This window comes from Salvia hispanica, chromosome 5, assembly GCF_023119035.1.
Source record: "Salvia hispanica cultivar TCC Black 2014 chromosome 5, UniMelb_Shisp_WGS_1.0, whole genome shotgun sequence".
NCBI classification, from domain to species: domain Eukaryota; kingdom Viridiplantae; phylum Streptophyta; class Magnoliopsida; order Lamiales; family Lamiaceae; genus Salvia; species Salvia hispanica.
The window spans coordinates 23,901,433-23,972,410 of NC_062969.1; the positions used below are offsets into that span (position 1 = coordinate 23,901,433).

Sequence of the window (70,978 nt, forward strand, 5' to 3'; positions counted from 1 at the left end):
TCTTAATTGAGGACGGACCAAAATGGAAATTAGTAACTCTTGTTCGGGGACGGAGGGAGTAGGGTAGTAGTACAGAATTGCAATTTAAATAAACTGGATTTTTGTTTATACTTGCAGTATGTGCTAATAAATTAGACGTGCAACTTTTTATAAGAAAATTGATTTGGTCATCTTTCTTAAAAAATACTATCTCCATCCTATAAAAATAACAATATTTTTCCTTGCGTGTATCCCATAAATATATTTTATTTTTATTTTTAGAAAGTTATCTCAAACTCATTTATTTATATATATCAATTTATAACTACTACTACAATTTATACCGTTCCCATTATTAAATCGTAATAATAATGTGAGTCACACTATCTATTAACATAATTTTAAAATTTAAATACACTGTTATTTATACCTCTTACTTTACTAATTGTACAATAATTCTGGTACATATCAAATATTCTTATTTTTACACAAATTGGTGTCAAATTGCATTTCATAAACAATAAAGCCATGCAACCAAATTTTGTACAACCAAATATTAGTTTATTTGAAAAAAAATGTAATTTATTTATACATTTAATTAAAAAATTAGACATATTTATAGTATAGGAAACATGCATAATATTATGGTATTTATGTATAATTTTTCAAATTTTTTTGTATCATAAAATATAATTAATACATATTTTAATTCAAATTTAAAAAATAATAGAGAAATAATTCAAATATAAAAATAAAAAATTGAAAATGAGGCCACAAACTAATAAAGTATTTTTAATTTATTAACTATCTATATTTATTATTTTAATATTTAATTAACACATCAAAATTACTAATATAATCTTGTTTTAATGGTATAAAATTTGGTTGTTTAGTATTACTCTTTAATAAATGTTCCTCGTCAGATTTTGATATGATAATAAACTTAATAGGTAAATAAATTGTCATGATAATAATGTGTCATGATGTTACGGACTATATTGGGAAGGGTTGGTGGAGCACACGGGACCCACAATTACATAAAATTGAGGCAAGTAAATAGCGGATTATGATTCAGAAACTGGTCAAACTTAGTGAATGAACATTAAACACTCATCCTATGTTAGAGGTAAAAGGGCTAGCTTTTATAGCTCAACCACTATCTCTTCATTTTCATATCCTCATATGCTTGTCTCCACTCTATTTTTTTTAGTAGAATAAATTAAATAGTATTCCCTCTTTGAATGTAAATGGAGTCATTTTTCTATTTTCAAAAATTCTAAATTAATCGAGTTATTTTTTTATCTTGAAAAACTATAAGTTAATTGAATTATTTCTATAGTAACCATCTCTTAAGAAATATTTGGATTAACAAGGAATGGAAGGAGTAGTACTAATCTATAGTATACAGAGTAGTATTTGAGTATTTGAGATTCCAACCTACATATACAGATTCACCAACCAGACACATTGCAAATTGCAGAGACTAGAAAAAGAAGCAGTAGTTGCCCTCGGAATAAGAGCTAATAAGCTCTTTAATTTGGATGATGACTCTCTCTCTTATTCTTGATTCTATCAAAACTATGCACTAGCCCGTTGCAACCCTCAATTTACAGCTTCCTCTCAACAACTCTGGGTGAGAAAGTTTCCTCCATTTCACTCAACTTGTATTCTTTCTTTCTTGGCTAATGGAGGAGATAACAATGTGAGGAAATGCTTCAAAAAACTGCATTTTGAATTTCATTTTGTTGGTTCAGACTTCAGAGTGAGAGAGTTTCTAATATGCTTTTCTTTTGGGGTGTAATGCAAAATGTGATGTTGGTATATTTTGAGAACCCTCCTCTCTCCACAAAAGTTTTGGACCTCAAAGCCACTTTACAGGCTTTGTTCAAAGGCTGAGTATGATAAATCCCTTTTCAGTAAATTCACACCTCTTGTAGGAGTATGTCTTTTCTCATTTGGCTGCTTCCACCTTTTCTTCTCCTTTCCAAGATGCTTTCTTTTTTGAATTTGGTTGTATAGTAAGAGTACTAATACAAGAAAAAAGAAGCAATCTGCTTATTGATGATGTGAAACTACTTTAGCTGCAGGTTATAATTGTTACCTTTCTTGTATGATAACATTCAACTCACCATTTCCTTGTTAATTGTTTCATCATGTTTTGTTTTTCCGGCCAAGAGCCATTTTTAGTTGAATCATTTGTCACTATTAGCCTACATGCACACTTCTTTTTATCAAAATGTGCCTCAACCAACTCAATAAATGCTGTAATAAATAACTAATGCCAAAAGCAGCAAGAATTCTTGAATTCCTCTCTGCTGCAGAGGTGCAGGATTCATAGATCTCATATTTTGTTTAGACATTGGAATGAGACATTCTACTAATCCATCCCATCATCTTCTTCTGTCCCAATAAAACATTTAACTTGGTATTTCTCTTCAATGTGGTAGAAATGCCTACCTTAAATGAACAATTGACTTGTACATTATTGTCATTTCCATCATACCTCTACAAAATTTTCTTTCATTTATGCATTTGGTGTCTCTCCACTGTTGCAGGTGTTGTGTGGGGGCAGGAAGCATTTGAGTAGCATCTAAATATTTCCCATTTTCAAGTTTAGTTTGAATATGCAGACGCCTAAGTCAAGGTAACTTTCGGTGACTACAAGAACAATGAAGCATTCATGAAAATGATTATTTTTATTTGACTTAATGATTAAAGTGTTGTGGAACTAATGATCATCTTTTTTTGTAATGATTTTGAGTAAATACGCGATGGATATGCTAAATTGTGTAAATCTTGTCTGATGGGACCAGATTAGGCCATTAGAGGTTGAAGGATTACTTTTGAGAAATTGCATAGCTTTGGTTGTCCATTTCTTCTTTATATATAGTGATTAGTCATCTGTGTATAACTTCATGTTTAGAGTGACATTGTGATGGTGAGGTTTCATGTCTCTGGTTGTACACAATTTACATGTAAATAATGAGCCTCATGAGTTAGAACATCTTGATGGTTTACATTACTCTGTTGCAGAACCAGTTCCTCAGGAGCAGCTCCGAGGATTTCTCCTCGCTCTATTTCATCTGAGGTGTCGGGGAAGAACTCCCCTCGATCAACCCCCTCCGAGGCATCCAGAAAACATTCTCCACGCCAGCTCAAGACTGGTCCCCGTTTTTTAGAGCCCACCGTCTCTTCTTCTAACCTAGCAACTCGATCGCCAAAGGAGTCGGGCCTTAGAGTTTCTGATCACAACTCGCCGGCAAGTCCACTCTCTGAGGTACTAAAAATAACTAGCATCTTTTTGTTTTGTGCTCGAAGCATAAAGTGAACCAAAACACAGATTCCTTGGTATATACAAGAATCTACTACGATGTTGTAATGAAATCTTGTACCATGTCCAAAACTAGACTTATATTCATCATGATGTATTTTTTTGTCAATCTGAATAATATTGATGATTCAACTACTGCTATATATACTCCATATGGCGTGTTTTGCTAAATCAATTTCTGCTGCAACCTGCAGAAGAAGCGTCCAACCAAAGTTTCTGAGCTCGAGGTGCAGATTTCTCAGCTAGAATCTGATCTGAAAAATGTGAAGGATCAGTTATGCTCATCAGAAAAATCTAGGAAGCAAGCCCAAAGAGATGCAGAGGAATCCAACCAAGAGCTCTCAGTCCTCTCCTCGAAGCTTGAAGAATCCGAGAAGAAATTTCTAGAACTTTCAGCCACTCGGAATGCTCTCACAGTAGAGATCTCTGAGACGTGTGAACAGCAAGACAGCTCGCTGCAAGCTGAGCTGGAAGCTCTACAGAAGCAGCAGTTGCAAGAATCGGCTGCTTTGGCCTCTGCATTAGATGAGATCAAAAGGCTCAAAGCTCAGCTGGAGATGGTAGCTGAGTCTGAAGCTCACCGCTTAGAATCTGCACAAACTGAGACACTCGTGGTTGTGGAAGAAATGAGGAAGCAACTAAATGAGTCCAAGAAATCTGAAGCTGAAGCGCAAAAACTTGTTGGTGAGACACTTATGCAGCTGGAGGCAGCCAAGAAGATGGTGGAGACGCTCAGGTCGGATGGTTGTAAAACCATAGGAGTCTACGAGGCTGCAGCCAGTGAGCTGGAACAGTCGAAGGCTCGTGTAGAGCTTCTAGAAGAGCTTGTTGGGAAACTCAATGGTGAAGTTGAAGACGAGAAGGTAAAGATATCATCAATTGAAGCAGAATTTGCTTCTGCGAAGCTTGAAGTGGAGCAGTTGAGATCTGCTCTAGCTGTTGCAGAGATGAGGCGGAACGAGGATCAGGCTCGGAGCGCAGAGCAAGTAAAGCATGCTTGTGAGATTGTGGAACAGATCAAGTCCACATCAGGGCAGAGAGAGGCTCAGTTGGAGGCAGAGCTTCGAAAATGCAGCTATGAAATCGAGGAGCTGAGGTCAAACCTCATGGATAAGGAGACTGAGCTGCAGAGCATCTTTGAGGAGAATGACGCCCTCATAATGCAGCTGGAGAACGCGTTATCCGGCCACAGGGAGCACGAGCTGAGAGCAGAAAATGAGACTATTAAAGCACAATACCATAACATATCAGAGGAAAACAGAGCATTGAGGAAAGAAATGGAGGCTTACAATAGCACGAGGAGCGAGGCTATGTCGGAGCTAGAGGCAGCGAGAGTAGCAGAGAAGGAGGCGCTGGTGAAGGTGGGGTCCATGACGGAGGAGGTGGACAGGAGCAACAGGAAGGCAGCTCGCGTTGCTGAGCAGCTGGAGGCAGCACAAGCAGCCAACGCGGAGATGGAGGCAGAGCTGCGGAAGCTGAAGGTGCAGTCGGATCAGTGGAGGAAGGCAGCGGAGGTGGCTGCGTCCATGCTAGCGGTTGGGAACAACGGGCACGCAGTGGAGAGGACGGGGTCAATGGACAACAACTACAGCCCTCGGATGAGGAACATCACCTCGTCATACTCGGATGATCTTGATGATGAAATGTTCAAGAAGAAGAATGTGAATGTGCTGAGGAAGTTTGGTGTGCTATGGAAGAAGCCTCAGAAATAAGAAGGATAGAGTTGATGAATATTATTATGAGGTGATGGATGACCTCTGTGTTTTCTTTATTAGAACTCTTCTTTTTAGGGGTATTTGGTTGAAGATATGAATTAACATGAATTCAGTGATGTTTATTTCAGTGCAATTAACATAGTAGTTGCCCTCTCACTTTTTATAACACCAATATTCTTTTGTGAGTGAGACCACATCTAAAATATTCAATCTTCTAATTCCAATTATGATACTTTATTTCACGAGTTCCATAACTGGTCATTTGGTCATATGTTGCAGAGAGTATTCTGAGAGGCAAAGAAAGAGAAAAAAACTAATGAAAATTATGAAATACTACTACCCAGAGTTCAGGCCTAATTTTGTGTGATAGTATCTTTACTTCCATGGTCCATTTGTCTGAAAATTTCTAAGTTCTTTAGTTAAAGATGTTTTGAGATTGCAAATTTGGAGTTTATAAGTAGAACTCTAAAATTGAGAATACCATGACCCCAAAAACAAATAAAACTGTTAGCATAACAAGTGTATAGAAATACCCAACAAAAAGATCAAACAATTCTTACTGGGCTTTCAAAAAATAATAGTAGGCCCATTTGTATAATGAATTGGGGAAGCATTGTATTCGAACCTGTTTCATAGCAAACGGCATTGTAGTAATTTTTTTATTAATCCAAATCCATATATTTTAAAAATAAATTATTGGTACGCATTTTAAGCTTTTCGCTAATAATCTTATTTTAGCTTTCCATATATGTTAACTGATTTTTTTCAACGGCCCCTCTTAATGTATAGTTCTTTAATTTGCAGTATATTTTTTTTTTATCAAATCAATTTCTCAAAACAATGTGTTTATAAAAATGTATGATAAGCTTCGCAATCTGCATTGCCATAGTAACATTTTGTTAAAACAAAAATATGGAACATTCTATATATCACGTAAAAGATAATTTAATGTCAAATAATAGCAGGTTGTGATTTTAAATCGTCAGAATTTAAAATCTGCATATACAATAAATTGTCATACAATCTTCATGATTTAAATTTTTTATTGAATAACCTACACGATGTATTAGTGCTCTTTACTACCTAGTAGCTAGCTACAGTATATATATTAGGCCAAATATATCTTTAAGTCCTTATGCTAATTTTTTCATTTAATTCTCATACACTGTTTTTTAGTAGGTTCTCGTAATTTTTATTTTGTCTTTTTGGGTCCTGATTTAACTATAGTTAAATTTTCTATTAACCAAATAACATGTTATATAACCAAATAAAACTTCTCTGCAATTATTCACCAATTTTCGTATTTTTCTCTTAAAACAAAACAACCCAAAGCAGATGAAGTTTAAATGCAATTGTTCATCGATTGTTTGTCAACACTCGACACTTTATAGAATTAAATCCTAATGAATTTTGTTCATTTATTTTTTTCTTCTTTTAATTTTGCTTCAGATTCTTTTCTTGGTTAATCTCCACATTGATTTATCATAGGAAAAAAAGATTACGTGAAAAAAAATTTCACATTGATAATTATATTAGGAATTTGTATATATTTCCAGCAAAATATTATTTGGAATTTATTTGAATAATTAATGATTGACAATGTTATTATGAAATAGTTAGCAGAACTGTTAAATAAAACTAAAGAGTGAACTATAGAAGTACTACCCAAAAAATGGGCCTTGCATCTTTTCAGTATCCAGCATTTACAATAAAAAAGTTCCAAAAATTCTAAATTCAATCCCAACTTTTACTATTCTATCCTTCTAACTCACAAAACTTTTGGTTTTTTAATGTTTCTATACTTCTGTTCTGATTTTTTAAGGATTGAAAATGTTTGTGGCATTATTAAATCTTTGTATACTATCTCAAAATAAATTATTTAAATCTTTGTTGTACTCCCTCCGTCCAACAAAAGATGTCACACTTTCCTTTTTAGTTTGTCCCACTAAAGATGTAACGTTTCCATTTTAAAAAAAGTTCTCTCTCACAATAATATAAATATTATATTTTCTCTTTTCACCTAACACACAAAATAAAATATCCTAAAATCTCGTGCCATCTCACAAGTGTGACATCTTTTGTGGAACGGAGGGAGTATTATCTAAAAATGAATTATTTAAATCTTTATAGTATTATTTAAATTATTGCATTACAATCGAAAAATTAATATATATTTGTAGTAGTATTTTATAAAATATTGAATGGTTTACTTTTAAAGCATTCATTTTTAGTTTAATGCATGATTGCAATAATAATTTATTTTAATAGGAAAAAATATTTATTATAGAGTAATAAAATACGCTAGTTTGGGTATCATTTAAGATGACTTGTATATAGATGAGACAATTGAGAGAAAAAAAAATGAAATTTCATGATTTAATATTTTAATTTTAAATTTTATAAAATAAACTAGTAGAATTTAATGATTTAAATAACTATCAATTCGTATTTTAATGATGCAAAGAGTATGTGCTAGCTTTCTCATTCGACTGAGGAGTTGTTTTATGGAGTTTGAAATTAGCAGTAGAATGCAAATAAATAAATAATTAATGGTTTATTCCTATAAGATAATCTATCCAGATATTATCGAGATATGTTTTTTTCCCTAAGTCATTACTGACAACATTATTCCACAGACTTTTGTTTCACGCCCAAATCTGCTGTTGGATTTGGTTTGTCCGAATCGCGCAAGACTCTAGCCTTAATTTGCTGAATTTCAATGTCATTGGGACTAGTGAACCACAATTATCATTTAATTAATCCCTAATCAACATTCCATTTTCCCATTTAATAATCCACTAAGATCTACCTCTAAACAATAAACCATCATTACATTATCTCTTGAAAGCAACATTGTTTACCATTATCTTCCAATCAAACACACTGCCAATTTCAAGATTGTCAAATTCCATTTCCTCAAAAGAGGCAAACAAATCAGCCTGCCTTACTTCAACTGTTTCTATTGTATTTAGGGGATTAAATAACGACAATAAATAAAGAACAAGAAATGAAATTCCATTAGTTTGTCGTCAAACAAATAAATGTAGACAGTCAACAAAAAAAGAAGAAGACGATTCAAGTGAATCAATTCCCTCTTCGTACAATACAGATCACAAATCCACATCATTAAAATTAATTAAACTTTCCCTTTAAGTTAAACACTTGATAAGTAATTAAACTCTATCCTTTTTTCTTCTTTCCCCAACCCCTCTCTAGCAAACACTATAACCCACTCAAATTCCCAATCTAAACAATTACAATTATTCTTATACGATTAAGAATAATTGTAATTATTTAAGGGGCTTCTTCGCTCTGTCCTCTTATGTAAGAGGACTATTGAGAAGCCCCTGCCAATTGGATGACCCGATCCCATTCCAGTTAAGTCTGGTAGCGGAATCGAGATCCGGCCCATTGCCATCCCCGGCACCCATATTTTGCCACGGGAAACCCCACAATATCCTCCCGTCCGCGTCCCTCCCTCCGAGCATCTCCTGCTTCACCGTGGCCACGGCCGTGGGGACCGCATAGTCCCCATATGGCATGTCGTGCATCATCCCATTCTGATCATCATAGTACAAATTGTGAAGCCCATTCCCAGCGCTCGGGTTCTCAAGAAAGCCACTACTTCTGATGGCATCAAACAGCCCCGAAGAGGAGGTGCCGAGGGCTTGGGAGTGGGCCCAGATGGAGAAATCGTGATCCTCTAACCCTAAATGGGCGGAATTCTGCTTCTGGAGAGTGGCGATGGCGAGATTGAGATCGTTGGAATCGTAGGAGAGAGGAGGCATGGAAGGGATAGGGGAGGGGAGGGGGTGGTCCTGGCTTCGCTTGGAGGAGGAGGAGGAAGAGGAAGTGGAGGAGGATCTCTTGTTCTTGCGGCAGCCTCCGCCGACGGGGACGTTGCGGAGGGTGCCGCCTTTGGTCCAGTATCGTCGGCAGGATTTGCAGAAGTATCGGGGCTGGGAGAGGCTGTAGTTGTTGTAGTAGCAGAATTTGGTGTTGGCGGAGTCGCATCGAGGGCATTTTAGAGCTTGCATATCAGCTGGCCTTGCCTTCTTGTTTCCATCTTGCTGCTTGCACGCCACCATGCTTTCTATACCCATTTCCTGATTACATTTTCCATCTCATTGTCAGTATTAATCTCACCCAATTTCCAACATTCATAAATACATATGTATTCTAAAATTAGGGTTCCAATTTCAAGGAATTAATCTCCTTATAATGAAGTCAGGTACAATCAGAAATTTCCAAGGCTTTTCGTTTAAAAATATTTGCTTTTTCACTATTAATGGAATATAGAATTTGCGACACCAAAGTTTGAAATCAAAGAAGATGCTTTTTTTTCATCAAGTATGGGAGAGAAATTGATCAGATTCAGATACATATTTGATTAAGTGATCAACACATACACATTACAAATCAGAAAATTAATTGCACCTGGAGATGGAGCTGTGCGCTTGAAGAATCCATCCCACCATGCAACACCTGTGCTTCTACTTCTTCTTCTTCTTCTTCTTCGAGAAAGATGAGAGGGAATGTGTATAAATAGAAGAAGGTTGTGCTCAGATCTTAGGTGGAAAAAAAAAGAGAGAAAGAAAAACTGAGCCTAGTAGTACAAGCCACACACCCCCATTACCCCATATATATATTCGGATTGAGAGAGCGAGGACAAAGTGGGGTGTCGTTAACAGTTTAGGAGAGAGAAGGAGAGTGAGAGTAATGATTACGAGATTGTGGTGGGGATGTGTGTCAGTAATATGTGGGTGTTGGCACGCAAGAGAGAAAACGATAAAAAGCAGTCTACACAGCGGCATTTCAATTCCGAATTGTGGGTCCCCTGCGGCGTGGGAAGGCAAACTACGTGGTGGACCCCACCCCCGTGGGCCCGGCCCGGTGCTCTTCGGGCTTCCTCGCCGCGGCATGTCGGATTCAGACAACTGCTACTACCCTATTGCTACTACTCTACGTACTTGTCTTGTACTTTTATTAATCACCTCGAATTTCATTCTCTTCATTCAATTCTAATTTCTAATGTGCTCTGTTTCTCTCTACCATATATTGAAAATTGATGTCATTGCAATTAAAAATGGAGTAATATTTTACTCTTAAAATGTGCTCAGATTTACAATATTCCACATGAGACCTAAAAAAAATAAAAATCCGCCCGACCAATTTTTTTTTTTAAAAAAACCCAACAACAACATAGGATACTTTGTAAGTCTGGTGGTGACTGAAATCAGTAGGTTTGTACAGGTGTTGTGGAGTATATGGTATATGGATGCTTCGAGAAAAGAAAACATAGAATACCCCATCATTATATACATGATTGTATTTGTATTTATATTATAGTCGTCATCATTAATATTAGGTCTAAACTGTGACACTACTAATAGACGTAATTAGTGATTTCAATCATTTTCCCTTATTGTTCGATCGAATATGAATTGTTTCCAAACCAAGGTTGCTCCATATATCCGACACGTGCAACCTAGCTATGTTTTGAATGGACAAATCTGTACCTATTTTTGTACACCTCACATAGTTTAAGTTATTTTATTTGTTTTCTATTTTCAGATAGACGTGAATCCTAATATATACACAACCAGTATTACATGTGATGTGACCATCTATGTATAGCACATGAGTATAAATATGGTGTTGAGTTACATTTAATTCCTAGTTGTTATAATTAATACGAAGCATATGCATGAGACTTTATACTAGTATATATACTAAATAAATGAAAGTATTGTTACTTTTGAATTTTGTAATGCAAAGCTAGCTGATCAAGATTCTATACAGCTATGTACATAAATATTGATATTTGATTTGTCAAATCTTGTCACATGCACCTAAAAAGTAGATATAAATTGAATCTTCACACAGAAATCAACATGCTATTCGATCCATCACCAATCTTAATTTTACTTCACAAAAACATAGAAGCCCCTTTTTCACCATTTGTGGGATGCCCTCTTTTACTATATATTTCCCCTTTTATTTACATTCTCCATTTCAAATGAAAAGTTTGTCTCAATGAATGAGAGGAAAAGGGATTTTGAAGCTAAGTAATTAACAACATCCACATGGATCAAATCCATTTCTTAATATTTATGTTGCATTAATAGAAGACCATACGAACTCTTTTTCCATTGAGTTTGTGTTTGATTCTTAATTCAACAACGAATCCACTCACTCTCACATGCGGGTAAATGAAGAATCATTCAACAACATTGATCATTAAGATTTAAAAAATCACATTTCTTGTCTTGATTTTTATGTCTATTCTTAATTTATCCACGTGCTCACACGCTAGTAACTGATGAGTCATTTTACCAACATGTTTATTCTTAAAGTCATTAAGAGCAGACGACGATTCTTTTACTAAGTTCAACTTTAAAGGGATAAATAGACCGAAAGGTAAAGAGAAATAACTACCATATTTATCTTTTCTTTATACAAACTCATTATCCATCATAAAAGACAGTATTTGATTATGTATTCTTCAATTTTGAAGACATATATTTACCTCTTATTCATATAAAAGATAAATATAGTACTTATTTTTTCTCCTTTTTTATTATCTTCTTCCTTTGAAATTCACTCAAGTAAGTATTATTTATTTTTATAAGAAATATATCTTCTGAGATCTGAATTTTCTTGTTTCCTTTGAAGCTGCTGTAATATATGCTATTCCTACAACCAACTTAGCATGATCACTCAATTTTAGAGAACTTTAACTCATGACATCACATCCTTGTAACGCATCTATCATCTATCATCTATCATCTATCATCTATCATAATCTAAAGTGTCAGTTTGGTGAAAAGACATTAATGCCCTTTTTGGAGGGAAAATCAGAAGCTATTTTTGTTTATCCTTTTAGTCATTTTGAGAAATGACAATCATTGGACAGAAAAGAGGCTGATATTATTGGACAAAAAATTGGTCTAATGAATCAGTGGCTTCTCAAATAAGATAAAACACATATACATACACACAAAATTGGTCTAATGAATCAGAATTTGCATTTTTATTGATTGATTTACTGATAATTTTATTTTTGATTGCAGCATAGAAGAACTCTTGGAATCCGGCGACAGCTCCGACGATGGGTGACAAAGGCGGGGCAGTGGCGGCAAGGCGGCGACTGGCTACGAGAACATGACAGATCCGGGCGAGAGAGATAGGGGGGAAAGGTGTGAAGACGAAAAAGAAGAGGAAGAAGAGATTCGATCTTTACCAGCAATGGCGGCAGCAAGGCAGCGGAGGCGAGGCGAGGCGAGGCGAGGCGTGGCATGTGCATTAGGGTTTTAGGATGATATTAATTTATTGTATATTGTTTGGAATTTTGTTTATATTTAGTGTGCTTTTATTGTGTTAAAATTTTCAGTAGTAGTATATAATTTAGATTTCCAATAGTGCTATGTCCTCATTTTATAGTATATCTTTCTTAACTAAATAGAGTTTTAATTTAAGTGCCGCACTCTATTATTGTATTTATTTTAAGCTAAGATTAATTTGGACTTCTAATATATTGACTCTGTATAATATATATTTTTTAAATTATTTTTTTAATAAGTAATTAAGTTTAAAGTATACCGTTAGAATTGAGTTATTTTGATTTACTCATATTTCTATCTTTTAAAATTCCGATAATTTTGAAATATTGAATTTAAATTTGGCTACACCAAATAATAACTATGAAAAATGAAGCTAAATTAATTTCATTATTAAACAAAGAACAATATTGCATAACAAGAACATGCTTATTAATACGAACACATACTATGTGTTAGTTTCTTGATATTAGGTCGTACACTTGGTGTTACTTCTACTCAAAAGGGAAAATGAAAATTTTAAGTATTTTTACTAAGTTATTAAATTCATAGTATATAGATAGAATTGATTTGTCTTTGATTACTCATATTTCTCTATTTAGACTTTTCAAAATATTTGTGGAATGTAAATATATTATCAAATATTGAAATTAAATTTGGCTAAACCAAATAATAAATATAAAATACTACAAAATAATAATGATAAAAAAAAAACTAAATTAATATCAATATCAAACCAAGAACAATATTGCATCATACTAACATTTTGAAAAAAAATTTGGTGTTACTTCAACTCAAAAGGGAAGATAAAATGTATACCACCAATTATAGAGCGGAGTTAAAAGATTGATAAACATACAAAAAATCGCTAAAACCTCGCTTCAAGTAGTACTCCGTTCATAAGTATTTGAATATCTTATCTTATCTTACTAATCTAATATATTTAGTGGGCTTTTTGGAGTATAATTTTGATTTTAAATAATGGTACTATAAAATTATGCAATTTATAGTAGGGGTACATTTTTATTAATAGAATATAGTTTTAATTTAAGTGTTGTACTCTATTATTATATTCATGCTAAGTTTTAATTTGAAATTTTAATTTATTGAATTATTTTTTTGAATTATGTTATTATTTACTCATATTTCTATTCTTTTTACTTCTCAAAACTTTGAAATATGTTTATATTGAATTCGCTAAACCAAGTAATTATGAAATATCAATAAATAATGATATAAAGTGAAACTAAATTAATATCATTATCAAAAAAAGAACAATATTGCATAACATTAATTGTTGTTATGTATAGTAATATACTACAATTTTATATATAATATATTAATTTTATTAAATATGTTGAAGTTACTTATAAATGTATTTATATTTAAATTACTAGAAGTACACATAGTTATAATTGAGTTGATTTTGTTAATTTAAACTGGTGAACTTATTCCTTCAAATAGTTTGCTTTTTTTTTTTATTCTTTTGTAAATAGTAGTATTACATTTTTCTTTATTTGTATGTCTTATTTCATTTCATCCACACATCTTCTCTTTTGTTATTTCTTTTATTTTATACTACACTCATATCAAATATTAAAATAGTATACAATCATCCGCTAAAATATGAAATGTTTCTTGAGAGTGGGTTGAGAGAAGTACAATTGTACAAATATTTTTTGTTGTTGTTTATAATATTACAAATATTTATTTTAATTAGTTCTTATCTGTAAATATATTTTTATACTTATTTACTCTATATTCATAATTTTAAATTAATATATCTTCGTTATTAAAAAAGCTTTTGAGTGTTAACACTAGTGAGTAGTAATGTTCAAGTAACGAATGATTGGTTATTTTTCCTTATCCATTAAGATAACAAATAAGCAACACATGCATTCCACTTATAATACATAATCAGCCAATCCAAATAAAAGGAAGAGAAGCAGGTGATCTAGCTACCACTTAGCCAGTCAGCAAAACACACACATATATATTAATAATACTACTATATTAATTATAGTATATAGTGGAGTATATTATTAATATGTTTGTGCTTCCCAATGTACAAATAAATCTGAAGGGACCAAGATTCTTGGAATGTGGGAAAATCAATGCCAACTAACGAATATTCTAATATTGTCATCACCTGTCACTGCATTCTCTCTTGGGATCCCATGAAAACGGATTGTAGTTTGCTTCCCTCTCCATATTTTCAAAGGGCCAAATAATTGCTCCATTGAATAATTACTTATTATACTAAGTGAATGTCGATTTCTTTTTTCTAATGAATATGAACTTTACTTTTCCAAGTGGTTTGAAGTTCGAACCAACCCGACACATTCATATATGATATTTATACTAAATTAGTATTTACATTCATTATTGGTCAAGAAAGCAATTATCATCGACGAAAAAAGAAGATGTCTACATTTAGGAGGATAAGAAAGAAAACAGAGGAATTGAAAATATGTAAAGATGATAGGGTTTGGAATTAGATTGGTGTGATTAATCAAGAAACCCTACTTTTGGTGAAGAAATAATTTGTAGTGGGCTCACATGTACCACATGTAAGATAACGTGGGACCAGATGCAATCAGTATCAGTCAAATCAGTTGACCGGTCAAAATTTTGGTTTTTTCGGCCAAATAAAATAAAATAAAAAATAGTGGAGAGGCAAAGTGAAAGCTGAGATGGGAAACTGTGCCTTTGATAATACTACTATATGGCATGCTATATCACCGAAGAAAAGAATATGCTTTGGAAACTCTATAAAATCTTGAAGCTTCTGCATATTATAGTAGAATTTTAATTGGATTGTTACACATGGATGGACCATATATACCCCACTTTTTTGAAAACATATTTCTACCAAACGTATATTTATCTTCTTGTAGGGTGACCTTGTTAGGATTAAATTTATATTTCATGCCTAAGTTGTCACTACTTTTATACTCCATATACTCCTAGTAAAATACATGTGAGCTTCCTCATAAGTGTTTTGATAATTGATAGATTTAACAGTCTCGATCGATACAATTACATTAACAACTTCTTATTGAAAAACATATGGACTACTATTACTTTTGAAGGGGAGTAATTAAACTACACTCGAGCTCAACCTAACCCAAAATTATCAGGTTCTTATATAATTAAAACGTTGATTTGATAAGAACACAAATCTTATAAGGCTTGATCTTCAAATTCATTAATTTTGTGCGTTCATACTAGGTTTTTGTGTTGTGTTGAAAATGGCTAGCCGTGCACAAAATTGAGAAGTGAAGTAAGAGCTTAGTGACCATATTTTTTTTCAGGAACACTGAAATGTTACATATTTTTTTTCAATAACCATAGAGTTGGTAGTGTTTTCACTATAAAACTAATTTGATGAGATAGAATCTTGTTAAGTAAAGGCCAACATTGAATTTCTTGTAGTAATATTAAGATATTTGTCATTGAGGTTGTCAGTGAAATTTGAAATGCTGAGACAGTGAGATTTTGTTTAAATTGATGGTGTGTAATTATAAATAAATGGGAAATTGGTCTCTAAAACCATGAACTTTGCCCAAAATTTGGTATTTCCCATGAACTTTGAAATTGGTATATAATATCACGAACTTTGTATTTTGTTTGGTATTTCCCAAATTCACTCAAATAAGATATTTTCATCAAAATCTTGTTTAACATAGGCAACCGTGATATGTTTTATAATATTTGAAACCATTTTTTAAGTTCATAACATGTAGCATAAAAAGTCACGTTGAAAACCACGTTGATTTAATTGTGTCAAGTATGATAAAAGCTTCGTAAGTTAGTCAAATATAGTAATAAACATGCCATGGGAAATACCAAACAAAATGCAAAGTTCGTGATATTATATACCAATTTCAAAGTTCATGGGAAATACCAAATTTTGGGCAAAGTTCATGATTTTAGAGACCAATTTCCCTAAATAAATTGAAGTGTGGCCAACCAACTAATTGAAAGTGAGAATTTCAACAACCTACTGCATAAACATACACAAACAAATGCTACATGTTTTTTGTCTCCATGTGAAGTTAAGTTAACCCATATAAGGCGCGGAGAAAGAAGCATTGCATTTCTAAATCAAATATGCATTTAAAATTGGGCTGGAATCAAGTTCATGTATTTCTTTTCAAAATTACTCAAGATATGATCAAATATGCATTTAAATTGGGCTGGAATCAAGTTCATGTATTTCTTTTCAAAATTACTCAAGATATGATGATGCTTATGCCCCAGCCCAAGCCCAAGCCCAAAGACCAATATTATTAACAAAATACAACATCATTCCTTTGTTTTAACTAAACAATCCCAGAAACGCTTTTCACCCTCCCATTCAAAAGAAAAAAGAAAAACTGTGTCTAGTAAAAATATTGGCTGTGTTCGGTACACGAATTCAACTCATGGAATTGGAATTGGAATTGGAGGCTTCAATTCCAAATTTGTTGTTTGTTATCAAAAGATGTGTAGAATTGGAATTGAATTGTAATTCCAAATTTTTGAATTCCATAATTTCAATTCCAAAATTTTAAATGAAGAATCTAAATCCAACATCTCAATTTCACAGGTCAAATGGAAAAAATGCGGATCCTAAACAGGTCAAACAAATTTCTGGCTTCCTCTCTCCCCCCCTCTGCGACGGGAACCCTCCCCTCTCTGGAGATCTTCCTTCATCTAACAACAATCTATCAGATATTATTAGCCATAAAAAATTTGCTATTCTTACCGCGTTTGTGCTTGATTTTGTTTAAGTTTTGCCAATTTTTTCAAATCTCCATTTTTGCAGATTTGTCAAATATTTTGTTCAAATTGACTGTAGTTATAAGCCATCTCCACCGTCTTCTTCCTCTTGATCACTTCATCAGCTCCACCTCCCTGATTGTCCAAATTTTTTTTATCATTGGAATATAAGATTATTTTTATCAAATGATAGTTATTTTAAAATGATGATAACTACTTATTAATCGAAAATATACAAACAATAGTAAATTAGTATACATACTCAAATTTCAGTTCTAATGTTAAATAATACAGTAACTCCACGATCTCCAATAATACACTAAAACTTAAAATATGATAGACAATTAGTTTTAACGGTACTCCAAAATCAATCTCTGAATTTTAATTTCTGAGTAAAAAATACTCTCCGTCCCATAAAAATATGTGCACTTTCTATTTTTGTCCATCTCACAAAAATATTTGGGTTGAAAAAGTTAGTGGAATATGAGACCCACTTTTTTATATTGATTTTATAATAAAATAGTATATGAGTTAAGTAATGTGACCTATTTACTATTTATGATAAAAATGAAGTGTGACTCTTATTGTAGAATGAACTAAAATAACAAAATGTGACTCTTATTGTGGGATGGAGGGAGCGTATATTAAAAAAATTACTTATATTAAAATTAATATAGGGGCTGATGGAAGGATAATATAAATCAATAATTGTATTCTTGGACTCAAAAATTTTCGGAATTGACCGAAGCAAAACATCGACGTTTCTTCAATTCTTCTGAAACTATTTGTGATTTGTAAATTATCCGCCGCGACGACAATGGCGGCCAACACATCCCGATCCCCAATCACCCCCCTTAATTCCGGAATCCATAACCCTACCTCTAACCGTAATCGATTCTTCTCCCTCAGACCTATTCAATCCCGTCGCAACTTCCATTTTCACGCCTCCAGCTCTAGTAGTGGTAAAAGTAGCAATGACAACAAAACCCAAGCAATCGACCTGCAGAAGCTCGTCCAGGATTCCCCTTACCAGTTCAATTCCAGAGACTCTCTCCCATCACTTCCTCGTACATCTCATTATTTTCATCTTATTTGAACCCCCGATATTGTAGGATGTAATTTCGATTGATTACTTTTGAATTGCTGATTGTTTCAGGGCCTTTGACCTCTGCTCAGCTGTCGCACTTGGCGGCGGAAGGGCCTCGTCTCCGCGTCGCTTATCAGGTTCTCCCCCTCCTTCTAAATTATCTGCATGTTATTGCATAAATTCCAATGAGAATTGGCCATCGCCTGCTCCACGAGAGAGAATATGGTTCTGATTTCGGTTATGTGTTTTCAAAGGGCGTTCGAGGTGCGTACAGCGAGTCTGCAGCCGAGAAGGCTTATCCGAATTGCGAGGCAGTACCATGTGAACAATTTGATACAGCTTTTCAAGTCAGTATCTTGTGCCTTATTTGGTGAATTCTAATTACTAATCTATTTTATGATGTGCCTTATTTCATGAATTGTGATTTCTGTCAATTTCATCATGTGTCTTATTTTGTTGAACTGTAGTTGAATTTTGAAGATATGGTGATGATAAACTGTCTTCAAATTTCTGTTGAATGCTGAAATTTTCTGTTTAACTACTGCTACTGCAGGCAGTAGAGAGGTGGCTTGTTGATAGAGCGGTTTTGCCTATAGAAAATTCGTTGGGAGGCAGTATACACAGGAACTATGATCTTCTACTCCGGCATAGGTTGCATATTGTTGGAGAAGTTAAAATTGCAATCCGTCACTGCTTACTAGCTAATCCCGGGATCAAGATTGAAAATCTAACAAGGGTTCTAAGCCATCCGCAGGTATCTCAAGCCCAATGAAACCAGGTTATTGTTTCTGGAACACAAAGCTTACAATCTGTGACTCCTGATACTGCAGGCTCTTGCACAGTGTGAGAACACCTTAACTAAGCTAGGTCTGGTTAGGGAAGCCGTGGATGATACTGCTGGTGCAGCAAAGGTAGTATGCTTTACCTTTTCTTGTTAACGTGTGATTGTAATTTAATTTTACGAATAACTGAATTCTACTTCCCCCCCCCAGCATGTTGCATTCCATGAGCTAGAAGATGCCGGGGCAGTTGCTAGCTTAACTGCTGCTAAGATCTATGGTCTTGATGTACTTGCTCAGGACATTCAGGTTTGTTTGTAGATATTATATTTACGTTGTGTTGCATAACCATTTTCTTACAGATTTAAAACACTGCCATTTGTCTACCTTGTTGCCAGGATGATACTGCTAATGTGACTCGATTCCTTATGCTGGCTAGGGAGCCTATCATACCAGGCACCGATAAACCTTTCAAGGTTAGAATTCCTTTTTTCAAAACAAATTTCCCATCACACATATTTTCCTCTAACCTACCAATCTAATCATTCATTATTTACTTTTCGCAGACAAGTATAGTCTTCTCATTAGAGGAAGGTCCTGGGATGCTTTTCAAGGCACTGGCCGTATTTGCTATGAGGAATATCAATCTCACCAAGGTTAGTTTGTCATTGGCCTCCCGGAATATCTTCAATACTTTATTGTGTATGCCTACTTATCATTTTCTGATACTAGATTGAAAGCCGTCCACTGCCAAAGCGGACTCTACAAACATCAGATGACAATTCCATTGGCTTTCCTAAGTAAGTGCTTTGCAGTACAGGTGTGATTCTGGGCTAATATTTTTAGGATATTTTTAGCTTTTCAGGATAATTGATGAAAAATTAAATTCATCGAAAGATCTGCTGCTATTATCCTAAAGCATCCAATTACTGTTTTCAGAGTTCACTTGATAATTTTCCCTAGATTAATTGTGTGTAATCAGATGGTCTCATTCTTGCATGCAGATGCTTTCCCTATCTTTTCTATGTTGATTTTGAAGCATCCATGGCAGATGAAAGAGCTCAAAATGCTCTAGGTCATCTGAAGGTCTGTGCTACCCCTAATGTTCTGCCTGCAATTTTTTCCCCCTTTTTCAGTGCTACACCCCAATGTCTAGGTTTCAGTTATTTTCTTATGTATAAACCTTACGATGTTTAATCTTGGCAGGAGTTTGCAACATTTATAAGGGTTCTTGGCGGTTACCCTGCAGACAATGGCCTTCCATAGCAACCTTGTATTTATGTAAGGCACCTATATTTGTGAAACTTGTATGCTTTTCAACTGCTTTACATTTGATTTTGAGTGAATAACTTTAGTCTATTTGAGTGAGTTCTTAGCTAACTGATAAAACTAAGTACAAACTAAGGACTAATTTAACTTCCTAATGAAAAGCTGCAGTTGTTTTATCTGATGAAGCATATTTGCAGTGATCGACGTAGATTGAAAACAATAACAAAATATAGTCGAAGAAAAGCAAGACTTGAAAACAGACCTAATTGGTTTTCAAACTTCTTAAATATGTTTCATGCTTTACAATGATGCAGGAGTTCAAGATTGGAGGGTAACAATTTATATTCTTCAGCCGTGCTCCCATATACAGTTTTGAAGTACTAGAGATGCTAGAGAAAGAGCAAATAATGCCGCACTTTGCACAAGTTGCAGCTTCACTGGTGCACTTTTATCTTTGATGTAAGTACGCGGTTTGGTTTGTTCCCCCACCCTCCAATATTTTCTCCTTACCGGGCTGTAGTTTTTGTACACTAGAGAGTTATTCAACAAAATACACCACACACCTTCTCCACATTTTAGCCATCTATTTCTTCATTTTTTACAACTTTTTGGTTAATAAAGGGAGCTTTAAGTAAAATGATGTCCAATTATCGCTTTATTGTATGTGAATTTGTTAGTGTGGAAATTAATTTTTTATTGAGTAGTAAATTTAAGAATGAATATGTTTAAGGAGTAAATTATTTTCTTTTCTTTTGGTACACACCCATCTCTTAGTAGTGGATTCCATCAAGTCGTAAAAGAAATAATACTACTCCTAGTTTTAGCCTATTTCTTTTTTTCTACTAGTTTATTTTTATATATGCGTCATCTATCTTACATTAGGACAATCCAAATAAGAAATAAAGTTGCAGTAGCCCTTATTGTCTGCATATATGTAACACCCCACATGAGTGTATTTAATCAGCCGGCATCTACAAGAGTACAAATTGAGTATTTATAAAGTTCGAGATTTCTACTTCCATACATTCAATTTTTATTTTATGTGCTCAGACATTGGAATGCCGATAAAATCTTTATTTCATACCGTCAGTTTTGAGCTATGCGCGCAGATAATATTTTATTTCGTTCAGAAATTATGGAATATTGTGTTTGACTCTAATCTTTAATGAAACACTCACACATTTTGTTTCGTCGGTGCTTCTGTTTAATGGGCATGACGCATTATGAATCGGTTTATAATATTGAACAATTCTTGATTTAAGAAAATTCCAAACTCTATCCGTTCAGACAAAACTAACATATTACAAGATCTAAAGTCTGTATATTTTAAATCTTCATTCTAAGAGCATCCACAATGGTCGGCGAGCGACCGGCTAGCCGATTCTCGGCGCTGGCCGGTTCGCTCACCGAACCATTGCAATCGGCGAGCGCTGGCTGATCCGTTCGCTGCCGTTGTAGGCTGGCAATCGGCGAGCAATCGGCCAGCGCAATTTTTTTTTTAATTAAAATATCGAAACACTATATATATGCGATTTTCACGTCATTTTCATTCGCGCCACTTGTTTTAACGAGTTTTCTCTCTTTCTTAATTTCTATACAAGAGCAACAACGCAAAATGAGTAACGCGGGTGGTAGTACTGGTGGTAGTAGTGATGAGGAGTACGACCGACAAATGGACGAAGCATTGGAGGCCTATACGTCCGGTGAGATAGACCGGTTGTTAGAAAGGGCTTTTCAGCCGGCGGTACCTCGACCTCGACCCGTTGTCCATCGCCGAGCAGAGATTGTTCGGGATCACGTAGCTGCACATCGCCGGCTATATGACGACTACTTCGCTCCGAAGCCGCGGTTTAACGCCAACCTGTTCAGGCGGCGTTTTAGGATGCGCAGGAAGCTGTTTATGCGTGTCGTTGACGCTTTGGAGCGTCGATATCTGTGTTTCCGCTTCAGGCACGATGCGGCTTGCAGATCCGGCCACACCCCTATTCAAAAGTGCACTGCGGCAATCAGGCAGTTGGCCTACGGAGGGGCGGCAGACATGTGGGACGAGTACCTCCACATAGGTGAGACGAGTGCCCTGAAGTGTCTGAAGAATTTCTGTGAGGGCGTCGTTGAAATATTCGGGGAACGAGTATCTTCGAAGCCCTAACCCCCAAGACTGTCAGGATCTGATGCAGATGCACGGGGAGAAGCATGGGTTCCCGGGGATGTTAGGCGGCATAGATTGTATGCATTGGGAGTGGAAGAACGTCCCGCTGCCCGGAAGGGGTTCTACACCACCGGCTACAAGGGAAAGAATCCCACGATGATCCTCGAGGCCGTAGCTGATTACCGGCTGTGGATTTGGCATGCGTATTTTGGGGTAGGCGGGTCGAACAACGACCTCAACGTCCTCAACTCGTCGCCCCTTTTCAACGAGCAGTGCCAGGGCGTCGGTCCGACCATTAGTTTTGTCGCCAACGGAAACCGGCATGATATGGGCTACTATTTGGCGGATGAGATATACCCTAGGTGGACCGTCTTTGTGAAGACGATCAGATGCACAAATAAGGACAGGAAGGCCTACTTTGCGGAACGACAGGAGTCGGCGCGCAAGGACGTGGAGCGCGCATTTGGTGTGCTCTAGTACCGATGGGCGACAATTAGGGGTCCAACGCGTTTGTGACATGTCGACTGCATTGCTTCTATAATATACGCCCGTATTATCATGCACAACATGATAGTCGAAGATGAAGGTGTACAACTGACTAGTTGGGCCAATGACGATGAAGCCGGTCCAAGTCACGGCGTGGCCACCCCCAACGTACGAAGGGGGTACCTCGCGATGAAATCGGCCGCCTCCAGACACATGCCGACATGCGCCAAGTGGATGCTCATATTCAATTCCAAAAGGATTTAATTGAAGAGTTGTGGACGCGGAGGACTGCACGGCGATAGTTATTTTTTGTTTTATGTATTTTTTTTATTATGTAATTTTTTTTAATTAACGTACTTTTTTTTATTTTAATGAAATTAATGAATTTTTCCGTATATGTGTCGTAAATTTAATACCGTATTTTGTGTTTAATTCCGTAAATTTAGTTGTATTTTTTTTAAAAGTGCTAATGATGTGGCTAGCCTATTGCTTGTCCAGTTGCTTGTCCTGATGATGTGGCAGGAGGAATTTTAATGCTGGATGATGTGGCAGGAGGAGAAACAGGCTAGCCTATGGCTAGCTTATTTACCATTGAAAATGACGTGAAATGAGGAGAAACAAGAATTTTAGATAGAGAGAAAACTTGTTAAAACAAGTAGTGTTTCAAAAATTTTAAAAATAAAAGAATAAAAAATTGCGCTGGCCGATCGCTCACCGATCGCCAGCCTGCAATGGCGGCCAGCGCATCGGCGAGCGAATCGGCCAGCGCCTGGAAATCGGCGTGCGCTCGCCGATTGCAGTAGTTCGGCTAGCCGCTATTGGAGATGCTCTAAGTCTCACTTCAATACTCTTCTTTTCAAATTAGTGACATCATATATCGATTTAAAAATACTGTAGGATTGATGTGGCATCATCACAATTTGTTCTTGCCTTGCCTATTTCACCGCATTGAACATGCACAATTTTTTTCTTTACACACCTTCCACTTAAATAAGGTAGTATATCAATAATTTATTCAAATCAATAATTTGATATCTCTAAGTTGACTTGCACATTACTACATACTCATTCTTCACATGACTCATAGCTAATACCAATAACCTAGTTTTTCTATTTAGATTATTAAATAAAATCAACCTCAGTAAATTTCTTCTTTTTGATAAATAAACTTTATTTTTCTTAATAATGTTTTAAACATTTTTCTCTTGTATTTTATCAATTTTATATGAAAATTTATTTCTAACATATGTGATCTGGCATGAAACGATTTGTGGAGACTATGCAATGACATATAAGCATATTCCTATCTTACCAAAACACAATATATTTGGAGGTGAGAATCCAAATCTCACAAAATACTCATTTCATCCCATTTAGAGTGAGTTTAATTTTATTTTTGATAGAACTTAGACGATGTGCGCATTTCTTGAGATAGGGAGTAATTTTTTGTGCTAGTGAAAAATTGACCAAATTGACCCTGGACAGAACTCTTCTCCACCGATTTACAAGTGAACCCCCAAAAGCGAGCAGAAACCAGCCGTTGCAGTTGCCAGTTGCCACCGCCGATGCTAACATACTGGCTACTAATAGATATCTATCACCGACACTCGCATTCCCCACATTTCTCGCACTAAACGTCTAAACCGACGTTCATCACCTCTCTCACACAAATGCACTTGTTAGTTGGTTGATCGGAGACACTGAGTTAAAAGGTCTGTTTTGGCGGTGGATGGAAAATGGAGTACATCCACAATTTGCCGACCATGGATCTAATGCGCTCCGAGAAGATGATGTTCGTGCAGCTCATTCTCCCCGTCGAGTCCGCTCACCGTGCTGTCTCTTATCTCGGCCAACTCGGTCTCATGCAATTCCGCGACGTACGCTCTGTTTTTTCCCACATTCTACTGGACGAATTGTTGCTGTTTTATTTACTTATTAGACTACTCCTACTATATTATAATTTGATTTTTTGAACTTGGTGGAGCGAATGATTGGAGGAAATGTAACATCATGCGGAGCGGAGGGAGTATAAATTTAACGTAATCTCAAGCATTGGGATTATTTTTGCCTCCTGCTTTTAGCAATTAAGGCCACTGCATCTTTGTTCCTGTAGGATTTAACTTATATCTGTTTTTTTATGTAGATGAGTGTGAATATTGATGATCATAAAGTATACCCCTTTTTTTAGTGTTCAAATTTCAGTTTACTTAAGAATTTGAAGTTCCTGGTGACAAATTTGTTGAGATTTTGTTGGACGATTCATTCTATAGTACATTTGAGTCTATAACTGTTCACACACTCGTAATTCCACAAAATTGCAAAGGAAGAAAATGAGCCGAGTTAGTTTTATGGGAGTTTCAGTACCAGATATTAATCAGTGGGTGTGTTCCTAACTCAAACCTATACATACGTGCTTATTAAAAGTGCACACCCTAAGGAGTACTCTACAATATGTCCACGCTCCACGTGCATGTCCACAATCGGTGCAACTAAACGGAGGGATATGCTAAGCTTGTTCTTAAAACAGAGCATGCTTCCAATGGTGTTAACTAACATGGATGCCTCTTTCCCATTTTCTGTTTACTTCTTTGGACGGTCACATCGTATTGGCCTCGTTTGCTGACTCACCACCTTTAACCAAGCAGAGGCCTGCATCTGCTGCACGGGTCAAAATAACTCACTGTCACAAACAATAGTTTGACTGTTTTTGGTGCTTTTGTGTGATTGTGTTCACATTAGACTTTAAGTCAATTTCATTTTTTTCAAACCTCTTCCAAGTCTCCTTAGATTCAGATACTACACTGCAAATAAATCTCAGGTTCATAATCAGTTTGTCACTTTGTATAGAGATGGAGTGCAGCTGCTAAGAAAAGAAAAAGAAAGTCTGTTTTGCTGACAGTTTTGTTCATTGAGCATTTGACACTTTTGTTCATGGGATGCTTCTGCAATCCTTTTGTGAATGTCTACTAGAATATCTATTTGACTCATTGATAAAATTCTTATCTCAGCTTATAGTAGTTGCTTATTTTTTAACAACAATCTTGGATGCTTTCCTAAATTGTAGTTAAATGATGAGAAAAGCCCTTTTCAGAGAACATTTGTTAATCAGGTATGGCTATGAAATGCTATTGGTTATATATTTTTGGGACATACATTGTCAATCAACTTTATTTCTTAAACTTTGAATGTCACTGTGGAGATTCTAAACATATTTGTTCAAGTTTCTGTTACTATTAACAGCGTACAACCTTATTTTCTTATTTGGTCAATTGGACTTCTTATTTATTGTTAGTTCTTAGTGAAAATATTATACAAACCATTTAGTATCCATATAGATCAATTTATATTATATGGAATTAAAAGTTGGAACTCACTAATTTATTGCATCAACATACTTCCTTTAACTGTAAAATATTTCTCCATCATATTTCTGTAACTAAGAGTTTTTACTAGGAACTTCAATGTGGATTATGTTCTTATGCTGATTTGATTGTGGTTATTTCTTCATGAGTTATCATTCTTGTTTTTCAAGATTTACTTTCTGGTATATAATCCACAGGTTAAAAGATGTGCTGAGATGTCCCGGAAACTACGTTTTATCAAAGATCAGATACATAAAGCTTGTTTGACACCATCTTCTAATTCATCTTCTCAATCTGATACTGATTTAGAAGAATTAGAGGTCTGTTTCATTTTGTCACCAATCACCATCTACAGATCAATATTTCTGATGCTCCGGCTGTTACTTATTATAGTTGTTTCTACTGATCTTAGATTCAACTTGCTGAGCATGAGCATGGGTTAAGTGAAATGAATGCTAATAGTGAGAAACTGCAGCGGACATACAATGAGCTGCTTGAGTTTAAGATGGTATTGCAGAAGGTACATTATCAAACTATTGATGTTTATCCTAAAAAGGAATTAGGATAAATAATTTGTAAACAATATGGAGTACTTTGAATATTTACTATTTTAATTAGTACTCTCTTCGTCCCACTAACAGTGGCTTATTTGATTTTAGCAGTAGATTAAGAAAGTATTTTGTGTGTTAAGTGGTAGGTCCACAAAAGTTGACTTAACTTTTTTTATGTATAAAAGGTTTCTTTTATTGGACTAGGCCACTTAAAGTGGGGTAGCTCAGGCCACTTATGGTGGGACAGAAGGAAGAGAAAATTTTGAGTGTCTAACACAGCACTTCCTCACGTGCTTACTTTTATTTTTCAGAGACTGCATATCAGTGAAGGAAACATTACGTTCTGTTACTTTTTGTTTATGATAAATGGCATCAATTTGTACTTGCAGTTATGGACCTGACAAGAAGTTTATATCAATGTAGTTGTTGAATAATCTTTTACTTGTAATTGACTAGATTCACCAGGAGAAATACCACGACATCGTGATGACATGATTTCACATACTCAAATTCTTAAGCCATGTTTGCCAATAGACTATTGCCACTTCCATCTAGGAAAAGATCATAGAAGTATGAGGCATGCCTTTTACCTTCCAAACTGAAGGCAGAAATCAGCATATTACCAAAAATTATGAAAACCAGGATCATGCTAAAACTTCAGGAGGCAAACGTTTCATTGTCCAACTGAATCTAATATGTTAACTGGAGATGTATTGGCTCAACAATCAGATTAAATATTCTTTCTATCCTCCATCACCTTATAGTCTAGTCTGTTTTTTGTTTTGCTATTTCGGGGTATCATATTTGTTCAATACAAGATTCCATTCATCTCAAAAAACATGGTAACTCCAGGCAGGAGACCTCCTTTTACCAAGTGAGAGTCCTATGACAGCCCAGGATACAGAATTAAAGGACAATGTCCATATTAGTAATGATTATGCAGACACCTCGTCACTGCTGGATCAGGTAAGAACAATAAGGCTTGAGTACATTATGAATCAATTTTGTTATTGTATTCAGGTAGGTTTTCTAATTTCCAGGAGATGCTAAATGGACCTTCTAATCAGTGTGGTGTGGGATTTGTTAGTGGTATCATCCCTAAATCTAAAGTCCTAAGATTTGAGAGGATGCTCTTTCGTACAACAAGGGGAAACATGCTTTTCAATCAGGCACCAGCTTATGACCAAATCCTGGATCCTGCAACAAATGAGATGGTATTGTTTCTTTATTTTTATTTTTGGAGAATATATTAGCACTTCTAATTTGAATGTGGAAGTTAAGCCATGAAAGGAAGCCTCAGGCATGTTATTTTTGAAAAATAGATTGAACACTTACTGTTTGGTTTTGCATCTGCAGGTTGAGAAAACAGTTTTCATCGTATCATTCTCAGGGGAACAGGTGAGAATAAAAATTCTGAAAATTTGTGAAGCTTTTGGTGCAAATTGCTATCCTGTTCCAGAAGAAATGACCAAGCGGAGGCATATAACTCAAGAGGTATGTTTGTAACTGGATCGCTTTCGTGTTTCAATACACAGAAAATAAACACATATATGCCTTTCTGTGATTCTTGTTATGGCAATATAGATATATAAATATAATTTCTAGTTTCCTACTTCATTCAATACACATGAGGGCTCAGTTCCATTGAGACTCCTCTTATTTGGCTAAAAGTGTGGTATAGTTCTCATGCAGAGTAAGAAGATGAACAAAAGTACTGTGCATTTTTCCTGATAAACTAGATCCCATGAGACAGATATAAGTAGCCATCTAGCTCCAGCCCCATGTTGTACTAAAACCTTCAATTTAATCAACCACTGGCTCAGGAACTGTTAATAATCAACAGCTGACAACAGTCTTCAAAGTGGACTGTTTGAAATGATTTTCCCGTAACTACATGTTTGACGGCATCTCTTTGCCTTCGTCAGGTTCTATCACACCTGTCTGATCTGAAGACAACCTTAGAGGCTGGCCTCTGTCATCGAGATAAGGTTTTGACATCCATTGGATTTCACCTCCCTAAGTGGATGAACATGGTAGGACTGAGCTGCTGTAGTTTCTGTTTAAGTTTGAAAATCATTGATGCTTTAGTATACAAACTAATTTAATTTCTTGACTCCTCCCTCTAGGTGAAAAGGGAAAAGGCTGTTTATGACACATTAAATATGCTGAATTTTGATGTCACAAAGAAGTGTTTGGTGGGTGAGGGTTGGTGTCCTATCTTTTCTAAAACTAAGGTACTTTTACTATATACGCTCTTTTTGTTTGTGGAAGTAACGGGAGCGCTTCATCCAGTATAACATTTATTGAAAGGGATGAGATCTGGCTACATATTGCAGATACAGGAAGCTCTGCAACGTGCAACATGTGATAGTAATTCACAAGCTGATATAATCTTTCACGTGAAGGACTCAGTTGAGTCTCCTCCAACATATTTTCAAACCAACAATTTCACATATGCATATCAAGAAATTGTTAATGCATATGGGTAAGCCAGTATGTTTGAGCTGTATCTTTTGTGTATTACATCAGCTTCTTATTTATATATTAAATTTCTGTCTAGTTTTGTTTTGTTGAGTAATTGAATTTACCAATATCACTGTAACATTGTTGTCTTTAATTTCTGTGTTTCTGATGCAAACCTTTATCTGGCAGTGTTGCTAAATACCAGGAGGCGAACCCTGCAGTTTATACAATTATTACGTTTCCGTTTCTTTTTGCTGTCATGTTCGGGGACTGGGGTCATGGTATATGCTTGTTATTAGGGGCGCTGATCCTAATTGTCCGTGAAAAGAAACTTGGTTCTCAAGTATGCCATCTACTTTTGGAGTTTCAATAGCATGAGTTTACCAACTATATATTTGCACTTGCAGACACAATTTTGCTATTTTTATTGCCTTTCTCAGTGGCTATTTGAATTTTCGTGCTACTGTTATGCATTTAATTTTACTTCAGGTTTCTTTGATACAACAAACTAAGGAGAAGATATTGTTGTTTTGTTGGATTCTAAAGTTCATGAAATCTATAATCAAACTACTTTACATTGGTTTATATTCTTGAACATGCCCCAGAATTTGGTTATCATTTTCTCTTGCGGGACTTGCAGAGATTAGCCTTAATACAATAAATATGCTTGCTTGGTATGTTATGTGAATTAAAATAATTAATCATGATATTTGCTTCTGAAAATTTATGTTGGAAGGAATTGTATTTAGAAGGAAATGTTAGGTTGCTCGTGTTTGATTAATTTAGAGTTTGATAAATTTGTGTATAATTTTACTCAAAAGAAAAGGCAAAGAAGTTATAAAGGACTAGTTGGTTCTGAGAAGTACTTGTTGCATGGCCTTGGTCATTTGGCTCAATGGCTGTGTATTTTCATGATATATTGAGCTGATTTAAAATTAATTCAGAAGAAAATTTAACAACTGTAATCAACTTCTCATCATGGATAGAAGAAGGAATAAAGTAACCAAGTTTTTTCAGCTATTGGTTACCATGTCAGAGATGCTATATCTAAACTGGGAGTAAATATATACAATTCGTACAGAGTAAAATCTCTTCTCTAATGAGTGGACAAGATGGTCATGTTAATTGAACTTTTACTTTCTTATGTGTTGAGCACTGTATATGCTAAATTCTTATTTATTAGTATAACAAATTGTTTACTCCATCAATCTATTTGCTCTCATTTCTTTCAGTTATTCATATCTTAAATGTTCATTTCCTACAGAAACTTGGCAGCTTCATGGAGATGCTATTTGGTGGTCGATATGTACTCCTCCTGATGTCTCTCTTTTCAATTTATTGTGGCTTGATATACAACGAATTTTTTTCCGTTCCTTTTAACATATTTGGAAGCTCTGCCTATCGATGCCGGGATGCTACATGCAGGTAAAAATGAGTGTGTGATTACTGTTGATCAGGTTTACGTAGGAATGATGGAATAAATCCTTCAAATTTATAGTGACATGGGACATAATGCACAAGAATATAGGAAGTCTCACTTGGGCTCCTTTAATAGTCAGATTGGCTATGAAATTGGTCTATTCTATATCTATCTTCCTTCACTTCCACAGTAGAATGGTTTCTATTCCATCTAAAACGTGGAAGTACATAATAAGTACTCAAAATAAGTAACCTTTTCTGGCTATGTGTTTTCAATGGAATTTGGTTGATTATCTTGTTCCTGAGATTAGCAGTATTATAATCTTTCTATAGAATCTTCAAGTTAGAAAACTGACACATGTACTACATGGGCACCCAAACTTTTTCTATAAGCTCATTTTACTATTGCATTAATTAGGAATCATTTGGGCCTTTCACTGGACAAGTTAAAATAAAGTGAAGCCTATTAACCATAAATCTTTTCTCATATTCTATATTTAGTATGAAAAAGTCTGTATTATTACAAGGTTATCTCCTATGTTCTCTGCTAACACTAACCAATCTGGTTTTCATACTGTTCCATTTCATTGTCATCTATACCTGTCTATTTATCCACATTTTTCTGATGTGTTTTAGTACTCTTGCCTGTCATTTTTATTTGTTTATGTATAACTAACATTGTTTCTCTCTTTCCCGACTCGACAGTGAATCTCGTTCTATTGGTTTAGTCAAATATCATGACACATATCCATTTGGCGTGGATCCAAGTTGGCGTGGAAGTCGTTCTGAGCTGCCTTTCTTAAATTCTTTAAAAATGAAAATGTCTATTTTGTTCGGCATTGCACAAATGAATTTAGGAATCATCCTAAGTTATTTTAATGCTCGCCACTTTCGCAGCTTGCTTGATATTAAGTATGTTGTCTCAACTGTTCTTTTTTTCAAAAACTCCTAATCTTTCACAGCCAAAAACTTATTCAACTCTCTTTCCAGGTATCAGTTTGTACCTCAAATGATCTTCCTTAACAGTCTGTTTGGGTATCTTTCACTTCTCATCATTACCAAATGGTGTACTGGTTCTGAAGCAGACCTTTATCATGTGATGATTTACATGTTCTTGAGTCCTTTCGAAGACTTAGGTGAAAACCAGCTGTTTTGGGGTCAGAGCTTTTTCCAGGCATGCTTGTTATAAATCTTATGTTACTGGTGACATTGTATATAATATATACATATGCTGATATTTACTAATTTACATTATTTTTAGGTTATATTGTTGCTTTTGGCTGTTATTGCTGTTCCATGGATGCTCTTTCCAAAACCTTATATTTTGAAGAAACTCCACTCTGAGGTACTTCCAATGTTTTTAGCTCTGCCGTGTATCTCTCTTTAGCCCCTTTATCCTGGGAGATGGTTGTGGAAACTCTGCTCTATATTGGCACCTGTACGGTTATATTTCTTTTGCCTGTCTAATTTCTTTTATGATAGATTTCTACCATAACCATCTTTCGCTTTGTGTCCTGATTACATTGAAACAAATATTGACTTTGCCATTTGTGTGTGTATCTAAAAGAGATTTCAAGGCCGAACATATCAGAGTCTTGAAACCTCCGACATCTATACTGACAGGGACTACGATTCTGCAAGCCAATCGGACCCTGAGGAATTTGATTTTACCGAGGTATTTGTGCATCAAATGATACACACCATCGAATTTGTACTTGGTGCAGTATCAAATACTGCGTCATATCTCCGGCTGTGGGCTTTGAGGTAGGATCAATTCCATCATGTAGTGAAGTTCCATCTTGGCTATCAATCTCGTAATCCGTTTTTGTTTATTTTGGCAGTTTGGCCCACTCGGAGTTATCGACTGTTTTCTACGAAAAAGTTCTCCTTCTTGCGTGGGGGTAAGTTTTCTTATCAATGGGCCCAAAGCCTTGTACAATTATTGATGCCCTTTGACTCCAATAGACTCCTTGCATTGTTAATGAAACCTCCCTTCAATATTGTTTTGGCTTTCTCAAAGACATTCTGCATTTGGCCCACTTCGCATTTCTGGGGTTAATTTCTATTTCTAGTCAATTATGCTTCATGCTAATTGCTAACAGTTATGTAAAGTTAGTTGACATGAAAAGGACAAAAAAATACTAGTACTACCCAAATTTCCCAAATTTTTTGCTTGTGATCAACTACCCTTTTATTCTTGGCGTATAAATGGTTGCCTTGCTTGACCTGAGATGAAGGTTCTACACCATGCTAACAAAAAATTCCTCTTTTGGCCAAATGTTACTGAATGCAGGTATGACAGTCTCGTTATTCGTTTGGTGGGTCTGGCAGTTTTTGCTTTTGCCACAGCATTTATACTACTCATGATGGAGACACTCAGTGCTTTCCTCCATGCCCTGCGTCTTCATTGGGTGGAGTTTCAGAATAAGTTCTACAGCGGCGATGGCTACAAATTTGAACCCTTTTCGTTTGCTGCATTGAATGATGGTGAAGATTAGAACCTCCAAGTTCCACGTCCATTTGGCATTTTTGCGAGGAAGTAGCAGCGAGGAAGATGAAATCTCTTGGTGTGCCTTCTGATTGTAGAGTTGGACACGGACAATGGGCTGCTACTCTCGAAATTCAACATCATACATACATAGGCTCAAGACTATAGATGCAATGGTCTATGTCTTTCCATAAGGTGTGTATGTAAACCATATCCTCCTAGTGTGAAGGAGTTATACACTTCTCTGTGCGTAAACTGTCTATATTTTGTTCGTTCTTGGGGATGCATTATTTGGGTCTTCTTGCTAGCCATACATAACTTTCATAAACAACAATCACTGCTTAGCTGCATGTGCTATATGCTATGCGATTATTGATTCTTTACCTGTTTCAAATAATCAATATTCATCAGTATTACAGTAATGGCAATAGTTGGATAACATTGGATGGTTTAGCTGTTTGCTCAGACGCCTCAGTTATATGAGTAGCTGTGTGTGTGTGCAATGCTTATTTGATAACTATGAGTGGTCTTTGCGTGAATAAAAACTCATGCTGCGAACTTTTATTAACTTTAGTAATTTGAATTATTGATATCAACCAAATCCAATACACCAATGATGCAGCAAAATCAATACATATTTGAATATTTCACTACAACATGACTCAGATCAACCAACCCTACCAATTTTAAGATTTATGGTACTTGTAGGAAGATGCACACACAAGATAGAACACCAGATTCAAAGCTCCTATCCCACTGCACAACCAATACACATTGTCCAGTCTCCCTTTGTTTATATTGTTGGGCAACCATGCCGTCGCATTCTGCACTGCATCGATGACAAGATTGCTCGAATAGTAGCCCCCTGCGACGGTCAAAGCAACAACAGCGGTTGCAGTGCTCTTGAACGAAGCTGGGAATTCTTGGTAACAGAATGCAACTTGTCCGGCAAAATGGAACCCTTCTGACACTCCAACAATGGCTAGCTGTGGCGCCAGCCACAACAACGACATAGGAACCACTCTGAGATCATGCGATCTCGCCTCCCTCAATCTCTTCGCCTCCACAAGTGCCGCAACAATGCTGCTGACTATAGTGATGACGTGGCCAATGCCAATGCGTTGCAGGTGCGTGGGAGGCCTAGTGGGAGCGAGCTTTACCCAGAGCGGGAATACAAGGCGGTCCAACAATGGTATTGTGACACAGGTTCCGATGAGCGAACACAAATGGATTGAAGCAACTGGGATTTTGAAATGAGAGTTGAGACGATTGTCCATGGTTTTGCCTTGTATGATCATGAAACTCATCAGCACTGCTATAGGTATACACAGTATCAAACCACTTATCCATATTGGCACAATCTTGACTAGCCTTTTCAGATCTTCAACTTGTTGCACTGTGCATAATTTCCATGGATTCACTATCTTTGAACTAGACTCTTCTTCACTCTTCACCGCTGCACGGTTCAAGAACCTGCAAATTTAACCAAATATAGTTTAAACTATGAAGCTAGTATTAATTATAGCATATCAAGTGATAATAAACTTACTTGAAAAACGGCGTGGGACAGTTTAAACCATCTCCATCATGATGATAGTCTCCAGTTTGTGGTGAGAGAGACATCTTCCTTTTCTTGATGGCTGCAACGATGACACAAGCCAAGCTCTTGAAAGGGCTGGCAGTGGGCTTGACAAAGCGATAAAATTTTGTGCCACAGAGGAAGACCACCAAGCCAAACAGATTGGCCATGGTGAAGATGGTGAAGCCCCAGCCCCAGCCTAGGTGTTCCTCCACGTATACCATGACCGTTACGCTCACGAAGTTTATCAAGTAGAGTGTGAAAAGGTACCAATTGAAGAATATCCCTTGATGTTTTGTGGTGTCTAGCTGATCTGCTCCCATGGATGCAAGAGTGAAGCGCGTGCCTCCGTCTCCCACAGAGAGAAGAGCCAAGCTGAGGTACAGAAGGCCGGCTTGAAGAGGCGTTGGATGCTTGCAGAAAATGGAACCCTTTACACAACTAGGAGGCCTCAAATGGCTCACTGTTGCAGATAGTAGCAACAGCACTACCCCCTGCATAATTCTTGAAAATATTCATCTCTTTCTTTTGTTTATGAAAAAAGGAGAGAGAAACATTCACAGACATACCAGCAAGGAAATGAAGGAGGAGAAGCAGATGACAGAAAAGCAGCCAGCAAATGAATCAGCAATGATTGCAGCAAAGATGGGGATGAAAGCCAAGGTTCCATTGACATAGTTGGTGATTTTAGCAGCAGATGCATCTTCAAAGTGGAACTCATCTTTCAAGAATGTAATAAGGTTGACGCTTAATCCAGATGCCAGTGCCAACAAACCACCCGTTGCTGTTTTTCCACAAAAAAAAGTGAAACTTGTAAAATTGTAAAGATGGCTCTAGCTTGAGTTGTTATTGAAAGAGACAAGAAAAGGAACCTATGAAGAAAGGAAATGTGATCCATCCGCCGAGAGCACGGCGCAGAAGTGCAGGTGCTTCACTCTCCATCGGTTCCCTCTCTAAGTTGTTCTGTTTATTTTCTGTTTTTTACAATGTTGAAGGTTGAATAATATGAGGATGGAATCGAACGGTAAACATTCATTTGTACTTTGTCATATGCTAATTACTGTGTTAGTAAGAGTCAACTATAAAAAAAAAGTCTATGGATCATTTTTTATTTACACTTTTTTGTCTTAACATTATTCTATTAGAAAATTTGCCTTTTTTTTATTTATTGGATACAAGGCAAGAATTTTATTGTAATCCTCCCCCCGTCCTGATTAAGAGTCACACTTTGACCGGATACGGATTTTTAAGAAGTGTTTGAATATGTAATAAATGGAGTTAGGTAGTGGAATGTAGAACCTCTTTGACTTTTTGTGTGTAATAAATTTGTTAGGTAATGACATTTTGTGTAATAAATGGAGTTAGTGATGTCCAAATATAGTAAGTAGTGTGACTCTTAATCGGGAATGGACCAAAATGGAAAAGTATGACTCTTAATCGGGGACGGAGGGAGTAATACATAAATAGATAGAGTATAACATTCATTATACGATTATCTATGTATATAAAATTTTGTAAAATAGGTCTAATTTTGTAATATATTATTGAGAAGACAAAATAAACCCAAATAAAAAATGGATACATGTAAAAAACATAAGGGATAAATGAGAGAAAAAAAAGGGATAAATGTGAGAAGTCAAATTTAATAAATAGAGAAACAAAGAAGAGAGAGAAATCATAGATAAAGAGATGAGAGAGATATAAATAATGGAGTACCAAAATAGTCATTAGGAGAAAAAAGTGGAAAATACTAATAGTAGAACAATGCATCAAATATGATTATGACCAGCAATGACGGACGCAGGATACAAAGCTCGTGGGGTCGAACAGAGTAAAAATTAATACTTATATAATATTTTTAAAACTACTTTTTTAAATAATAATATTAAATATTTTTATATAATAAATTATGTTAAGAAAATTTATTAAATTGTTTTGTATCGACTGAAATTTTATAAAATTATATTACTTAGTAATTAACAAAATAAGAAGAAACTTATAATATTATGGGATGCCTTAAATTAGATTTCCGCGAAATGAATACAATGATTTAGAATATTAAAAAAAAAAACTCATTTATGGAAGCTCAAATCCCCAACGCCTAAATCTCAAAATACTAAATCACACTTTTATAAAGTAGTATATTTTATTTTTATAATAAAATAAATTAATACAATATAAAATTTATTTTTTTATTTATAATTAAAGGAAAATATAACTCCTATTACTAGATAGACAAGATGTTAAAAATGGACTCCCAGTGCTGAATAGAGGTTGTACAAAATTATACTACTAGTTTTTACTTCTATCTTTTGACTTAAAGTATTTATTTTTAAATTTTGTATTTAAATATTTTTGTAAAATAATCATGTGACAAGTTATCAACAATTTTTTAAAATCAATAATTTAGAAGTGAATTATCGTTAAAAATAGAAATTATAATCATAAAATAATATTAATAGTAGTAGTAACTAACCTAAATAAGGCCACTAAGTTAAAATTAGACAGCCATTAAGTTAAAAAACAAGAGTTGAAACATTAAGAAACGTTATCTTCCTCGTCAAAACTGTCTGCGGCTCTCTTCCTCCCCCTTTCCTTTCTCCTCTTTTCTTCCGACTGATTCTCCTCCATCTCTTTTTATTTTTCGGCAATGGGCAATTGATTCGAGTGCCCTGGTGGGGATCTGCCTCACTGGGTCAAGGCAGGGCTGCGTGGGGTCGGAGGTCCATGAAATGAAGATTCCGGCACCTCTCGACGGACTCCGGTGGGGTCGGTCGACCCCACCCGACCCCACCTTGGTCCGTCATTGATGACCAGATAGATACCTTTCGTGATATTTAATTTTACGCATTGAAAATGCAAACACAATTGTTTAGAGGCTTTTTTATAATTCAATGCACGTAAGAATTGATCAAATTCATATAATTATAGTATGTTTTTGCCTTCTTTGTATTGATATTGAATACCTGATTGCCAATTGCTACTTTAAAATCAATGTCAATTTTAAATTTGATTGTGATTTACAGGTAAAAAATTCGTATGCCTAATCCAAATCCAAAATTGTTAAGGAGTAGTTTTTTTTGGCATGCTTTACCAAAAAAACATGGTGCCTAAATAATTCAATTCTTTCACTTTGTCCCTAATAAATGGATTCAAAAGCATAATGGGGTTTGCCTTTTTTTTAGGTTAATTAGGGGTCCAATTAATCTATATGTATTTATTAATTAATGAAGAAGTGGGGCATAATGGGGTTTGCCTTTTTTTTAGGTTAATTAGGGGTCCAATTAATCTATATGTATTTATTAATTAATGAAGAAGTGGGAGAAACTAAGAAAACACCTTATTTCAAATTTTTCAACAGATGCAAAATGGTATGACTCTCCCGTATATATAGTTATCCTAACTTATTCTAGAAATCTCTAACCCTCCCGAGTTCCCCTACGACAACGCAAAGGTGGTCGGGTCCTCCCACGAGTGGCTAGCCTTAATAAACCAGCGCACCGCCAGAGCCCTCGTCTCCACGCTAATCCTCTCCACACCCCCTGACGACGAGTGATGCCGAGGCCACAGCCACAGCCACGAGTGGGTCCCCTTCGGCAACCTATACTCCACTATCCAAAGGATTAGGATGATTTCGTGTTTTCATCCAAAAGCAATGTTCAGCAATTGGGGGTTGGAGGACTGGGATCTAACAAATTTGGATTCTCCCAAATTAGCTTGGATTGGGAGAAACGATGGAACCTCATTTTTTAAGCATACTTCTGCATAAGGGAGTGATCAATTGCTAACTCATCATTTAATTGCTAACTACATCTAATTTAAGGCCACATGATTTTAAAAAACGTGTGGTCTACAATTTGCCACGTGTAATTTTAATTTTTATTAATTAAATCGAAAAAAGATAAAAAAACCCGCCAAATTAGGGTTTTGGATGAAAATGTCAATATAGTGTTTCAAAAATATCAACACAATGCTTTGAGAATGTCAACACAAATTTAGGATTGACATTGTATATGCTTTATATTGACATATTATCTTAGCTGCATTGACATTAACCTGTGTACGAAAAATACGAAAATTCTAGATTTTTTTTTCAAATTTTGACGTTGGAACATATGCATGTAGTATATCGTTGGAATCCTTATAAAATTATCTTTAATTTGATATATGTTATATGAATTTAAAGTTTTGGGATTTCTTTTAAAAGTTAGTTATAACTAACTTGACATTAATACCCCTATTGATTTTTATTGGAATTAATCCTATAGCCTTATTGACGTTTTTTGTTGATCGTATTGACATTTTGTGGTTGATGATGTAGGCCTTTAATTTGAATATCTAATAGCTATTATTAAGTTGTAGTTAACAATTAAGCATTGAGTTAGCAATATAACACTCTCCCTTCTGCATATATTTATATTCTATTATTCTGCACATAATTTCTATATAAAATTGTTATCTGAGATTTTATGTATATGCCCAAATTATAATAACAAAAACAAAAATATCATACTAGCTAGATGTGTATGTATATTTAGTACTCCATATTAACAAATGTAACAATTATAATAATTTATTATTATAATTGTAAATTTGTTGCGTATACATCAAAAGATATGTATACATTATTAGTATATATAGAATATATATACTAATAGTATTATTTTTAGAAGATATTCATTAAAACACTTATATAGAATATATGCATTAAATTACTTTTATAGAATAATGCTTAATTTTTAATATTGAAATTCAATATTTTTTTTCCTCCTACATATACGCTACATGCTTATGTATATAATATAATAAAAAATAAATATAATCACGGAGTACAACACATTGATAGTATTATTTAAATTTTATGTTTTTATTTATTTTTCTTATATATTTATACATAACAATATAGGGGAGTAATCAATTACTAACTCATCATCTAATTGCTAACTACAACTAATTTAAGATCATAGGATTTTAGAAAACTTGTGGTCTACAATTTGCCACGTGTAATTTTCATTTTTATTAATTAAATCGAAAAAGATAAAAAAAACAATAAATTAGGGTTTTGGATGAAAATGTCAATATAGATATAGTATTTCATAAATATCAACACAATGCTTTGGAAATGTCAACACAATGCTTTGAAAATGTTAACACATTGCTTATATTGACATTCTACATGTATTATATTGACATATTTTATATACTATGTTGACATTTGTGTTGTACGAAAAAATTAAATTTTTTGAATTTTTTTTCAAATTTTAACGTCGGAACATATGAAGTGAGATCTCGTTAGAATCCTTATGTAATTATCTTTAATTTGATATATGTTGTGCGAAAAAATAATTTAAATCTAGAAAGTTATATGCGTTTTACTGCATTAAATAGGTTATACATTTACTTAGAACTTAATACGAAAATAAAAAGTAATTATAATTATACAAGTGTGTCAATATATTTATATATAGGAAGAAAAAATATTGACAATATTCATATTTTAAAATTATGACTATGCAATATTCTATAAAAGTGATTTAATAAATACTCCCTCCATCCGCCATTAGGAGTCCTGGTCACTTTTGTGCACACGTTTTATAAAAATGATAATAAATAGTTAAAGTGGAAATATGGTAAAGTAAGAGAGAGAACACACTAGAGCATACTCTTCTCAACATTATTCTCTTTCTTACTTTACCATTTCTCCACTTTAACTATTTATTATCATTTTTATAAAACAAGTGCGCAAAAGTGAATGAGACTTCTAATGGTGGACGGAGGAAGTAGTACTTACTATTTTCTAAAAATACCTTGATTAGTTGGCATGTCTAGTCATTTATGTTTCCATTTGTCAAAAATTAAATGGTTGAGTACTTGAATACACCATCTCATAATGACACTTTGGTGTGGAAGGTCTACTGAATACTTTCTCGTTTCGATAGTATTAGAGTCATTTTGTCATTTCAGTACGTTCCATAGTAATGGAGTCATTTTATTTTTTAGTAAAAGTCAACACATTTCTTCTCACTTATTAGTCCCTCTCTCTTAGTTTCTTCTCTCTACTTTTCCTATCTCATAGAACTTTATTACTCCCACTTTTTAGTTAATATATTCTCATTTTTTTCTTAATCTCCGTGCCGGAAAGAAATGTCTTTATTATTATGGAACGAAGGGAGTATATTATACTATAAATTATAAATTTAAAAATATATGTAATGTAATATTTGAATTCTTAAAATGTTAATGAATTTAGATTGAATAAGCTCTTGAGGAGTTAGTGGTAAAATGGGAAATAATAAATTGAGATAAATTTGAAATGTGATTAGTGATTTTCTAGAGACCCGTAGCGAATTTTTTTTTCAAATTCAGGGATTTAATACGTGCAAACCTCATTTTCTAGGGATTAATTTTGTAGTTTACTAATAGATATAATACATTGATACGAAGTGAAATTAGACGTATGTTATTCTTGTATGATTCCTTAAAATTGAATTTATTCCGTCGAGTTTTCAATATTAGAAATAATGAGATGATTTATGCAACTACAATATTTACGTATTTTCAATATGATTTATTTTCAACTACACTCTAAGTTGTTGCTGTTTATTTTCTGTTTTTTTTTTCAATGTTGAAGGTTGAACAATATGAGGAGGGAATCGAAAGGTAAGCATGCATTGTACTTTGTCATATGCTAATTACTGTTTTAGTAAGAGTCAACTACAAAAATAAAGTCTATGGACCATTTTTCATTTAAATTTTTTTGTCTTAGCATTATTCTATTAAAAAAAATTGCCTTATTTTATTACTCTCTCAGTTCACAATAGGAGTCCTATTTAGTTATGACACGAGTTTTAAGAAATGTAAAGAAAAGTAGGTTGAAATATGAGTTCCACTTATATATATTAATTTTTTAATAAAATATGAGTAGAATAAGTTGGTGGAATGTGAGACCTACTTACTATTTATAGTAAAAATAAAATAAAATTTTTATTGTGAGATGGATCGAAATGACAAAACATGACTTTTATTGTGGGACTAGAGTATATGGATACAAGACAAGAATTTATAGTTATAATACATAAATAGATAGAGTATCACATTAATTTTGTAAATTAGGTCTAATTTTGTTATATAGTACTATTAATGAGAAGATAAAATAAATCCAAACGAAAAACGGATAATAAAATATAAGGGAGAAACGAGAGAAGTCATATTTAATAAATAGAGAAATAAAAAAGAGAGAGAAATCATAGATAAAAAGATGAGATAGATATAAATAATGTATTAAAATAGTCATAAGGAGAGAAGAGAACTATTAATGAGGAGACAAAAATAAATCCAAATAAAAAATGGATACATTATATAAAATAGGGTAATAATAAAATACAAACTCATATATTTTACAAATTTCAAATTCTTCAACATAGTATCAACACAACGTCAACGCAATGCAAATTTCAAGATTTTGATGTCAACACAATTTCAATATAATATCAACACATTTTCAACACAGTATCAACCATTGACATTATGTCGACTTTTTTGTTGCTTTTATTTTATATCTGTTGATATTTTGTAATAGTCTAAATCACAGTTTGAAGTTATGTACAATATTTAGAGTTTGCATTTGATTACATTCCATGTAAAATATATGGAAGAAATGAGAGAAGTAAAATTTAATAAATAGAGAAATGAAAAAGAGAGAGAAATCATAAATAAAAAGATGAGATAGATATAAATAATGTATCAAAATAGTCATTAGGAGAAAAAAATAGAAAATAGTGGAACAATACTTCAAATGTGATTAAAAATCTAAATATTTTCATAAATAACATCTATAATCTAGAGAATTTCATATTTATACAATTCTTTCAAAATATCTAGATATTCTAATACCTAATATCTGAAGAATTGTACTCCCCCTATTCCAATAAAGTTATGTCACTTATTTTTTTCACTCATTTTGAAAAAATCATAATAAATAATTAAAGTAGATAACTAGTAAAGTAAAAGTGAGAATAATGTAGAAAAGACTCTTATCTGCATTATTCTCGCTTTTATTTTACTATTTACCCACTCTAACTATTTATTACAAGTTTTTCAAACGAGTGCAAAAAAGAAGTGACTCAACTATTTACCTACTCTACTATTTATTACGATTTTTTCAAAGCGAATGCAAAAAAAAAGTGACTCAACTTTCTTAGGACATAGGGAATACATAATATCTATATAGGAATGTAGGTTTATGTTAAAATGACAGCACTTCTTAAAGTGACACCGTGACACCACATATACAACAATATTATAAACGTTACACAACAATATTATAAACGCTACACAACAATCTAAACGCTACACAACAATCTATAGATTGCTGTATAGCGTGTTGGATATTGCTGGCCGAGAAATATTGTTGTATACAGTGCAACATATTGCTTGCCGAGTTTCGATTTTTTTTTGCCACGTAGCAGCTTATTATTCGTCCATGTGTACAAATGATTGGCTAGGAATGATGGTATGGTGTTATTTTAAGAGGTGGTGTCACTCTAACACTCCCCGAGGGATGTATTCACATCCTTACACTATATATATATATATATATATATATATATATATATATATATATATATATATATATATAGGAATGTGATCAAATGAAAACTCTAAATATGCTACAAACTCAAAACTATGATCTGGACCATTGAAAAATGTCAACAGATCACAAAAAAACATCAACAGGAAAATATCAACAGAATTTCAACGGTAGTCAATGATTGATGTTGTGTTGATACTGTGTTGACATTAAAATCTTAAAATTTTATATTGTGTTGATATTGTATTGAAACTGTGTTGAAGTTGTGTTGAGGAGTTTTGAGTTTGTATAATATATAAGTTTGCATTTTATCACTACTCTATATATATATATATATGGAAAACACAAAACAATTCCTATCCATCAGATTCTTTCATCTAATGGTCCCTTGTTTGCCATGTGGAATTTAATTAAATACTTTAAAAAAATTTAAAAAAGGATAGATATGGGAGTTCAATTTATGGACGGTTATTTGCTACCATGATTAGTTAGAAATTATATTACTCCATTTATTATATTTTCCTTAATTAAATGTATATCGCGCTAAATTTGTTTCTCTCTTCCATAGTACGACGATTTTTCTTCAAATCACAGTATTGAAGATTCGTATGCTCCATTTACATGCCTCAATACTAGAATTTGAAAGAAGCGAATTGTTTTTCATTGATTAATTAGAATGTGTAGGAAAAGATAAAAACAAAATAAATCATTCATATATAGTGTATAGAAAGAGCATAAAAGTTAACAAACAAAAAGTGCATTGATACGATCATGGAAGCCGTGCGTCAAGGATTTCAACTACAGCTGGATTCAACCAGAAATCGTCCTATCGAGATAATATCCGAAAGCTATGAAATTACCACCATCGTCTTCGTCTTGGAAACAACTTCGCGTGAGTATCTTGCACATCTCAATCGGAGTCCGAATGAGGGAGTTATGGTGGTTTTACAGAAGTCGCGCAGAACTGGCGAGGGAGTCCAGAGAGAACACCCGGGCGGGTGTTTTGCACCCTGCAATTCACCCGACCGGGTGAATCACCCGAGACTTAGTTTTTGAGGGCCTTTTTCCACATTTTGGGCCCTTAGTATAAATACCTTTTGGTGTCATTTTTTCATAGATTGATTCAAGTAGAGGTATGCATCAATGAGCTGTATCCATTGAGTAGTGGAGCCAAGGGGTGATAGAGCTATTGAAAGTTGCCTAGAGTTGTTTCCATCCTTTTGGTCAAGGTCCTATGGTCATAACTCTTTTATCTCATCATTATACACATGCTTTCCATTCCTAATATTCCATCCATTCTTGTTTAGATTCAATTTTCGTTGGTTGGATCTTTATTATCTTTTGCCTTGTGTTGATAAATTGAAAATCAATCTCACAAAAATAGTTAGATCAAGCATCATTAAATGGGTAATCCTTGGAAAATGGATCATAAAATACATGGATCCTTATCATTTGGTATCTAGAGCCTAGTACCCACTAGGTGTTTGATCTATTGTTGCTTTGGGATGGGTTATTTTTCCTTTTATTTTTTGTTTTGCTCTGTTTTTGTTGGGATGATCGGATTGATCAATTGTGCTTAGATTAAGCTGAAATTTGGTGTGTATGATCTATGTTATGTGTCCTAGATACCTGCAAAATTTCATAAAAAAATTCCTTTGTTTGCCTAGTTAACTGTGGAGATTAACATCATTGCCCTGTTTTGGCATAGTTTGCTCTAGACTTGTTTGATCTAGACTTGTTTGTGAATCTATCCACCAAAATTAATCCAAATTTAGCGCGGGGATCAATACCAAAAAAATTCATAAAGATCAGCCAGATTTCAGCAAAAAGCTTAATCCCATGTCTTGTGTTCTTTAGTGTGTGTGTTTGCTCTAGGCTTAGTTTTCCTTGCTTTCATATGTTTAATCATTATTACTTTGGTATTTACTACTTGGTGTCCATATGTTCTTGAGGTGTATATCTTGATTGAGTTGTCCGGGCGCCAACGAGTGGGAATTGGATCGAGAGTGTGTGATACTAGCCCCACTATATTCTAAACCTACCGAGTGACGTTGGTGAGTGACTTGGGGGGTGTTGGGATACTACATTGGGGTAAGTTAGCTTCTTAAATCTCTCTTTCTTAATTTTACTAATCTCTAAGACTAGTCCCTAGTCTTTGTTTTTATGTTTGTAGGAAACTTTGATGCCTCTTATGACTCAATCCAACAAAATGGGGGACATCCACAAGGAGGAAGTCGAGAAGGGCGCGGACTCAAGTAGTTCCAAACCCGAAGGAGATCTAGTAAGCATGATGTCCCAAATGATGAAAGATTTTAGTCGTGATCTCAAACAAGAGATGAGAGGATGGGATGCCCGAATGGATGCCCGGAGGAAGGAGTTCGAGACCCGATGGAAATCCAATCAAAACACCTTGGTTGGAGCCTTAAAGGGGGTCCGTGCATCAAGATCCGTCACTCCTAAAAGTGACCATCTACATCTCAAAGCTTCCGGTATAGAACATATAGTGTCGAGGGGCAATGGAGGCTATAGGGAGTATGATGGCAAGGAGTGTGGAATGAATGATGATGATAGAGGTGACTATGAATCAAGGTACCATGAAGATGGACTTGAGAGGAGAAGTAGAGAGAAACGAGCTCTCATGTCTCATGGAGAGTGTCATTCTAGGAGGGTGAGAGATCATGTTAACCATAAGGGGTTTGAGAGGCCAATTGGAGAAGAAGTCCCATATAGAGCTCAATTGAGGCCTACCTACCCATATGGTGGTGTTGACACAAACCAAAGAGGTAACTCATCAAGTCATTTGACTACATCCTCTTCTTTCCATTTCTCACATAAGCCGCTTGATGTATATGGAAATGTCTCCTCTTCGATGAGCTTAAACCAATTTAGTAGAGAAAAAGAACGAGAGAGAGAGAAAAGGCTTGAGAGTGAAAGTGAGTCTAAAAAGCCAAGAGAGCGTGAAAAAAGACAAGAGTGTGAGGTGCAAAAGTCAAGAGAGAGTGGTGGGAGTGAGAGTAAAGAAAAATATCAAATGAGAGAAAAACCACAAGCACAAGTGAATAAAGGGTGCTTGTTAGACTCTAAGGCCAACCTTGGGTGGACACCAAATGACCCTTTACCTCTTGCCCTTGGTGAGGAAAATAAGCCCTTACCCACTACTACTTCTTCTATGTCTTTTTGTGTTGATGAATTTGTAGGAAATTTAATTGAAGGCATGGAAGTGAAGCATCAAATTGCACATGGCTTGGAAACTATGCACCCAAAGAAGGAGCAAGCGGAACAAGGGCAAGTGGATGAACTCCTTGCCCAAGGTTCAAGTGCACTATCCTTGTCTCCTTGTGATGCTCCCTTGCATATGATTACACTAGAGAAGTCCCTATGTGTTGATAGATTTATTATTGATGACTTGTGTAAAAAGTGGTCTCACGAGCTTGAATCTTTGAATGCTAAATCTATCTTTGCATCATATGTTGATCCTTTTTCGATAAATCCAAGCATTGATAGATATGAAATTTCTCTTGTGAAATCTACCTTGAATGTTAGAGTGACTTCTTCTCATGCTAAGATGCCTAATCTTTCTTTTGTTAGCAATTTTGAGCTTCATGAGTATGTGGATGAGAATAGTAGGACCAAGAGGAGTAAAATGGATAATGACTTTAGAACTTGGTGTTTGCTATGTTTTCATTGCAAGGTGGTTAAACACTTCAATGGGATTGGAGTGTTCTATGGCCGTTTTGTGAAGGATTTTTCCACTCATATGTCTCTTGAGGATGATGTTGTGATTAATGGCATAAAATTGCATCGTTCTCATGTTTGTGGTATTGTTTTAAAATTGCTAGAGCAATTGTGTGGGGCTAATTTGGAAACATTTCTCATGATACTTGATGTAGTTTTTTACAAGTGTCATATGCATGGTGTTGTGTCTTGTCTCCATGTCGTGCATGAAGGTTTATGGACACATTGCTCCCTTATGTTTGATAATCTCTTGAAATTAATGGGGCAATGTGATGAAATCCATATTGATGAACTTTGTTTGTTGAATGATAATCCTTCTTGCAAACTTGATGTGTGTTGTGATGAACCACCTCTATATTTTGACCAAGAGTTTGTCAATTTGTGGAAGAGAACTTCTTATTTGAGCAAGAGTGGTGTGTTAATGATTGAAAATGATTGTTCGTTGCATGAGCGTGAGAATAAAATATTTGTGTTTAGACCTCTCTTGATAACTATCCATTTTGAACCATATGAGGACCCTTTCTTGTATATGCCTAGTATTGATGAGAATGCCAAATTTTTTGTCAAGATGTTCAATAATTTGGGCATCATTTGTATGGAAATGATCGAGCCAAATAGAAACAAGGTGCTTGGGGCATGTGTGTTTTGGCATGTTGATTGCTTTTATTGCATGTCCATCAAACCATTCAATGGAGTTGGGATGTTTTATGGTCTATTTGTGAAGAACTTTATATCTAATGGCTTTGTTTGGGACTACATTGTGAAGGAATGTCTATGTTTATTTGCACCCACATCTTGTACCTATATTGTGAGATTGTTTGAGTTTTGGTATGAAGGGTATCTTGATGAGTTTGTCTTGATTCCTTATGGGTGTCCTTTGGACATGAAAGGATTCATTAATTTTTGTTCTCATATTTATTGTGACTTGGCCTTGAGCTTGAGGAAACATGAATTTGGAGGTCCATACAACGTCTTTGGTGTAGTATTGTCTCTTAGAGCCGTTAGTGGTCTTAATCCTTTTCATCATACTTTGATATTTGATTTGCTCTTTTTCCATTTCATAGGTGTGCGGAATCCGGATTTGAGGGAAAATCCTTTCCAAGAAGGGGAGAATGATATGACCATGAGTGCTAGACATCAAGTGTCTTCACCTCGACGTGAGCCATGGATTGATTGGGGTCCAAGGAAGAGAGTGAAGACGTTCCAAGGATTCAATAAATCTAGAGGGTCTCCCGACGATGCGAGGAATAGAGAAGGCTCGGATTTGAGGACAAATCCTTTCCAAGAAGGGGAGGATGATACGATCATGGAAGCCGTGCGTCAAGGATTTCAACTACAGCTGGATTCAACCAAAAACCGTCCTATTGATATGATATCCGAAAGCTATGAAACTACCACCATCGTCTTCATCTTGGAAACAGCTTCGCGTGGGTATCTTGCACATCTCAATTGGAGTCCGAATGAGGGAGTTATGGTGGTTTTACAGAAGTCGCGCAGAACTGCGAGGGAGTCCAGAGAGAACACCCGGGCGGGTGTTTTGCACCCTGCAATTCACCCGACCCGGTGAATCACCCGAGACTTAGTTTTTGAGGGCCTTTTTCCACATTTTGGGCCCTTAGTATAAATACCTTTTGGTGTCATTTTCCATTCTAGATAAGATTGTGATTAAGATATCTCCTTTGTGAGTTTTTCCTCTTTGAGGAATGTATCCAATTCCTTCCTTGAAGGTTGCTTATCTCAATTTCATAGATTGATTCAAGTAGAGGTATGCATCAATGGAGTGTATCCATTGAGTAGTGGAGCCAAGGGGTGATAGAGCTATTGAAAGTTCCCTAGGGTTGTTTCCATCCTTTTGGTCAAGGTCCTATGGTCATAACTCTTTTATCTCATCATTATACACATGCTTTCCATTCCTAATCTTCCATCCATTTTTGTTTAGATTCAATTTTTGTTGGTTGGATCTTTATTATCTTTTGCCTTGTGTTGATAAATTGAAAATCAATCTCACAAAAATAGTTAGATCAAGCATCATTAAATGGGTAATACTTGAGAAATGGATCATAAAATACATGGATCCTTATCATGCATGAATAAATAGCTAGTGATGCGTTGGAGTGAACCAAAAGGCTGGAGCAATCTTGGATATATAAGTGGCTTGAGAGGGATAATAGATGGAAGATATTTTTCTATCCAAGTAATTAAAGATGCCAAAATCATGGTCATTGTGAGTAATGTGTCCATCTTGGGTCCTAGTGTAATTTAGTTGGTAGTAGTCTTCGACGAAATAAATAGAATCAGGGTTCAAGTTGAATTCTGCGGCGAGCAGCGCGAATGAGTGGTTGCCTCCGACAAACATTGCCAAACCATCCAATGAACCCTCCATGTAGCTGACTGTCCCTTTCTTGGCATCAATTTCATACACGTCGAAACTAATGGTTTTATGTGGGAACTTGTCGTCGAGAGTAGTGCAGAAGGATGTCGGGTACGATCCGTCGCGGTGCAAATGTCCCAAGAAATGACGCATCACTAGAAATAGCCGGTCGGAATGCTCGTCCATCACCAGATACAAGGTTCTGTCGTCATCCTTGTCCACAACAATTAATGACGGAACCTTCCACACAAAGGAGGGAGATTCGAGGTCCCAGCACTCGAGCACTCCCTCGTCCTTGTCCTCGTCCCCGTCTCCCCACGTTATGCAGAAGAGGAGACTCTGGCGAGTAGAGTAGGGGTCGCAGACGGCAAGGTCAACGGGGAGCCAGTTGGTGGTGGTGTGGGCCAGGAAGCAGACCGCAATGGGCTTGTAGCTCCGGTCAGAGGTCATGATGGCGCGGCAGTCGTGGGCATCGGGAGAGGAGGTTAGGATGATACTGTCGGGATCGTACGGGGATTTGAGGAAGGTGTGAATATCGGGAAGCGTTATGTGGCGACCGGTGATGGGATTGGAAGGAAAGTCTGTCGATTCAACTTATTGAATGATGCCATCCACCCATGGGTACATGTATCACCCGCCCTCCTTGTGCCCACGCTGGCGCCGGAGTCTCCTTCTCTATGCTCACTACTTTCTTCTCCGCAAGGCTGTACAACTTAGTAGTATTTCTATCATCATATGATGGTAGCATCAGCCATGGCTCCATATTGGTACTGCTGCTGCTCATCATCCTATTCCTTTTCCTACCAAATTGCATAATAATTGAGGACCTCATATTCATTAGCTAGCCGCATCTCATTCTCACTCAGTTTTGGCTCAGAGCATATATAATTATATTTTTTTGATAACTTATGGCCTAAGACAACAATTAGTAATATAATAGTATAACGTAATAATTATGAGATTAATTAATTTAAATTCAAGACTCATTCCAATCTTATACTAGTACTAATTTTTGGTATTTGAACTTATAAATTAAACAAATACTAAGCCAAAATATACAAAAAGATCTCGTACTATATATAGTACTCCCTCCGTTCCATAGTAATGGAGGCAAAACTTTTCAGCATGGAGATTAAGAAAAATTGTGTTAGGTGAATTAAGTAAAGAGAGAATAAAGTGGAAAATGAAAAAGGTAAAGAGATGAAGAGAGAAAAAAGTAAGAGAGAGTAAAGTAGGTGTGGAAAAATGTGTTGACTTTTAATAAAAAGGAAAATGACTTTATTACAATGGAACAGACAGAAATGAAAAAATGCCCCTATTACTATGGAACTGAGGGGGTATTATTTATTTGTTGATAACTTGCGGCCTAAGGAAACTGAGTAGTGTAGTAAGTACTAATAATTATACTACATATACGGAGTACTAATTAATTTTATTAAGAAGGAAGATTTGAGAAGATCGGTATATACTTTAATTATATACTAATCCCTATAAAATACTACCTTCGTCCTCAAAATTTGTTTCATTTTGATCCGACACGAGTTTTAAACAATATAATGAAAAGTGAGTTGAAAAAGTTAGTGGATTGTGGGTCATACTTTTATATACTCTCTCCGTCCGCCATTAGGAGTCCCATTCATGGGCGTCATAGGTTTTAAGAAATGTTAAGAAAAGTGGGTGGAAAAAGTTAGTGGAATAGGGGTCCCACTTGTATATATTAGTTTTAAATGAAATGTGAGTGAAATGAGTTTGTGGAAGGTGGGACCCTATTACCATTTATGGTAAAAGTGAACCGGGACTCTTATTCGCGGACGGACTAAAATGGAAAAACGGGACTCCTATTCGCGGACGGAGGGAGTATTAGTTTTATAATAAAATGTGAGTAAGATTGAGTTAGTGTAATATGAGGTCAACTACGAAAAATGATTAAATGGTAAAAGTGAAATTAGACAAATTTTGAAGACAGATGAAAATAAAAAAATGGGATAAATATTTAGGGACGAAGGTAGTAATCTATATATATACTCTAATTAAGTTCTCTTTCCATATAGTAATATACTAGGAGTACTACTCTAATTAAGTTCTCTTTCTTGGGAAGGAAGATTAGCGCTGGCTATCAGCAATATATGGAGTACTAGCTAATTCTAAACCCTAAATCTTAATCTAACTATCACAATGAAAATATTATTGGTTGCGAGATTGAGATTAGGGCGTAGGATGATGAGCACTAGCAGCATGCCAATGCCAAATCCAAATCCATGGCTGATGCTGCCGCCCACATTCGACAGAAGGCGCGGCGGCATGGTGTACAACTTCTACAGCCCCGCGGAGCAGGAGGTGTTGACGGGGTGGGACGGGACCCTCCTGAGTTCCCGGACGACAACGCAAAGGTGGTGGGGTCCTCCCACGGGTGGCTAGCCTTAATGAACCAGCGCAACAACGAGCTGTTCCTCTCCAACCCCATCACCCGCCGCCACATCAAGCTACCCCCAATCCAGTCCCTCCCCAACCCCGAGCTCACCCTCGAACCTGGCACCGGCCGCGCCCTCGTCTCCAAGCTAATCCTCTCCACCCCCCCGACCACCAGTCCTGCCGCGCCATGGTGTCTTTCGGCCCGTACCACCGCCTCGCCTACTGCCGCCCCGACCACAGCCACGAGTGGGTCCCCTTCGGCAACCTATTCATGTTAGGATACGACGACCTCTACTATCCAAAGGATTACGATGATTTCGTGTTTTCATCCAAAACCAATCTCTGCACTTGCTTGACCAGCTCGGTGTTGGACGATTGGGACCTAACAAACTTGGATTCTCCCAAATTAGCTTGCATTGAGAGAGGCGTTGAACCTTCACCCTCACCATCATAACTAAGCACCTCGTCTACGAGGAGGACACGGACGAGCTCCTCCTCTTACGGCGTTCTATCAACCGAGGCAACGACAAAACCGTCTCTTTCACTGCACATTCTCTTAGAAGGCACGAGAACGGATGCACCGCCCCCACCTGTTCCTTGAGGGATCACACCATCTTTGTTGGAACCAACCACTCCTTTGCCATCTCTCATTTCAACCCCAATACTATTTACTTCACCCACCACAAAGACCATGATCAAGAAGCCCCACCGGATGTCGGAATATACGATTGCGCCGCCCGTATTGCTACTATCCCTTGCATCACACCGCCAAGGTTACTTTTCGTATCCGTAAAGCGTATCAAGGCCAACCAGATATTGCCGATTGCCTATTTGCCAATATTGCTAATTATATTACTAATATTGATACCGCACCCATTTGGTTTACTCCAACGCTTACTTGATTTTTTTTTTTTTTTTTTTTTTTTTTTTTTTTCTAATTGTTCTACTGTTGGAGGCTCCAATAGCATGAGTTTACTAACTATATATTTGCACTTGCAGACACAATTTTGCTATTTTTTATTGCCTTTCTCAGTGGCTATTTGAATTTTCGTGCTACTGTTATGCATTTAATTTTACTTCAGGTTTCCGTGATACAACAAACTAAGCAGAAGATATTATTGTTTTGTCGGATGGATTCTGAAGTTCATGAAGTCTATAATCAAACTAGCTATCTATAATCAAAATACTTTACATTGGTTTATATGATCTTGAACATGCCCCAGAATTTGGTGATCATGAGTTGGCAGAGATTAGCCTCAATACAATAAATATGCTTGCTTGCTATGTTATGTGAATTAAATAATTAATCATGATATTTGCTTCTGAAAATTTATGTTGGAAGGAATTGTATTTAGAAGGAAATGTTAGGTTGCTCGTGTTTGATTAATTTAGAGATTGATAAATTTGTGTATAATTCAAGGCCTTTGAATTTTGATGCCTTCAATTGGAGAAAAAATGAAACTTGAAGATGAGTTTCATGCTACAAAACGCAACACCATGATTTATACAGTGACGGATCCAGGAATTTTAGTTTGGGGGTACGAAATTGTACAACAAATAATTATGATATAAATAAAATAACATTAAATATTAAAATAATTTAAAATAGAGAGAATTTTTTTTATTTGAGGTACAAGTTGTACTAAACATAATAATATATAAAATGATAAAAATTAATGCAGTACAATATAAAAAATTCAAAGCATTTAATAAAAGTAAGAATTTTTTATTTAAAGTACGAATTTTAATACAAATATTATCACATAAAATGATGAAAAAAGTAATAAAGTATATTATAAAATCAAAGCAATTAAAAAATAATAGAGCATAATATGGGAAATCAAGATAATTAAGGCAGTAGTAAACAAACTAATATCTAGAAAAGAAAATAGGACTTCAAATAATTACAAACTAAAAAAACTAATTATATAACAAAAAAAGGAAATATGACTACAGAAAAAAAAATAATAACGTACTCGTGAAGGAAATGATCTTTACATGGAAATGAAAGAATTGGAGTAATTAATGAAGAAAATATTGCAGAGTGCAAATTATTAGTACTAGGCTAACTAATAATTAAGTACATAACTGAAAAGGAGAGAGTTAAAATATAATAATGCAATGCATAACACAAAAACACTGAAATGGAGAGTAAAATTTAAATGTTTGGCGCCTCAACAGAATCGAACCCGGGATGCGCGAGAGAAAATGTAAGAGCTTTGCCACCCGACCACCAAATATTTAATCTGTTGTTCGCTAAAAGTATTAATAATATTAGATATTTGGGGGTACAGTAAGGATCCGCCAGTGGATTTATATGCAACGGAAAAATGATACAGCAATGTTTAAGGACACCTGCACAAGAGACGTGATCCTTAAAAAACGTTAACATGATTCATGCTGGTAATAGTAACAATGCTTCACAAATTATAAGTTTCTGTATATTCGACATTGATTATTTTTAAAATTCACATTTAAGTTTGCTCCTCAAATTGTTTAAAAGGCGATCGTCTTCTATGGTCTAAGCTAAGTGGGAATCACATTTACTTCAGATCGACTTTAGAGTTTCAGAGAATCTGCCGTAAAAGAGGGAATCGTTGCTTGTTCATTTTGTAGCTACAGAGAACCAAAAATAATCAAGCATGTTATAAATCACATTATCAGGGTTATACATTGAAAAACAAAGATCAGTTGCAGTTCTTTGTAAAATGACAGATCAATAGTTGCACATTATGTCAAGCGTTTGAAGTTTAAGATCCGATTACCAAGCTGAAAGAATTGCAGCGAAAGACATGAAAATGGAAACTCTATAGCTGTGTGAAACTTATATATTTCGGAATGGGAATTGCATAATCGTCTCACTACATTTATAGCTGATTAGGGAACATTGTAACCAGTATTGAACCAATTGGAAGACAACACATCATTATGTAATCTTGTGAGGACCACAAACAATATGCTGGCTTCTCTCTGCATCCAGATTCCTTTTTGGTGGTCCTGCAACAATATCTCTCCAACTCTTGGTCTCTTGTTTTGGTGCCACCTCCGTGCATAATTCAGATATGATCATTGGCTCTCCTCTCTTCACACAAATACTTTCCATTGTATTACAATGGTTAACACCTCCCCTCAATTCAAAGGAGGCTAAGGAGTAGACTCCGAGCTTATTCCGCAGCCTCGTGAAGAATTGTTGACTTAGAGGTTTGGTTAAAATATCCGCCACCTGATCAAACGAAGGAACATGGCGAAGCTCAACTTCTTTAGCAACTACCTTGTCTCGAACAAAGTGTATGTCTAGCTCAATGTGTTTAGCCCGAGAATGAAGCACTGGATTAGAAGCCAAAGCAATGGTGCTCAAATTATCGACCCAAATAACTGGTACTGGGACTGGAATATTCAGTTCTTGAAGAAGAAATCGAATCCAAGTAATCTCAGAAACAAGATAGGCCAAACTCCTGTACTCCGCCTCGGTACTAGACCTTGAAACAACTCTCTGTTTCTTGGAACACCAAGAAACTAAACTCCCACCAAAATAGACACAATAGCCAGAGGTTGATCTTCTATCATCTACATTGGAAGCCCAGTTAGAATCAGAGAATCCAGAGAGTTTAAAATCAGAAGATTTAATATGCAAACCGTAATCAATAGAGCCATTCAAATATCTCAGAATTCTCTTCACAGCTTTCCAATGTATATCCAAGGGGCATGCCATGTATTGACTGACCTTATTCATGGAGAAGCTAAGCTCGGGTCTGGTGATGGTGACATACTGGAGAGCTCCAACAACACTTCTATACAATTTTCCATCAATAATAGGTTCACCTTCAATCTTGCTTAGCTTGAGATCAGACAACATGGGAGTCGGATAAGGTTTAGCCTCAAGCATCTTTATTCTTTTCAAAAGTTCAGTAATATATGCAGCTTGGGATAAATGTAAGCCAAGGAATGTCTTAGAGACTTCAATACCAAGAAAATGCGTAACTTCACCCAAATCTTTCAATGAGAACTTCTGCTGGAGCTGATCAATAATATGTTGAATCCTAGACGGAGAATTTCCAAAGAAGAGCATATCGTCCACATACAATAAAAGATATAAGGTCTCAGTCTTGGTGGAGAGAAAGAAGAAAGAATGATCTGCCTTTGATTGTTGAAAACCAAGTGAAAAAAGAGCAGCTTGCATAGTAAGAAACCATGAGGGGGAAGCTTGTTTGAGGCCATACAAAGCTTTGTTAAGCTTACAAACCATGCCCGGAGGACCCTGCTCAAAACCTGGTGGCTGTTTCATATAAATCTCCTCCTCAAGATCACCATGGAGGAAGGCATTGTTCACATCAAGGTGACGAATAGACCATCCTTGAGTAACAACAATACTTAACATCAATCGGATTGTAGTAGGTTTGACAACCGGACTGAAGGTCTCAAGGAAATCAAAGCCCGCTTCTTGAGAGAAACCTTGTGCAACCAATCGAGCTTTGTGTCTAGCTATGGAACCATCAGCATGTTTCTTGAGTTTAAAAACCCAAGTGGATCCAATTAGATTCTTTCCAGGAGGAAGAAAGGTTAAGGTCCATGTTTTGTTTCTCAATAAGGCCAAGAACTCTTCTGTCATGGCACATTTCCAAACTGGGATAGCAAGTGCAATCTTGGCTGATTGGGGGATAATGATACAAAGATCCTGCTCATCAGAGGTGGAAGTGGTGACAGCAAGTGCTTTAGGTTTAAAAATACCTTGCTTAGCTCGAGTGACCATTGGGTGAATATTGGTAGAAACTTGACGAGCAGCAGATGGGGGAGAAACAGATGCTGGGGAGATAGCAGAGTCAAATGATGGAACAGATGGTGCAGCTGCTTGGGAGGGAGAAGAGGTTGGGACTAAAGGTGATTCTGGAGGAGAAAGTGGAATGGATGAAGTAGTGAGAGGGGCAGCTGGAGTGAGGACCGGAACTGGAGTGGTGATAGGAGTGGTGATATTATTGAGGGAGCAGCTGGAGTGGTGATAGGAGTGATATCAGGAAGTGGAGTGGTAAAAGGTGAAAGAGTGTTACTGAAAAGGGATCAGAATTGAGTGAAGATGAAGATTCATATGGAAAAATAGCCTCATGAAAAATGATGTCTCCTGTGATGATTATTTTTCCTGAACTCAAGAGTGCTTTGTAACCCTTATGTGAAGAGCTATATCCAAGGAAGATAGCAGATTCTGATCTAAAGTCTAACTTAGATTTATTGAGAGGTGATAAGGCTCGTTTCATGCATCGGTTTAGGGTTAAAATTCTGTGCATTTGGGGCGCTAATGTGTGTTTATGAGTTCAGGTGCGTAGTAAATCTGTCGGACCCAGGAGTTGCTGTTACCTGACCTGGCAGATGCAAAAGAGATGAAATTGAAGCAAAAATCAGAAGTCGTCGTTCGGACCTGGGAGAATCAAAAGTTGGCGACATGAGCAGAATGGAGCGAGAGCAAATTATTTTAAAGAGTCTTACTTAAGGGCAAGAGCGTCAAATCACCAGAGGGATACCCTAGGGATCAGAGCCTCACATATATAAGGAGCTCAACCTTGAAGAACAAGACAGACCGTGAACAACCACTTCTACGCTTTCTTAGCTCTAGCTCTAGTTCCACACTTCAAATTTTCATTTCGTCTGTTGCGCACTTGGACATGGAGGATTCTGGCCACCGTGGTTCTCATCATTATTTTGCTGTGTAACACCGCCTTGTGAAGGCGAAGAAACAATCTTACTTGCTTTCGTTTAGTACTTTGTGGTTTTTAAGTTCGTAACTCTAATTTCTGACTTTGATCTACTAGATTCAGACCCATTTCTAGTTATTATGGAAGTTTATATTTGCTTTTGTTGGATCTCGCTGAGTTAATCTTATTTCTTGCCTTTACTTTTGTTCTTTGTTTATTGTTGGATGTTTGGAGCTGAGATCTGTTGGTTTGTTGTTGGAGGTTGGGGATTTGCGTATGGAGATGTCTGGATTTGTTGAATCGTGGTGTTTTAGAGTTGAAGTTTGGCATATTTGGTGCTTGATGTTTACGTTGTGCATGATTATGGCTATTTACTTTCTGTTTCTGCATCCTTTAGGTCCAGTAGCGTAGATCTGTTAGTTTAGGCTTTAGTTTCTCGTTTTAAGTCTAGATCTAAAGTTTGCTCTGTTTTCATAGTGTTTAAAACTCTGTTTTATATGCTATTCTCGTTTGATTCCCGAAGAAGATGAAGTTGTTGGTAGTTAGAACCAGATCTGCTTTATGTCAGTATTTTTCTTCATGTACTTTACTTTTTCTGCATATCCTCCAGACCCTGTCAGTACGATTTGCTTTGTCTCTTTTACTTTTCTGCATGCTTTTCCAGACGCTGGTAGTTTAAGGAAACTTGTCTTGCTTTTCGCTTTATGCTTGTCTGTCCAAATTAGGAAAGTCTTTCTAGTTAAGTTTACTCCAGCTGTTTTAGAACTTTAAAATATCTCAGTTTCTCTAAGTCATGTATGTTCCGTACGTTGCCAGTTCTTAGACCCAGTAGGTAGAGTAAAGTTTCTCTCTCTCTCAGACCGAGTAGTTTTAAGTTCTCGACCCACAAAAATTGCGTGGCAGTAGCCAAACCCCTTTTCCCAAAACATTCTCAAATGCAGTTTCGTAACACCTTCTTCCTCGTGGGATCGATCCTTTACTTCCATGTGCTAAGTTGTAGTATAGTGGGTTGAGGTTTTTGAAGGAGTAGAGTGCACCCAACGACCCCTTTCTGATAGCTTCATGATCTTCTAGTCTCTGAAGTCTAGTAGAATCCTCTGGACCTGTTAGATCGAGTGACACATTTCACACCGCACGCACTGCACTCTAGGGACCTGTCAAAATGGTGCCGTTGCCGGGGAATGCATGGTGTTATTTGTGTGTTTGCGAATGTTTTGGTGTAAATAGTTTATTTACTATGTTTTCTTTTGTTTCTTTTTTCAGTTTATGAACAGGAGCTACCGGTTCGGACACTGGAACAACTCACCTGGTTGGAGAAGCGCCCAGACTAGTTGGCGGGTCAAGGAAGCGATATTCCCAGTTACCACCAGATCGGGGCTTACAACAGGAGATCCAATTCACCTGAGTTCGGAGAGCGAGGAGGAGTCAACTACGTCAGTAAAGAAGGAACCCAAGTCAACCTCAGAAACAGAGGAGGAAAGCGTTGAAGGTATGGCCAACGCAGGGCGACGACCCGGAGATCGGCTGGCTCACTGCCCATCTAGATGGCGAGCCCGCCCAGGCTATCGTCTCTAACCAGCGCCAGAGGGCGATCGACATCAAAACTAATGTGCTGGGTATTCTACCAAATTTCTCGGGTTGGAGGAATGAATGTCCATATGAATTTCTCAATGAGTTCAGTAAGCTTTGCAGTATTCAGAAGAGGCCCAACGATGCAACACAGGAGGATTACCGACTACGCGATATCCCATTTGCGCTGAAAGGAGAGGCTAACACGTGGTTATTAAGGTTGCCACCCGACTCGATCCATACATGGAAGGATTTCAAGTTGGAATTCCTGGATTACTTTTTCCCTTCTAACAAAACAAATGCTCTTAAGAAGGAGATCCAGGAATGCAAGCAAGAATATGATGAATCGTTGAGCCAATACTGGTCCAGATTTAAGGGGCTGCTCGATGCTTGCCCAAACCACAGGATGATGGAAGCCAAAACCTACTATCTATTCTATGAAGGGGCAAAACCTGAGTCCAAAGATCTGATGAATACCGCTAGTGGAGGAAATTTCACCAAGAGGAAGGTGAGCGAGGCCCGAGAGATACTGGGAAGATTAATTGATGCAAAAAAGGCATACGATTCACCTCGTACCATCCTAAGGAGGGGAAGTGCGGATGCAGTCACAGTGCAAAATGAAGAAAGGATGGATGCCCGAGTGGATGCAAGGATGGATGTTAGAATGGAGTAGCTGGAGAAGACTATTCTAGCCGCCCTGGGGAAGAACGACTTACCGGGTCCAACGGATAAAGAAAAACAAGCACTGGGTCCAGAGGATGGTTACAATTATTGCGGATCTCAAGGAGGGATGGATTGTCCAGCCCATATAAATGCAGTAGGAAATTGGAACCAAAATAATCAAGGCAGCAATTGGAACCAGTGGAGAATCAAAGACGCTCCATGGAGGGACAATCCATGCTTCAAGTGGTCCGATGGGAATCAAAACCCTCAACTCCAGATTACTAACTCAGAAGGAAACCAAGGGAACCAACCCAACTGGTCCGGAAGGAATCAAGAGGGACAGGGCAACTGGAATCAAGGAACACAAGGTAATTGGAGTCGGGGAGGTCAAGGAAATCAACCCACCTGGAACAATAGGAATCAAAATAACCAGGGAAACTCATATATATCCCTACACCAAAGGAACAACAACTATCAGGGACCAGGGAATCAATACAACAATAATCAAGGAGGTCAAGGAAACTTTCGCCCGCATCAAGGGGGTGGACCAAATCATGGTCAAGGGCCAAGTGGCAGTCAACCGAACTCCAGGACCCAGAGGAATCTGGATGATATGGTCCATGACCTAGTGAGTTCTCAACAGCACATGCAAAAAAACTTGCTGGCAAACAATGACGTGGTCCACAAGCTCCAGGATGCTCAGCAGGAACACAAAGCCGCGATGGATCTGATGTCAAAGCAATTATCTCAGATCGCGACGTCCCTGAGCGACATACGAGGGAATGAAGGGAGGATTCCAGCCTCAGTAAAGCCACCAGAAAGGGCAAATATCAGCCAAGTTACCCTGAGATCCGGGAAAGCATATGAAGGACCCAAGCTGAAGGTAAATGATGAAATGCCAGTGCCGATGAGCGAAGATGTTATCCACCCGGTCCAGCAAAAAGAAGAAGTTAGGGCAGAGGATGATATCCAAGCCGGTGACTTGGGAGGATCATTACCTCGGATGGCTGACCCATTTTTCTTAGACCCGGAGCTTGAGGTAGAAACTGAAAAAGTGAAGGGAGAGGCGGAAGAGCCCTCTAAGGAAGATCCAACCAACGCAACAAAGAGGATTAAACCTTTTCCCTACCGAGGGGATGCCAAGAAGAAAAAGGACAACCCCGTAGATTTCATGGAGATTTTTGGAAAGCTGGAGATCAATCTCCCGTTCCTGGAGGCTATGAAGCTGCCCCTGTTCAATAAATTCATTAAGGAGTTCATTGCGGGCAAGGCAAAATCCGATGGAAAGATCGTGATCGGGGAGAATGTATCTGCAGTAATTCAAAAGAGGATAATGCCGTCGAAGCAAACTGACCCAGGTATGTTTACCTTACCTATCACTATAGGAGGTGTCAGAGTCGAGCATGCTATGTGCGATCTAGGTGCGTCTATTAATGTGTTACCGCTTTCCATATATAAAAAACTGGTAGGAGCAAGAATGACTAATACGAAAGTGGTGATCCAGTTAGCTGATAGATCATGCATTAGCCCTGAGGGAGTGTTAGAAAACTTGATAGTTAAAGTTCATGATTTTCTATACCCTGCTGATTTCCATGTGATAAAGATGAGTGAAAACGAAACTGCTGAGTCTAGTGGCGTTCTTTTAGGAAGATCATTTTTGAGGACCGCTAAGACTATAATTGATGTTTTTGATGGCACCATCTGTTTAGATTACAATGGGGAGAAATTCACTTTTAGCATTGATGAAGCTATGAGGAAAACACTTGACGTGGAAAACCTCCATTTTGTTGATGTTATTAACCCCCTGGTCCAGGAGTTTCTTGAGACCGAACTATTGCAGGAATAGGCTGATACCTCGGAGATGACTGAATCTATGAGGAAATAAGTTGCGGGATGGTGTGAAGCAGTTATTAAGCAAGGGCTATCTAATGAAGAAATCACAAAGGCAATAATGGATTTCTGTGGCAAGACAGGATCCCCTGGGTCCAAGGGATCAGTCCAACTGGCCAGTGTGGAAAAGTTGCCAGAGTTGGACGAGCTGGTCAAGAAAGGAATGGAGAAGAATCCGTTGCCACCTGAAGTACCCCCTCCAAAGAAAGAGTTGAAGAACCTTCCTCCGGGTCTGAAGTATGCCTACTTAGGCGAAGGCGAATCTCTGCCTGTCATAATCAACAACCTTCTGACCCAGGAGCAGGAAGTCAAGCTATTGGAAGTGCTGGGGAGGAACCAGAAAGCAATAGGGTGGACTCTATCTGACCTAGTGGGGATCAGCCCCGATCTATGTATGCACCACATCCGTTTGGAAGAAGGAGCCAAGGCACACCGGGATCTCCAGAGGAAACTCAACCCCAACATGAGAGATGAAGTTTTAAAGGAAGTATTGAAGCTGCTGGCCCTAGGAATTATATACTCCATTCCCGATAGTGAGTGGGTGAGTCCTGTCCACATGGTGCCGAAGAAATCAGGAATACAAGTAGTCAAGAATGACCGCAACGAGCTTGTGCCCACAAGGCTAGTCACGAGGTGGAGAATGTGCATAGACTACAGGAAACTCAATGCGGCCACACGAAAGGATCATTTCCCGCTACCCTTCATCGACCAAATGCTGGAAAGGTTGGCGGGAAAACAATACTTCTGCTTTCTAGATGGCTACAGTGGATACTTCCAAATATATGTCAATCCGGAGGATCAGGAGAAGACCACATTTACCTGCCCCTTTGGAACATACGCCTACCGGAGAATGCCTTTTGGTTTGTGCAACGCACCTGGGACATTTCAGTGATGCATGATGAGCATTTTCTCGGATCTACTGGAGGACTGCATAGAAATTTTTATGGATGATTTCACCGTATATGGAGATTCTTTCGAGACTTGCCTGGGGCACCTGGATGTTGTTTTGGAGAGATGCAGGAAGAAGAACCTGGTGCTGAACTATGAGAAATGCCACTTTATGGTCAAGGAAGGGATAGTACTGGGACATGTTGTATCTGAGAGGGGCATCGAGGTAGATCAAGCAAAGGTGGAGGTAATCTCTAAGCTTCCACACCCAACGAATCAGAAGGAAATTCGAGGATTCTTGGGGCATGCAGGGTTCTACCGAAGGTTCATTAAGGACTTCGCAAAAATCGCCCAGCCCCTGACAAGACTTCTCCAGAATGATGTGGAGTTTGAGTTTGATGATAAGTGTAAAAAAGCCTTCCAGCTACTCAAGGATCGTCTGGTCACAGCTCCGATAATCCGCTCGCCCAACTGGGATTACCCTTTCGAGGTAATGTGCGACACAAGTGACTTTGCAATAGGAGCGGTGTTGGGCCAGAGGATCGAAGGAAAAAGTTATGTCATATTTTATGCCTCAAAGACGCTCAACCAGGCCCAGAAGAACTATGACACCACCGAGAAGGAGATGCTGGCTGTGGTGTACTCGTTTGAAAAATTCCGACCATATCTACTAGGGTCGAGGGCAATAGTGTTCACTGACCATGCAACCATTAAGTATCTCCTGGCCAAGAAGGAATCTAAGCCAAGGCTAATTCGATGGGTCTTTGCTATTTCAAGAGTTCGACTGGGAAGTCAGAGATAAGAGAGGGATTGAGAATAGAGTGGCTGACCATTTAAGCAGGATTACCTAGGGAGAAGATGAGGAAGCCGTCCCTGATGCTTTTCCAGAGGAGCACTTGTATTACTTAAGGGGATCCGCTAGACCGATTAGATGGGTATCAGTGTTAGCATTAACTGGGCCCGAGGAGTCAGAGAAACGGGAAGGCAAGCCGAATGACGAGCCTTGGTTCGCGGACCTGGCGAATTATTTAGTTACCGGGGAACTACCTGCTGCACAAGAAGTCACTAGGGCCCAAAGGATGAAAATTAAAAGTGAATCCAAGTACTACTTTTGGGATGACCCATACTTCTGGAAGATGGGTTCAGATCAAGTGATAAGAAGTTGTATTCCAGAGTGGGAGCAAAGAGACGTACTGAACCATTGCCATGCACTGGCGTGTGGTGGCCACTTCGGCCCAAGGAAAACGACAAGGAAAGTTCTGGATAGCAGTTTCTACTGGCCTTCGCTGAATAGGGATGCTTATGAGTTCTGCCAGAATTGTAATAGGTGCCAACTGACCGGAGGGATTTCTATGAGAGATGAGATGCCACAGACTCCGATAATAGTCTGCGAGATCTTTGATGTTTGGGGCATGGACTTCATGGGCCCATTCCCATCCTCGTATGGAAATACGTATATATTGGTTGCTGTGGATTACGTGTCCAAATGGATAGAGGCCAAGGCTACAAGCTCAAGCGACGCGAAGGAAGTCTCAAAGTTCCTAAAGGCCAATATATTCAACCGATATGGCGTGCCCCGAGCGATCATCTCAGACCAAGGGACTCACTTCTGTAATAGGACAATTGAAGCACTGATGAGAAAATATGGAGTCCACCATCGGTTATCCACTCCATATCATCCCCAGTCAAATGGGCAGGCTGAAATCTCGAATCGAGAGATCAAGGGCATCCTGGAGAAGACGGTGAATACATCAAGGAAGGACTGGAGCAAGCATCTGGGTGATGCCCTCTGGGCCTATAGAACCGCTTACAAGACACCAATAGGAATGTCACCCTACAGATTGGTATTTGGAAAAATGTGCCACCTGCCCGTGGAGATAGAGCACAAAGCGTATTGGACAGTCAAGGAAATGAATATGAAGGTTCATGCCTGTGAGGAAGAGAGGAAGATGCAACTGCAGGAGCTAGAGGAATTGAGGCTGGAGTCATATGATTCGGCCATGTGGTATAAGGAGAGGACCAAACTCTGGCACGACAAAAACCTTCGGGTCAAGGAGCTGCAGGTCGGGCAGAAAGTACTCATTTTTCAGTCAAAGCTCAAGCTCATGCCTGGAAAGCTAAAGTCCAAGTGGATAGGGCCTTACACAATTGTTGGCATTCGACCGCATGGAGCAGTGGAAATTCAGGGAGTCAATACTAACTCTGTTCCTTTCCTTGTTAATGATCATAGAGTGAAAGTGTTTAGGGATAGCTCGGAATTGTGTGAAGTGGAAGAAATTCCACTCCACACACCTTCCACTATTGCCTAGTAAGCAATGTTTAAATATTCTTCGGGAATTACTGGGTTAGGTAGATAGGGTAAAATTTTCGATCAGCTGACTGGACTAGTTAATTCCCAAGAATATTTAAGCATTTAGGTGTAAATAACATGAATAAGTTTTTTTCATGAAAATACAAAAAAAAAATATATATATAACCTAAAAAGATTTTTGAAATTCTTAGCGTCTAAGGAAATGCACAAATTTGGAAAGCTTATCTCTTTGACCCAGACGTTCAGCAAATTTTGTTTTTTTACTAAGTGTTTAAGATTACCCGGTCAGAGGGAAGTGAGAAAAATCAGGGGAAAGTTTGAATTTTGAAATTCAAGAAGCTGGCGAGGCGTACAGTTGCTTGCGTCAGAGACGCGACCGTTCGCCTGCAGCCAATCATGATATTCCTTTTCTTATTTTTATTTTATTTTATTTTCTTTTCCTTTTATTTCTTTTATTTTCCTTTTATTTTCTTTTTCCTAAAATAACTTCCCTAAAAACTAATTAACTTCCCCCACCTAAAATTATTTTCTCATAACTCCTAATTCCCAAACTTTTCTTTCTCTCTCTGCAGATTCGAGAACCATCAAACCCACCACCATTAACCACCGCCGTAAAACACCGCCGTAGACGAAGATGTAGAGAAATCTGGCGTCACGCACAACCCGCAGGAAGAACCAGCCGAAGGAAAAAATCAAAAAGAAAGCAACAGAGGCGGCGAGTTCGACTCCCGCGGCCGAAAAAACAACCATGCCACCACTAGAAGAAAACCCCACTCCGCCATAAGTTCCACCGCAGTCCATACCGACCGAAGTGCAACCACAGCCAAACATCGGACAAGAAAACCCCGCCGAGGCGAAATCCGACGAAGCGAAACCGGATCCCGAGAAAATCATACAAGAATTCATGAGGAAGTACGGGAAGGGGCCGAAGGCGAGCAAATTCTTTGCCCAAATGTCGGAGGCATGCCGGAAACAAGAAGAGGTAATTCCTGCACTAACCCCACTTACAATTCCACCAAGACCCCAAACCTTAATCGAAACACCCACTGCACAAGCCTTACCCACACACCCCGAAAACCCCCAAATTTTACCGGAAACCCTAACCAAGAGACAAACCCCCCACACACTAGTCCTCAAACAGAAACTGAGCCCCATGCCGAACCCTCTGTAAATGAAGAAGAAACTGGAGAGGAGGAGGGTGATAGGATGGATACAGAGGTAGTCTAGGTGAGCAAGAAGAAACACCGGATGTAGAGGCCGCTGGGTCAGGGGACGAAAGGGAAAAAGAGGAGGGTGTAGATGGTGGGGAGAATGATGGAGCAGAGGAATTGAATGAAGAAGAAACTGGGGATGTGGGAGAGACTGAGGAACAGGGTGTAGAGGAAACTACAGTGGGTGAGAAAGGTAGTGAGGGCAGCGTAGGTGAAGAAGGTGAAGCAATTGATGACAAGGAGGCTGAGAAGGAAGACGAGAGTGTTGATGAGGAAGTTGTTGAGAAGGAGACAGATGAGGAAGAAATTGCTGATAAGGAGGATGTTGAGAAGGAAGAGGAAAGAAACGGCAGTGGACAAGATGCCGAGAATGCGTGTGAAGAGATAGAGACTGACATCGTTGTGGTAGACGATATAACTACTGATGACCAAGGAACCCCAACTGATGAAAGGGTGACGAGGAGGCACTCCCGTCATAATAGGAAGCAAGTGGATGAGGCAGAGGCAGGCAGCCCCAAGCGCCTAAGGCTGGAGGACACAGATGAGGCAGGGGATGATATCCCCCGGTCCAGGAGACTGTGGCAACCGGGAAGGAAATCTCTCCAGAGGCTATGGAGACGAGATACGAGGCGGAAAGAAAAAGGAAGGGGAAGCATACTGCTAAGCCCCAACAGAAGAAATCTCGCCCCGCAAACACCACTGTGGTGATTAGCGAGCCGGAGGTGATCCGTGTGCCGTTTGCCCATCCAACTGAAGAAGAGGAGGCTGAGATACCAGCCGTGGAGGAGAGCCCTTTCGAAACAATGGAGGTCCTTGTGACCAAGAGGTTGTTGGAAGCCATGGTCCAGTTTGAGGACCCAAAGCTGCAGAAGGCATGTGATGGCCGAGCCACGAATGGGAAGTCGGCGAAATCCGGAAAGAAGCTGTGCCTCTCGGACCTGGAGGATCTGGGAGTGGAGAAGAAGTTCATCTCCTACTTCAAAAGCATCGGGTTTGAGTGGCTTCTCAACCACAGCAACGCGGAGGTACCAGTGGCTCTGGCGAAGGAGTTCTTCACGTCCTTCAAGTTCAAACAATCTACAGATCTCGATGCAGACACAATCTCTTTCAGGCTGTTCAACGAGGAGATGGAGATGAGTATAAGGGAGTGGTCGTTGAGACTGGGACTACTGACACCTGATGAGGAGGAAGAAGGAACGTGAATGAGAGAGAGATCGGCACACCCAAGTATACAACGGGTTTCGATGCTGAGGAGGCTTGGAGGATGGTTGCCCACAAGAAGGTGGCCAAGTTCAAGACAAGCACATCGAAGGGGATACACATCACTGACCCTGTACTCCGATTGGCACAAGTATATATTGGGTACAATCTCTTGGGTCAAGTGGGTGCAACCCTCACTACTCCAGAGCTGTATTTCATGTGGTGCATGCTGAACAACGTGAAGGTCCACCTCGGGTACTGGACTGCCTATGCATGCCAGAGAGTCAGAACTCACTCCGACCGCCATCTCTACACGTGTAACTTGCTGGGAGCATACCTCCAGAGGAATGTGTCAATGAAGATAGCTAATTCAGTCACCAACCTGCAAATGTGTAGCGACCCAGGATACTTCGATCTCCCGTTCTTCTTCAACAAGGGATTGACGATAATGAAGGATGACGTGCTGAGATTTTACGAAGTAGGGAAAGCTGATGGAGTGAAGATAAAGAACGAGAAGACGGATGAAGAAGGTGATGAGAAAGCGGCAAGTGAAGGGTGGGAGACCAGGATGGAAGAAACGATGTTGAAGCTGGGAGCAAATACGGTGCAACAACAGGAGATCTTGCTGAAGCTGCACCAAGAGGCGATAACTCAGAGGGAGATGATGGCCGCGCAAGCTGACAAGATGGCCCAGGCTGTGGAGACAATGATGAAAATGGTCACCGTGGTTGACCAGAAGATCCTCCGGGCCCAGCAGCAGCGCATGCCTCCGAAGTTGCCCACAGAATCTAGGCACTGACCCCAGGAGTCACCCCAGAGAAGCCAGCCTCTAGCGCCCAGGGAATGCCACCAGAAAAGAAGAGGAAAGACAGTGAGACCACCACCAGTGTACCAGTGAAGAAGGATACCCTTAGGCCAGGGGAACAGAAGGCCAAGAAGGATGATGAACCAAAGCCCAGCCAAAAGAAAGTGAAGACGGTGCCCAAGAAGTCTGGTCCCACAGGGGACCAGAGCCAGAATTGACCCCCCCCATAACCAAGTAATTTTAAATTTCAGTTTTTTTTATGTCTTTTTATGTTTTAGTTCTTTTTACAAAGCATGCCCGTTTTTATGTGTCTGTGAATATTTGTGTTATCTTTATGTATATATGTGATAGCTATCTTCTCCCACTTAGCCCAATGCTCGGTCTAAGTGTGAGAAGTTTGTTTTTATATAGCATGCTTTGGTGTCTGTTTAATTGTGTATCTTCTCCCACTTAGCCCGATTCTCGGTCTAAGTGTGAGAAGTTTGATTTTATATAATATGTGTTTTGTGAGTCTGTTAAGTGTCGCACTAACTTAGCCCTGTTTTCCACTTCACCAAAAATGCTTGGGGACAAGCATGGTGAAGTGGGAGGGGGGAGAGAGTTAGTGCAAGTTAGTGTCAAGTATGTGTGTCTGTTTACTAGGTCTAGGAGTTAGTAGTAGTCGTTTAGTAGGAAATTCTGTGTTCTATGTTTATGCATAACTGGTAAATAGAAAACAAAAACCCCTTAGTGAGAGTAATTGAAGAGAGAATGCATGTCAACTTTGATGCTCTTTTCCTTAATAAATCAAAATCGGTTTGGACGAAGTAAGGACGATAGAATATGCCTCGACTGATCTAGTTGTGAAGCCCTCCATAAAAGTGAGTTATAAGCCTTAAACACTTCATACTAACACAAAATGAGAGGGCTGCCACTTGATGCTTAGGGAGAGAACTTAGAAGGAGAAAAGTTTTGGTGATAGAAGTAACCTCTCGGGCCTAGGGAAAGGGTACTGGAGGTATAAGCTGGACGAAGTCCAGGGTATATAAAGGAGGAATAAACGGGACAAGGTCCAGCCAAAAAAAAAATAAAAAAATAAAAAATGGAGGTATAAGCTGGACAAAGTCCAGGGAGGAATAAGCTGGACGAAGTCCAGAGAGGAAAGGACAAAAAAAATTATAATAAGAGCTAAGACAGGAGAACTCTCTGACCCGAGGCATCAGTGGTATAGCACTATAAGAGCGAACGATCCTAACATCCCTGGTGAGGAATGAGTGATCGAGCGAATCCAACAGTTAGTGAAGTTAGAGGCTATCTTGACAAACTGACAAGCCGATTAGATAGAAGAAGGGAAGGGGAAGATTCGGAGACTGTAGATTCTTGGATTGACCTCAATATTGTGGGGATGACTGCTAGAAAATAAACCAATTTATGCATTTATGTGTTTATGTGTGTTTTTATCTGTTTTCTTTGTCTAAGTCCTTTAGCGTCTAGGTCTAGTAGTTTGAGTCTTTTTCTTTGTTAGTAGAGTCGGTTAAGGGGAAACCATGCATTGAAACTTGCCTTATTCCTTTTTCTTGTCTTTATACTTGAGGACAAGTATGGTTTAAGTGTGAGCAGTTTGATAAGGCTCGTTTCATGCATCGGTTTAGGGCTGGACCCCAGAGATCTGAATGTATCAAATCCAATGGAAAACCATGCTGTGAAGTGGAAGGTGTATAAGGTAGTCTGTGACTTTTTGAGATAGAGCAAGAATGACATATGAAGTAAGAATTCATTGATGAAAAGGAAATATTACAATCTGATAGAACTTTCTTAACTATAGGTATGGCACAATGACCAAGCCTTTGGTGCCAAAGCTCTAGACTATCAGATCTAATACATGAAGAGTGAAAAACAAAAGGAAGAACATGTGAGCATGCTTGTGTAGGAGATAGCTTGCTCTTGATTGAATGATCTGGAAAGCTGGAACTGGCAGGAGTCTTGTTGAGGAGAAACTTGTAGAGTCCATTATCAAGGATGCCCCGTAGGAGGATGGCCTTAGAATCCTGGTCTCTCACAAGACAAAAGGAAGGATGAAATTCCAAAAAGACTTGATTATGTTTGGCAAATTGTGAAACACTCGGAAAGTTTTTGGAGACTTTAGGAACATGTAGCAGATTTCTAAGAATGAAAGATCTAGACTGAAGAGAGGCAGATGAATCAGGTGCAGGATAAACAGTAGCAGTACCAACATGTACAATATTAATGCCAGAATTATCACCAAGGTGAAGGGAATTACCTCCATGATATTCTGCAACAATGTTTAGATTTGAAAGATCATTTGAAACATGATGTGTAGCTCCCGAATCTGGATACCACGAAACTGGAGAAGAAGAGTCACTTGCATATTCAGTGGGAGCTCCAACAGTAGGAGTTCCTCGAATCTGGGCAACATGAGCAGATGGAGTGACATTTGCAGAATATTGAGGCTGATAGGAAACGTGATTTTGAGCAGGTTCAGGACTGAAATTTTGATTTTGCTGAGGCATAAAGTTCTGCTCAAAACGATACCAGCAGTGACTTGAGGTATGCCCAGGTTTTTCACAAAGTTGGCAGATCAGTCTACTTCCAGCTCTTCCTCGACCTCCAGATCTTCCTCCCCTAAAACCATCTCCTCTACCTCTGAAGTTGTTGGGTGAACCTCGAAAATTTTGTTGTGGTTCTCCTCTGCCAATGCCTGAAGTCTGAGCAATATGTAGAGAAGGAACTGGCCCATCAATATTCACCTTTGAAGGCTTTGAATCTTCCAGCCTGGATTCAAAAGTGTGAAGCAAAGAACTAACTTCAAGCATAGTCCATGCATCCACTCTAGCCGAGATAGCCACCATAACAGAGTCATACTCCCTACTAAGACCATTTAGGACATG

General features: G+C 37.5%; 5 protein-coding genes across 14 annotated transcripts; 3 read left to right on the top strand and 2 right to left on the bottom strand.

The window, feature by feature from the left end:
• Window positions 1-1,470: 1,470 nt before the first annotated feature.
• LOC125191175 (interactor of constitutive active ROPs 3-like) lies at window positions 1,471-5,158 on the top strand. Of its 6 annotated transcripts, none has more exons than XM_048088666.1 (4): window positions 1,471-1,612; window positions 2,535-2,623; window positions 3,013-3,256; window positions 3,505-5,158. In XM_048088666.1, exons 2-4 carry the CDS (start codon window positions 2,604-2,606, stop codon window positions 5,020-5,022), a joined length of 1,782 nt encoding a protein of 593 aa, XP_047944623.1. In that variant the 5' UTR covers window positions 1,471-1,612; window positions 2,535-2,603; the 3' UTR covers window positions 5,023-5,158. The 6 variants fall into 6 exon arrangements, with proteins under 6 accessions (XP_047944623.1, XP_047944627.1, XP_047944625.1 ...); XM_048088670.1 differs by lacking the exon at window positions 1,471-1,612 and adding an exon at window positions 1,663-1,681; XM_048088668.1 differs by lacking the exon at window positions 1,471-1,612 and adding an exon at window positions 1,798-1,918.
• A 2,911-nt stretch (window positions 5,159-8,069) lies between these two features.
• On the bottom strand, window positions 8,070-9,642 carry LOC125187256 (dof zinc finger protein DOF3.1-like). Its single transcript, XM_048083811.1, has 2 exons — window positions 9,463-9,642; window positions 8,070-9,131 (listed from the first exon to the last, which is right to left on the bottom strand). The coding sequence occupies exons 1-2, from the start codon at window positions 9,493-9,495 to the stop codon at window positions 8,346-8,348; spliced, it is 819 nt and encodes a 272-aa protein (XP_047939768.1). The 5' UTR covers window positions 9,496-9,642; the 3' UTR covers window positions 8,070-8,345.
• Window positions 9,643-17,861: 8,219 nt separating this feature from the next.
• On the top strand, window positions 17,862-20,835 carry LOC125186149 (arogenate dehydratase 2-like). Of its 2 annotated transcripts, XM_048082484.1 has the most exons (12): window positions 17,862-18,196; window positions 18,286-18,353; window positions 18,471-18,563; window positions 18,770-18,970; window positions 19,047-19,127; window positions 19,209-19,304; window positions 19,394-19,471; window positions 19,562-19,651; window positions 19,728-19,795; window positions 20,000-20,081; window positions 20,202-20,276; window positions 20,579-20,835. In XM_048082484.1, exons 1-11 carry the CDS (start codon window positions 17,947-17,949, stop codon window positions 20,259-20,261), a joined length of 1,167 nt encoding a protein of 388 aa, XP_047938441.1. In that variant the 5' UTR covers window positions 17,862-17,946; the 3' UTR covers window positions 20,262-20,276; window positions 20,579-20,835. The 2 variants fall into 2 exon arrangements, 1 of the variants encoding a protein (XP_047938441.1); XR_007170366.1 differs by lacking the exon at window positions 20,579-20,835 and having other exon boundaries at window positions 19,728-19,815; window positions 20,202-20,219.
• Window positions 20,836-24,415: 3,580 nt separating this feature from the next.
• On the top strand, window positions 24,416-33,565 carry LOC125186163 (V-type proton ATPase subunit a1-like). 4 transcript variants are annotated; one of them, XM_048082500.1, is made up of 18 exons: window positions 24,416-24,776; window positions 25,964-26,008; window positions 26,459-26,581; window positions 26,674-26,781; window positions 27,665-27,778; window positions 27,853-28,026; window positions 28,169-28,306; window positions 28,738-28,845; window positions 28,939-29,046; window positions 29,149-29,297; window positions 29,465-29,618; window positions 30,540-30,700; window positions 31,400-31,606; window positions 31,685-31,868; window positions 31,956-32,039; window positions 32,262-32,458; window positions 32,536-32,595; window positions 32,988-33,565. In XM_048082500.1, the coding sequence occupies exons 1-18, from the start codon at window positions 24,636-24,638 to the stop codon at window positions 33,190-33,192; spliced, it is 2,460 nt and encodes an 819-aa protein (XP_047938457.1). In that variant the 5' UTR covers window positions 24,416-24,635; the 3' UTR covers window positions 33,193-33,565. The 4 variants fall into 4 exon arrangements, 3 of the variants coding, with proteins under 3 accessions (XP_047938457.1, XP_047938459.1, XP_047938458.1); XR_007170369.1 differs by lacking the exon at window positions 32,988-33,565 and having other exon boundaries at window positions 32,318-32,458; XM_048082502.1 differs by lacking the exons at window positions 32,536-32,595; window positions 32,988-33,565 and having other exon boundaries at window positions 31,685-31,851; window positions 32,318-32,419.
• Window positions 33,566-33,717: 152 nt separating this feature from the next.
• Window positions 33,718-35,750, bottom strand: LOC125191281 (protein NRT1/ PTR FAMILY 2.7-like). Its single transcript, XM_048088795.1, has 4 exons — window positions 35,634-35,750; window positions 35,331-35,545; window positions 34,732-35,255; window positions 33,718-34,655 (listed from the first exon to the last, which is right to left on the bottom strand). Exons 1-4 carry the CDS (start codon window positions 35,701-35,703, stop codon window positions 33,869-33,871), a joined length of 1,596 nt encoding a protein of 531 aa, XP_047944752.1. The 5' UTR covers window positions 35,704-35,750; the 3' UTR covers window positions 33,718-33,868.
• Between the last annotated feature and the right edge of the window lie 35,228 nt (window positions 35,751-70,978).

Bases quoted from the DNA above. Each gene is read 5' to 3' on its own strand.
- LOC125191175 (XM_048088666.1), top strand. From the start codon at position 2,604: ATGCAGACGCCTAAGTCAAG. The intron at 2,624-3,012 runs GTAACTTTCGGT...ACTCTGTTGCAG, and splicing joins ATGCAGACGCCTAAGTCAAG to AACCAGTTCCTCAGGAGCAG. The intron at 3,257-3,504 runs GTACTAAAAATA...TGCAACCTGCAG, and splicing joins CGGCAAGTCCACTCTCTGAG to AAGAAGCGTCCAACCAAAGT.
- LOC125187256 (XM_048083811.1), bottom strand. From the start codon at position 9,495: ATGGATTCTTCAAGCGCACAGCTCCATCTCCAG. The intron at 9,132-9,462 runs GTGCAATTAATT...AAATGTAATCAG, and splicing joins GCGCACAGCTCCATCTCCAG to GAAATGGGTATAGAAAGCAT.
- LOC125186149 (XM_048082484.1), top strand. From the start codon at position 17,947: ATGGCGGCCAACACATCCCGATCCCCAATCACCCCCCTTAATTCCGGA. The intron at 19,652-19,727 runs GTTAGTTTGTCA...TTCTGATACTAG, and splicing joins GGAATATCAATCTCACCAAG to ATTGAAAGCCGTCCACTGCC. The intron at 20,082-20,201 runs GTCTGTGCTACC...TAATCTTGGCAG, and splicing joins ATGCTCTAGGTCATCTGAAG to GAGTTTGCAACATTTATAAG.
- LOC125186163 (XM_048082500.1), top strand. From the start codon at position 24,636: ATGGAGTACATCCACAATTTGCCGACCATGGATCTAATGCGCTCCGAG. The intron at 27,779-27,852 runs GTAAGAACAATA...TCTAATTTCCAG, and splicing joins CCTCGTCACTGCTGGATCAG to GAGATGCTAAATGGACCTTC. The intron at 28,027-28,168 runs GTATTGTTTCTT...TTGCATCTGCAG, and splicing joins ATCCTGCAACAAATGAGATG to GTTGAGAAAACAGTTTTCAT.
- LOC125191281 (XM_048088795.1), bottom strand. From the start codon at position 35,703: ATGGAGAGTGAAGCACCTGCACTTCTGCGCCGTGCTCTCGGCGGATGG. The intron at 35,256-35,330 runs GTATGTCTGTGA...AGAATTATGCAG, and splicing joins CCTCCTTCATTTCCTTGCTG to GGGGTAGTGCTGTTGCTACT. The intron at 34,656-34,731 runs GTAAGTTTATTA...TTAAATTTGCAG, and splicing joins TGTCCCACGCCGTTTTTCAA to GTTCTTGAACCGTGCAGCGG.